This window comes from Pristis pectinata, chromosome 11 (assembly GCF_009764475.1).
Source record: "Pristis pectinata isolate sPriPec2 chromosome 11, sPriPec2.1.pri, whole genome shotgun sequence".
NCBI classification, from domain to species: Eukaryota; Metazoa; Chordata; class Chondrichthyes; order Rhinopristiformes; family Pristidae; genus Pristis; species Pristis pectinata.
The window spans coordinates 48387995-48448942 of record NC_067415.1 but is presented as its reverse complement, the minus strand read 5'-3'; the positions used below and the strand labels follow the sequence as shown (position 1 = coordinate 48448942).

Below are 60948 nucleotides of genomic sequence, written 5' to 3'. Positions count from 1 at the left end.
ATGGCTGTTATATCTTCCAATCCGTCCCATCTGCTCGGGAAGCTGCAAAGGAGATAAAGAGCAGCGTTGGGCACGATTGAGCAGTAGTAGGTGCAAAATATCGCAGAGAAGATATGTTTTGGTGGCACAAGAGAGACTGCACACACTGTAACTGAAGCAGAGAACAAACTCGGGTCAGGCAGCACCTGTGCAGGCAGGAGGCCCTGCATCAGGACTGATGTTGCTGCTGGCATTACGCAGGAGGCGGCCCCATGACTGTAACAAGCTGATGCAAGGGTGTCGGGCAACCGAAACCTCAGTGGAAAGGGGATGGAGCAAAAGTATAACCGACAGCGGTGACGACCAGCCGAGTACTCACTGTGCCAGCTCGCCTCTCTGTCGGGCTCCCCTCCCCTTTTGTTTCCGGGTTGAACCAGAGGTTTGGTTCCGGCAGGTGCAGTTGGTGGTGAATTTGGCGGGTAGGGGGGGACGTGTGTCGCAGTTCTAAGTGTCCGGGCGTCTCAGCTCATCGGGTCCCTGGAGAAGGCCGGAGATTGCAGCGGTCCCCGGCTGAACTGTAGGTTATGAGAAGCTGCTCGGTCATTCACGTTCCCGTCTTGTGGAAATCCACGGCGCACATGAATCTGTGAAAGTGGAGCAGAGCAGTAGAGATGAGTGTTGGAAACACCCCGTAAGTTACGCTCAAGGTGTGGTTGTGATCAACGAAGGTTTCAGCATTTGGTTTTCTTTTGCCCTTTTGAGATTTTGGCAACTTTGCCAGTTTAGGTTGCAAGATTAGCTGGAGGAATTTGCAGGGTCTGAATGTTGTTTGAGTAGTAGTTTTATTTCAAGATAGAAATACACCAAGTATTGTTATATTTTCTCCTGTTCTGACTAAAGACTTAGGATGATCAACAAAATCAGTAACTTTAATCTTATATTTTTCTATACAAGGTATTTTCGAGAAAATTATTCGAAACTTCACATACTAGTTATAGCTGATATTACCAGGACGGTCCTCAAAGAGCACATGCAGATCTTATGGGCTTATAGGTTACAGTGGTCATTGATGCATTTCAAGACAAACTTGGTTATCTTACTGACCCTGTTAAAATTATAAATTTGTCAAATGCTATGAACAGAAAGAGTGAGAAAGTATTCCATACCCATACACAAACAATCTTGTTGGAGGAACTCAGCGAGTTGAGCAGCATCCCGGGGAAAAAGAATTGTTGATGTTTTGGGTCGAAACGCTGCATCAGGACCCGAATCTCTCTACTCTTCTTCTGGTCCTCCAGTTTTAGTCCCCCTTCCCTCCCAGCTCACCCTGCCCCCCTTCCACTCCTGGTTCCCCACCCGCCCACTACACGCACAGTTCATCCACAGGCTGCCCCCCCCCCCCCCCGCTATGTTTGTTCTTCATCAAGAGACAAACTTCGCGTGGGTTTAACATCTGAACATTTTTATTAACCGACAAACAGGCTGGCCTTGCTTTCCTTCCTCTTTATTATAATTACATAATAACACACACCCGTTCTGGTTCTGATTCCGGTTCCATCTGCCGTACACCTCTCCCCTAATAGTTCCCATTTTAAAAAAAGGCAGTCCTGATGCAGGGTTTCAAACCTGACACATCAACAATTCCTTTACCCTCGCAGACTCTGCTCGATCCACCTGAATTCCTCCAACAGATTGTTGCTCCAGATTCCAGCATCTGCAGTCTCGTGTCTTCATACACATACAATACACTTATTCCCACGTTCTTATAATGGTGAGAAGAAAAATAGTATAAGTATATGGATGGAAATGAAATCTTGATACATGTGACATGATGCATTGGGGGGGGGGGGGGGGGAAGGTAGGTTTCAAGTAAGAGTAGAACATGTACCGCGAATGGTAGGAGCCTCGGGAATATGGATAAACAACAAGGAGACCTTAGTGTACAATTCCAAACATTCCTGAAGGTGGCAGCAGAGGTAGATAGGGTGGTGAAGAAGGCATATGGGTCCCTGTCCTGATTAGCCAGTCTCGGCAAACTATCATAAAATATTGATTAGGCCATAGCTGGAATATTGTGGTGCAGTTCTGGTCGCCACATGTTAGGAAGGGAGGTGATTCCCACCAGACAGGGGTGCAGAGGAAATTCACCAGAATTTTGCCTGGGGTGGAAATGATTCAGTTATGAGGAGACACTGGATAGGCTGGGGTTGTTCTCCTGGTTGTCGTAGATGATGCTGAGGGGATAGCCACAAAATTTATGAGAGGCATGAATAGGGTAAATAGTATGAAACTTTTCCCATGGTAGAGTTTAAGACCAGAGGGTATGGGTTTAAGGTCAGGAGTAAGAGGTTTCAAGGGGAAACTGAATAAACTTTTTTGCTGAGAAGGTGGTAGAGGCAGGTATTATCTCAAAATTTAAGAAATGCCTGGATGAGCACTTGAATCTCTAAGGCATAGAGGGCTAATGACCAGGTACTGGTGAATGGGACTAGTATAGACACATACTTGATGGTCAGTATGAATATAATGGGCCAAAGGGGCTGTGTCTGTGCTGTATGACTCTAATCACCCTCTAACTAACCCCCCCCCCCACCCCCCATAGCCCATCTGTCCTGGTCTCACCCTATCACAAATATTCCCCTTGTCCTATCCATCCCTCCTGCTACCTTCTCTGTGAATTATAATTACTCTTTTTATATGTCTTTCCCAATTTTGGCAAAGATTCTCTCACATGAAATGTTAACTCTGTTTCTCTTTCCCAGCCCCTTCTGAGTGTTTGTTATTTCAGATTTCCAGTATCTGAAATTTTATTATTTTCAAAAAAAATAGTGGAGGTATTAATCTAGTTTTGTATACTACATGCTGAATTGTTCTGAATAATTGAGAGCAACTTATTAAATGAACTATTTAGTTAAAAATTAATTGTACTTCTCTAATGGTAAATTATCTGATTATTTCATAATTATTACAGAGATGATCAGGGATACTTTGAAAATTTTGATTGCAACTGACATTCATCTTGGTTATTTGGAAAAAGAATGCCGTAAGGGGAAGGTGATACTCTTGTTACTTTTGATGAGATTTTAAAATGTGCACAGGATAATGAGGTAAGTTACCATGAGCAGAAATGTGATTTACCTTGATCATTAGTCTATAAGTAAAAAAAAATGCATTGGTGTTTGTTAAAATAATTTCTTTTTATCATATTGCTATGCTGAAGGTAGGCTATACATATAACTTTATCATCTTATTTATGAACAAAGGCTTTATGGCCTGATGTCAGCCCCACGAAACATGGATTACAGAATTGTAGAAAATTTACCAGAAGTAAGGCCATTTCACTCATTAATCTGTGTAAATATTAAAAAAAAACTACCTAGCCTCACCTCACTTTGCAGCACTAGGTCTGTAGCCTTTAGGTCACAACCCTTCAAGTACTTTTTAAATGTGAGCAGAGTTTCTGACTTTCTTTATTACTCTCTGGGTTTTTTTTTTCCTCTTAATCCTTCCAACGATTCTGAGTTTTTTGATCCCTCAGCTGGGGGATCTTCATTATCTGTTGTATCTAGTCCCCTTCACTGTCTTATACTCAATTAATTCTCATGCAGTTCTTTAAAAAAAAAATCCAATCTTTCTTTGGAACTACTGTTATCCAGTACTAGCAATATCAATGTAAATCTCTTGTGCACCCTCATCAGTTCAATCATGTTTTTTTTTCTAGAAATGTGATCATTGGAATTACATGCAGCATTCAAGCTTGGACCGAACCTGGGTTGTATTCAGTTGTAATAATCCCTGCTCTTAGATTTCTATGCCTCAGCTAACAAAGGAAAGCAACAGCATGCCTTTTTAACTACTTTATTAACCTGCCCTGCTTACTTAAGGATCTACTGGCATCCATTCCAAGGCCCCCTCCACACAACTCAGTGTTCAGCCAAGTACATTATCTAAAACTTCTCTGGATTAAATTTCATTTACTACTTTTCTGTCCAGCTGACAAGACTGTCCACGTCTTCCTGGAGTCTAAAGCTTTCCTCTTCACTGTCATCCACATAGCCAATTTTTGTAGCATTCATAAACTTGTTCCCCGTACATTTAGATCTAAATCAGTAATATATGTTGTACTGCATCTGGTTGGATACTGGGAAGCTAAATTGCCATGAAGCAATACAGGTAAAGGTTTAATTATGCAGATGTAACAAATTTTTAAAATTGCCAAAATTGTAGTATTGTAAATAAGAAGCTATTTTGTTTATTTGATTATTATCAAGGAATAGTTGCTTGTTCTCACAAGTGCTGCTTTGAAAATAAGCTGTCTAGAGCAGCATTGGAAACTTTGCTTAAGAGCCTTTACCTCGGTGAAAACCCATAGATCCCTGCCTAGCTGCTGAAATGAGAAATTATGTTGTCATGGCACTGAGGATCACACACAAAAAGTGATTTCCCTGAGCAATACATGTACCACTGTCATTTAGATTATTTCGAAAAGGTTAAACTTCAGAATAGCTCTGAAAAAGTGTACTTTTTGGCTTTGAGCATTGGCTGATGCAAGATTAAACAGAAAGTCATTTATTGATTTCCATTTCTTTCCATCTCTTAGGTTGATTTTATACTACTGGGTGGTGACCTCTTTCATGACAACAAACCTTCCCGGAAGACATTACATACCTGTATGGAGTTAATGAGGAAATACTGCATGGGTGACACTCCAATACAGTTTGAAATATTAAGTGACCAGTCGGTTAATTTTGGTTTTAGTAAGTAAGTAAATTTTTATACATTGTTTATTTACTACAATTTTTCTAACATTTGAAGTAAGTATAATAAAACTCTTAGCAAATGAGTGTTTGGAGAGAATCTCTGAACAGTCACAAATACTTGGCAAAGAGATTTTGCTATTTCTTGAATATTGTAAATGTGCATTACTATTTTTGTAACATAATTTAATCTCACATTTCAGGAGATGGATTTGGTAGGTTTAAGTTTGAAATAGGTAAATATTTTGTTAATATTTTGTTTTCATAGCCTCAGAACTCACCATGGCACCTTACAACAAATGAATTACTTTTGAAGTATAGTCATTCATGTAGTCAATTTACAGACAAGGTCCCACTATACAATAATGACAAGTTAATCTGTTTTATGATGTTGATTGAAAGGTAAAATTCGCAGGGAGACTAGAAGCAATTCCCCTGTACTTTTTCAAAATACCTCCTGGGATCTATTCTGTCCACTGAAGAGAAGGCACCTTCAACTGTGCAGCACTCCCTCAATACTGTACTAGTGTGTCAATTTTTTTGTTGTAACTAAGTCACTGGAGTGGGTTTTAAACTCACAATTTTCTGATTTGGAGAGTACTGTTGATTGATGCTGGCTGATACCAGAGACCTCTGAATAATGATAACCACTGTTTCTGCTAGTCACTTTACATTTGTAGATAAATCCTAAATGCATTCTCATATACACAGCAAAGTTATGCATTTAAGATCAACTACTCTAATGCTTCTCCACAGAATTGTAAATAAGGCCAAGTGAAGGAAAGTAAACCGCTTTGTTTACTTCCCTTCACTTCTTTGGCACCATATTGGTGTTGCAGTATAGTACTGTACAACATTTTAATTTCAAACAGTTTGAAAATGGTTTTGTGAAGAGTCCAGGTTCAATTTCCCTTTATTGCTGTGTTTAACTAATTTTAGCTAGACTGTTCAATGAGCTACAGTTGATTTTAGTCTCCTGGGCTGATTATGGGATTTCTGTTAGAAGTGCATTTGTATGGAAGAATGAGGTGAGTTTGGAGTTGTGTTCACTTGTGATGTTTTTATGTTCAAATATGCTGTAACTAGTCTCAGTCAAAACTCAAGGTAATCTGACTGAAATACTGGAGGAAGTCTTATTAGAATACTATTGAGCCATAAATAGATTGAGTAAGGGAAGGGAATAGACAATTATAAAACTGAAACTTGGTATTTCTCAAATTATAACTATTAATCTATGTACTTTTTTTCAGGTTTCCTTGGGTAAACTATCAAGATGGAAATTTAAACATCTCCATTCCTGTTTTTAGTATTCATGGTAACCATGATGACCCTACAGGGGTAAGATTTGTGCTTTTAATTATTTTACACATTTGAGGATCAAATGATCAATCAGTTCTTGTCAGCATCCTTACCTGCTACATTAAATTTGGTACATCAGATAAAACTCGTATTAAAAGCAGGACTTTTGGAAATTATTTCTGTAAGTGGGCCAGATCTCCATTATATTGAAGGATCCAGTAAAAAAGTAATAGATCAGCTGATAGCCGCAAGTAAGAGTCAGTTAATCTTTTAAGATCTTGGAAGTTTGTTGAGTAGATTTTGTTATTGGAGTAAGTAATAGTCAATGGGCTTTAGTGAATATTGCAAGGAGTTAGTGGAAAGAAGAATTGTCAAATGAAAAGTTATCTTTCCATAAGTGCTCATAGATCCACAAAGTATTTCCAGCTTTTTCTATTTTTATTTTAAATTATGAATGGCTAGGCTCATTAACATTTTTAAAATGCCCGTCTACCTGCTAGGAGTAGGTATCTTGCCATCCACTTTGGATTGGAACTGGGTGCCTAATGCATTCAGAATTTTTATTGATTGGACATCCCTTCCCACCTCCCCTCCTCTCATCCTATCCCACTTATGCCATGTATTTTGAATAGTCATAACTCTTTTGAGGAGGTAGTCTTGGTTTCCTGCTTTAAATATACTTTTTGAATTCTGAATTTATTTAAAATAAGTTGCAAGTACCCTAATAAAATCTCTGAAACATTTAACCCAAACTAGCCTTATCTGATGGGTGAAATCATGGAAATTAAAGCAGCAAAGAGATTATTGGACCTTTCATTTGCACTGCAGCTGGAGATTACATTTGGTGTATGTATGCCATCTTGATTCTGCTGAAACTGTCTCTCTGTATTTCAATTCTGTTATAGGCTGATGCACTGTGTGCTTTGGATCTCTTGAGCTGTGCTGGATTAATAAACCATTTTGGTCGCTCTATGTCAGTTGAAAAGATTGACATTAGCCCCATTCTGATTCAGAAAGGAGGGACCAGGCTGGCCCTCTATGGGTTAGGTAAGTCTCTTGAGCTTGGGAAAGCAAAAGCTGTTGACTTATTTGAATGGGTGTATTTGTTTTAACCATAGTTTATTATAAACTGAAAGTTTGCTCTTGCACTCTGCAGACAGAAAGTACTTGAATTTTATGTAGTTTCTTTCTTACTCCCTGGAGTTCCATAATGGTTCACACTGAATTGTTTTTGATGTATAGACTAACAGAGCAACCAGTTTTACCATAAAAGATCAAGTAAACTTGAGACTATGACTCTAAACTTGTGGCAATGAAATTAATGGTACCTCAGGCAGCAGAAGACCTCTTCAGTCTCTTCAAGAAGGCCTAATGGAAACGAATGTTAAATATTGATCTTGTCAATGATGTACACAACCATGAATAAGTTTTTAAGAACTTCCCATGATTAATAGAAGGAATCGGATCTTGGAGGCTGGTCCAAAGAATGAAGCCATACTATTTTAAACAAAGCTATTACACTTGAAAATCTATAAACTGCAGATGCTACAAATCTGAAAAGAAAAAAAGCAGAAAATTCTGCAAACATACAGCAGGTCAGCCTGCATCAGTGGAAAGCAAGGTAGCTGATGATTCGGGTATTAAAATTCTTCATTTCTCCCTAAACTACGAACCTTGTAGCTGAGAGGTGATCTCCTGGGTCTGTCATTGCTGCTTTTTCAGACTTCTCAGTGGGATGTGACTGTGACTCCAGATGACTTCCCCCCCCCTCATTGACTATCCTTTGCCAACCATTTCATCAGCATGATTGAAATTGAAATCTCTGATATAAAGAAAAATATCATTCTCCTCACTCCAAGATCATGGGTAATTGTTACTTAGATGTCCTCTTCCACTGTTCAAAATGTATCTACTGCCAATTTTAGGGCAACATTTTGGGATTGAAAACGGAAGTACTGTATGTGGTTAATATGTTGAATTGTATGTTTATTGGAAACTGTAGAGTAGCATACCAAGTTTAAGATGTGAATGGGAATAAAATCAATATTTTGCAATATCTGACGTTTTAATGAAGTTATAAGGGGGAACAAAGAAACAAATACCAAAGAAAAACAATTGTTGACAGCCATGCTTTTGAGACTCATTTAACTGAACATATTTTGGGTAATAATTAATAATGCATTGAATAGAAATAAGGCTTGCAATACATGTCCAGTTTTTGAGAGTTGTCCTTCAGTAAAATCCACCAGATTGAACATGAAATTCTGTTGGTAGTTTGGTGAAATACTTTGTGCTTTAATAATTCATTAGGAGCCATTCCCGATGAGCGTCTCTACCGAATGTTTGTAAATAAGCAAGTCACAATGCTGAGACCAAAGGAAGAGGAAGACAGCTGGTTTAACATGTTTGTCATTCATCAAAATAGGTAAGAAAACAATTAATCATTTTATGATTTGGTGGAAAATAACATTTATATGTAATTTAACTCAAGAATTTAACTAAATAAAATTTCTCCTTTAAATGAAAATACATACAAATACAGAATGTGAAATCCCAAGTGCTGCTCTAATTGAGATTTTCAGTAAAATTTTTGATGAAAGGAATTTTGATTACTGCATTGTTCCCCTATCTGTAATAATTTACAAAGTATTGCACGGGATTTCATTCTTTGGGCCATCTTGTATATGAATGTGTACTCGTACAAATTCTTCAGGTGGCTTGATGTGGGCAAGGTTTAGAGATATGGGGTATCATTTACTGTAGAGGATCCCAAATTAGTATGAAGGAGAATTTGAGTAATTTTCAGGTCCTGCTTTTAGTACTGCTCTTCTTGATGCAATTTCAAACATGAAATTTACTCAATTGTTTAAAAATAAACAGTCTTCAAGGTGAAGTTCATATCAACTTACCTTTAAATTCTGCAGTGGAACCAAGAGCTCATAAGCTAGTCAACATTTGTTCAATTTAAAGATGCAGATCTTACTTGTATCAGTAATTATCACCTATGGTTCTAAAGAGTGAAATAATAATTTAAAGTTTCAATTGAGATTAGTGTTGTGCTTTGAAATATCTCTATAACTGAACATAATCTAAGTATGTTAATGTGTTTCTCTCAAACAGGAGCAAGCATGGAGCTACCAATTACATTCCAGAGCAATTCTTGGATGACTTCCTTGACCTTGTCATTTGGGGACATGAACATGAGTGTAAAATAGCTCCCACAAGAAACGAACAACAGCTGTTTTATGTTTCACAGCCCGGAAGCTCTGTTGTCACTTCCCTTTCTCCAGGAGAAGCTGTAAAAAAGTGTGCATTTTGTTTTTGCTTGCTATAGTTTTTCTAGCACAGGCTGAAAAGTTAATAGATGGTCATTTCTGTCGGTTTAGCAATAGGTTTTTAAAAATTTGACTTTGAATTGCTATTTTTATGTCATGTCTCTAATTGACTCAAGAAGGACTTTCAAGCTGAGTTCTGGAACTCCTGTAGAGCTTGTATTGATGTAGTTAAGTTGGAAATTTCAGGATATTGGCTTGGCACTGATGAAGGCATGACATGGAGATGATGATATTCCTATGGCCTTATTAATTCATGTCTTATTGGTATACTTTGATATGAGATATTAATACTTTAGCTTGGGTCAAAGCTTATTGTATTATTTTGCTAGATAGACAAATTTCTGATCCAAATATAGGTAGTGGCCCATTTGCAATGCAAAATGGTCCTCCCATAATAATTATTAAAAACTTCTAAGATATGGATATACCATGATTCATTGAATATGTTGTTAAGTCAATGGATGGATGAACAAAATGAACTTCTGAGGCAGTCCCTCAGGATCGAGGATGACTTGCTTGCACTTTAATTTTGTGGGTTCTGAGGTGGCTGATTAGGCCAGTTTGAAAACTGCAAATTCTTGCATAGATGACTGACAGGGCAGGTAGATGGATAGTTGTGAGGTGGTGTGCTTCTTCCAGTCTTTATGCAGGGCTTCTTTATGTTCCTGGTGCATGGACTTGTGGTTCTCAATACCATCTGCAATATTGCACCTTCACTTTGAGCTGTTGTGGCCAAAGTTCCCTGGAACCAATAGAGATGTTGCACGTTTTCTCCAGTCACAGTCAAGAAAACTGCCTGTGGGATATCTGAGCCTAGTATTACTGAGAGGAAATAAAGAAATGCCCATGAGTTCGTTTCCTTGATTCTTTTCATTTCTCCCTGTTTTATATTATTGCGTCCATCCATTGGTTGCAAAATATTTCTCTTAGATGCTGCAAAGTTTTCCATCTTAAACATCTAATTGTTACCCAAAACTAAAACAGATGCTGAATCTGGATTCTTAGCACAAAGTTTCATACATTAGGTATGTAAATAATTTGGCTGCAAAAGTCATAGTGACAATCCAGTCACATATATTGACTTCTGTGCTAAATTGCTGTTATCCATACCAGCAGCATGGTTTGTATAATTCTTTCTAATATTAATACCAAACTTCATCCAAGTAGTACTCAGTTATGCACAGTCATCAGGTGATATTGATATAGAAAACCATTTGGATATCATTAAAATTGTTACCATTTATGAACACATTGCTTTTGATATTTATGACAGTTTATTCCTCTCACTTAGGCATATTGGATTGCTGCGAATCAAAGGAAAGAAAATGAATATGCAGAAAATTCCTTTGAAAACAATTCGTCAGTTTTTTATTGAGGATGTTGTTCTGGCAGATCACCCTGATATATTTAACCCAGATCACCCCAAAGTCACACAGAAAATAGAGGCTTTCTGTAAAGAGAAGGTAAGGCAATAGAAAGTAAGTCACTTAATCGGGGTCATTCATTAGAGAAGGATGCTGAGCATATGCCAAGAACATCTCTGGAGGGAGAGTTCTTTATACTATTGCGTACCACTCAATTTCGGAAATATTTTAGCAAAAGCTTGAGCTTTCTTGTTCTTCTAGCTGGCAAGATGTATAAGAACTAGGAGAAGAAATGGTTGAAAGGACAACAAGGAGCTACATTAACGGACAAATTAATTTTAAATGCATATCACTGGAACTAAAAGATTTGGAATTGTGTGATCAGTTTTTTTTATTTTGGCCAAAGTTCATGATTACATTCAATAACTATCCGATTCTGTTCAGTCCAGATGAAGGGTCTCAACCTGAAACATCAATTCCTTTCTTTCCACATTCTGCCTGACCTGCTGAGTTCCTCCAGCAGTTTTTTTTTGCTCCAAATTCCAGCATCTGCATTCTCTTGTCTCCTCTTAGTGATTCCATTGTTGTCAATTGTTTGAATTGGACTTTGCTAAAAACCTATGGTAACTATAAATTCTATCAGCTTTGGATACTAGTAGTTTGTTTTTGCCTTCTTTTTTTTTACACATTTCATTTGCTTCAATCACTATCATTTCAATAATCTTGATTTCATCATTTGTCTGTTATTTCTGGTGTCCTAAGCATGTTTGCACAATGAAATCAGGTTGCTTACTTTTTAATTTACATAGAGCTATTATTTTCCTGGTGATAGCTCTGTCATGAGGGGAAAGAAGTTGATATATCAAAATTTTTACATGGGGAGGAAAGAAATGTGCTCAAAGTCCGATTAATTTCATCATAAAGAGAAAGTAGCTGGAAAAATTAGCAAGCTACCTTAACCTTTAGGGAAGTTTTGTTTCAGAAATATGAGTTTATCTTGCAGACTTGCAACTTTCTGCTTAAAGGATTTAAGTAATGAAGTACAAATAGATATGGCAGATCTTTTAGTTATCCATTCGGTTATTTCCTGCCATCCTATTTGGATCGTGGAATAAGGGGCAGATTAACGTAAATATTTTAACAACTGAAAGCAAATGTATTTCTTTTTTGACATGTACTGTATAAGATGATGGATGAATTCACATGTTAGGAACAGCACAGTAAACTATTGAACTACCAGGGAGGAAAGTGCTATGATAGTATAACAGCTGCCTGAAGTTGGTTTGCGCTAACACTGAGAGTCACAACAAATTCCTGATGCAGAATTTAATTTCATGCAATGGAAGGTAGTAGCCCAGTCCCCATTTGTAGCTGGTAGAAACTGCAGCCACTGTGCACCATTGGAGTGAATGGTTGTTAAGAGTATGGTTAACAATCAGTATGGTTACTTTGACCTGGGTGGTGTTGAGCTTCTGGGGAGCTGTGGGCACTGCACTCATCTGGGCAAATGGATACTATTTCATCATGGTCTGGTCTGATGCCATGTAGATTATGAAAAGGCCTTGGGGTTTCAGGAGACGTAGGATACTCGACCTCTGACTGGCTCTTCTAGCCATGGCTTTTCATGTGGCAAATCCAGTACAGTCTCTGGTTAGTGGTGACTTGGGATATGGATAGTGGTGATGGCAATAGCATTGAGTATCGAGGATAGGTGGATAGGCTTTCATGGTGAGTATTTGAAGAACATGGTTCAGATAGTGACAATGATTGGAAGCTTCTTAATCTGAATTGTTTATTTTGAAACAATAATCAATATTCATTTTGTCTGTCTGTTGTATTTATCTTTTAGGTGGAAGAATTATTGGATGTTGCTGAAAGAGAACGCATTGGAAATCCACGTCAGCCAGAAAAGCCTCTAATAAGACTGAGGGTTAGTTTGCTTTACTGGTTTAGTTTTATTCAAAACACGCATTTAAACTAGAGCTAATTATGAAGAACAGAGGTGTCAAAGGATTCTTCGACTTCAATAACGTAGTAAGAGGAAGAGATATCCCAATGAATTGTGTAACACACAGATGATCACTACTCTTGTCTAAAACATGAATTGTTCAAGGCTGCTACTGGAAGGAAGCCTGGGAGTTGGAGTTCATGTGTCATTAAAGGTCTGTAACAGCTTTCATGGCACTAATGGAAATGAGAATGGGAAAGGAAATCCGGCATGGTATGAAACAGGATGCCTTTATATATGTGATTTAATGTGAGGTTTTCCATAAGGCCTGTTTCATCATTGGTATGTTTATAGATAAATGATGAAAAACACGATGATGCTGGAGGAACTCAGCAGGCCAGGCAGTATCAGTGGAGAAAAGCAGGCGGTCAATGTTTTGGGTCAGGACCCTTCTTGGGGACTGAAGATAGGAAAAGGGGAAGCCCAATATATAGGAGGGAAAAGCAGAGCAGTGATAAGTGGACAAAAGAGGGGAGGCAGGGTAGGCACAGGTTGGTGATAGGTAGATGCAGGTAAGAGATGGTGATAGGCAGGTGCAGGGGAGGGGGGAGCAGATCCACCAGGCAATGGGTGAAAGGTAAGAAGAGAGAGGGGAGAAAAGGGCTAGGGAGGAAGAGAAGAAGCATGGTTTTGGGGGGGGGGGGGGCGGTCGTGGGGTGGTGGGGATTACCTAAAGTGGGAGAATTCAATATTCATGCCATTAGGAAAATGAGGTGCTGTTCCTCCAGTTTGCACTTGGAATTCCTGGCAGTGGAGGAGGCCGAGGGCTGACATATCAGTGATAGTGTGGGAGGGGGAGTTAAAGTGATCGACAACGGGGAGATGCAGGTCGTGGTTACGGACAGAGCGCAGGTGTTCTGCGAAACGGTCACCTAGTCCGCGTTTGGTCTCACCAATGTAGAGGACTAGGTCTCATTTCAAATTCTGTTTTAATGAGAAACATAGAAATCCTGGTAAAGGTTCAGAGGATCGCCCAGCAGTTTAAGGACATTCAGTTACCAGGATAAGAGGGTTGGGGCTTTTAACTTGAGGGAGGCGTGCATGAAACTTTGAAGGTATTTACCTAAGATCTTTTTTGAAAAAAAACAAATGAATTTGAATGGATCATCTTGTTAGACAGGTTGAGCTAGATAACTTACGGAGCTGAGGACATAAATACAAATTGGGAAAATCCAAAACTAGATTTGATGCTGAGAAGTTCTTCATTTTGACCTTTGCAATAGTAAATTGGAGAAGAATTTGGAAGCCTTTCCAAGACAGCAGATCTTGATAATTGATCAGATCAGCTATGATCTTATTGGTTGGTAGAACAAGATCATATGTTCTACTCATCTGACATTTTCTTAACAAAATGGAGAGAAATAATGATGATGCTGTGCAGAAACTGCATCTTGTCAAAATAGGACAGGATTGATTTTGTACATACGCTAGGTAAATTAACCAAGTCAATATTTTCCTGCATTTCAATAGTGGTTATATTTCCAATGTGTTTTCAAAAAAAAACTACAATGTTTGTTTGGCATGCCTTCAGGTAGTAAAAGGAACTGTATAATTGTACATCTCTTCTAAGGTTTGGACCATTTGAAAACTAATGAATTGTAATAGTTTATAATTAAATTTTATATCAATTTTAGGAACTGTAATCAAATAATCAAAGTACTCTGTTTCTCTGAATGGAGTTCAGCCAAAAACTTGGAGTCATAATTTTGGACTTTCCTCTATTTGGTTTGTGTACAAAATGTTCGGGTCATACTATTGTTTCAATTTTATTTTTTGTAACTATTATTGGAATTTTAAACATACCAATTTATTTGCGAATCTAAAATTATCAGAATGCAAAGTACTGGGTGTTCAAAAACACTCCAAGCAGTTCGTCAGATAATGAAAAATAAGTTGTGCTAAGTTTTGCAATTCATTGTCTTGTTTAGGTGGATTACAGTGGCGGATTTGAACCCTTCAATACTCTTCGATTTAGCCAGAGATTTGTTGAGCGAGTGGCAAATCCCAAGGATATCATTCATTTTTTCCGGCATAGAGAACATAAAGACAGGAAAGGTAAGCCTGCGTTCTGTAGTTTATGACAAATGTTTGTACACTTGTACTTGCCTATAAATGTGATAGAGTCATAGAGTTATACAGCACGGAAACAGGTCCTTTGGTCCAACTTGTCCATGTCTACTCAGGTGCCTTCCTGAGCTAGTCCCATTTGCCTGCGTTTAGCCCATATTCCTCTAAACCTTTCCTATCTATAAACCTGTCCAAATGGCTTTTAAATGTTATAATTGTACCTGCCTCTGCCACTTTCTCTGACAGCTTGTTCTACCACCCACTGTGTGGGGAAAAACTTGCCTCTCGGTTCTCCTTTAAATCTTTCCCCTCTCACCTTAAACCTATGCCCTCTAAATTTAGACTCCCCCACCCTGGGAAAAAGACTGTGACTATCCACCCTACCTATGCCCTTCATGATTTTATAAACCTCTACAAGGTCACCCCTCAGCCAACTTTGCTCCAGGGAAAACAGTCCCAGCTTACCCAGCCTCTCCTCATAACTCAATATGGGTGTTTGTGCTGCTACTTGCAATAATTAAGAGAGGCACTACATGGAACTTGTGTGATCAAGGTGAGTAATCTTATCCAAGCAGATTGCAGAATCCTCACTGAGACATTTAGGAGTTCAGATTTCTGTGAGCAGATGAGTTTGGGAATAGATAAGAGCCTTAAAATGTATAAAAGAATCAATATATCAGAAACCTGGCATCAATCTGCTGACTGTGTTTAACCCAAATGAATTGGGTTGTGTTTGGCAGTTTCAGTATGTTAGTTGTATGTTAAAATTGATGGACAAGTTTAGCAGTAAATACCATGACTGCTTACCTGAGGTAACTTTTGATTGGGTTGAAAGGACTGTTTTTACTGATACCAGTTTGTCTAGTTCTTCCATTGAATTCAATTTTTTAAACTGTGGTGTTGGGTTTTGAAGTCACAGGCTTTAAGATTGCCAGTAGTGTGTTGTTTAAGACAATGACATTTTATTTTGCATCTTCCTTTATGAGTGATCTTTATCAATACAGATGCATGTCTTTTTGTAATCAATTAAGCAACATTAATCTCAGTAATATTTGTCTAGTTTACTGCATTTGGTGTTCATGATGTGGTCTCCTTTGGAGAAATCAAATGCAGATTGGGTGATTGTTTTGGAGAGCATCTGCGTTTGCCTTCTCCAGTGTGGAACAGGAGTTTCCCTAAGATTCTAGTTTCCTGTCACTTTAATTCTCCATCTCACCTCTCTGTTTCTGGATTCCTGCACTGTTACAGTGAAGTACAACACAAGCTTGAGAAACAGCACCTCATCTTGTGTCTGAGCACATTCTAGCTGCGGAACCAATATCAAATTCTCCAACTTTAGGTAACTCACTTTCTTTCTGACGGTATTAGAACAGGCCACTTTTGTCTGTCATCATTTTGATTCAGTTTTTCTTTTCTAGTGGTATGGTGTGACCTGCTGGGCATATCTGGCAGCCTTGCTGTTAGCAACATTTTACATAGACAAAGAAGCATCATCTGATCATAACTGCTATTCCAATTCTGCATCAACATATTTAATTTTATCCTATCAGAGATATTCCCTTTGTTCTACGCATCCCTTTCCTACCTTCTCCGCTACTGAAAACTAACTTGTTTTCTCTCTTTTCTGGTTTTCAGTCTGAACTATTAAGTGTTTCTTTTCACAGAAGCTACCTAGTCTGCTGAATGTTTCCAGCATTTTTGTTTTTATTTCAATTAACCAGAATCTGCATTTTTTGATTTTCATATTTTTCTACTTCTATTAATGTCATTCTTAGACATCCACATGGTCAGAAATTGGAGGAAAAAATAGTTGTTAAAGGTTCTGTGCTGCAGAATTTTAATTACAAATTGCAAGTTTGAAGATGAATGTCTTGGCTCATATTGGCAGTGTGAAGAATTGCACTCAATTTGAGTTACACTAGTATCTTGGCAACTTTACTACCAGGCAGCTTGTTCTAAAGTGAAACCTCCTGGTTTCTGTCTGGCACTATGGTGCTGTGTCAAGTCTTGGAGCTTTGTACATTGTTTTAAAATTTTTTTTAAGCATCTGCTGAATAGGAACATAGTACATAAAAAAAATTTTCTGCTTGTACTAATGCATTTGGCTTTTTGGACACCTCTGCAAAGTTAACAATTGGAATTCATGTAAACAGTGAACCATAGGTCATCATTTTAAACAATGAAACTGAATGATATGGAAATAAACTTAAGTGAGATTAATTCAATGTCAAATTGTCAAAAGTAAAATAGAGTGGGAAGGAAAAATTGTATTCAGAAAAGACTGAGATGAAAAGCAAGAAAAAATGTAACACTTAGTCTGGTATTTTTACAGTCTTCCCCAGAATATTCAGGCTTGAAGGAATGATAGTTGTGATAGATCATTTTTGATGGTAAATTGGTTTATGAAAAACTTGTCTTGTATACTGTTCATACAGATCAATTCATTACAACAGTGCATTGAAATAGTACAAAGTAAAACAATAACAGTGCAGAATAAAGTGTTACAGTTAAAGAGAAAGTGCAGTGCAGGTAGACAATAAAGTGCAAGGTCATGATGAGGTAGATTATGAGGTCAAGAGCCCATTTTATCGTATTAGGGAACCGTTCGATAGTCTTCTAACAGTGGGATAGAAGCTGTCCTTGAGCCTGGTGGCACATGCTTTCAGGCTTTTGTATCTTTTGCCCGATGGGAGGTGGGAGAAGAGAGAATGTCCGGGGTGAATGTGGTCTTTGGTTATGTTGGCTGCTTTACCAAGGCAGCGAGAAGTGTAGACAGAGTCCATGGAGGGGAGGCTGGTTTCCATGATGTGCTGAGCTGTGTCCGCAACTCTCTGCCATTTGTTGCGGTCACAGACAGAACAGTTGCCATATCAAGCTGTGATACACCTGGATAGGATGCTTTCTATGGTGCATCAATTAAAAATTGGTGAGGGTCAAAGGGGACATGCCAAATTTCTTTAGCCTCCTGAGGAAGTAGAGGCACTGGTGAGCTTTCTTGGCTTTGGCATCTATGTGGTTGAATCAGGACAGGCTATTGGTGCTGTTCACTCCTAGGAACTTGAAGCATTCAACTCTCTCGACCTTAGCACCGTTGATGTAATCAGGGGCATGTGCACTGCCCCCCTTCCTGAAGTCGAAGACCAGCTCTTTTGCAGACATTGAGGGAAGGTTGTTGTTATGACACCATGTCACTGAGCTCTCTATCTCCTTCCTGTACTCCGACTCATTATTTGAGATACAGCCGCTGTGGTGGTATCATCTGCAAATTTGTAGATGGAGTTAGAGCAGAATCTGGTCATGCAGTCATGAGTGTATAGGGAGTAGTATAGGGGGCTGAGGATGCAGTCTTGTGGGGCACCAGTGTTGAGAATAACCGTGGCAGAGGTGTCACTGCCTATCCTCGCTGACTGCGGTTTGTTGGTCAGGAAGTTAAGGATCCAATTGCAAAGAGGTTTTGAGTCCCAGGTCTAGGAATTTGGAGATGAGTTTGCTTGGAATAATCGTGTTGAAGGCAGAGCTGTAGTCAATAAACAATAGTCTAATGTAGGTATCTTTACTGTCCACATGCTCCAGAGATTAGTATAGGGCCAGGGAGATGGTGTAGACCTGTCTTGGCAGTAGGCAAAATGCAGTGGGTCGAGGTTGTCTGAGAGGCTGGAGTTGATGTGTGCCAAGACCAGCCTCTCAAAGCACTTCATGATGGTGCATGTCAGAGCCACAGGTCGGTAGTCATTAAGACATGTTCCCTTGGGTGAGAAGATAGATTGGCAAATGTTAACACTTCACAGAAAAACATGTTCTATGACAAGATCTGTTGTGTATTTCATAGAAAAATACAACAATTCAAAAGAAAATTGATCAAGAGTGGAATGTTGTTCCTATGAAGCTAATGATGAAACAGCACAATCTAGGCAGTAATTTTCAAATAATTTACATTTAACACCTCATCTCTTCTTTGGTTGACATTGCTATGTTACTCGTCTTTTAATAATGTTAAGCTCCATCAGCCTTGCAGTTATCGTGATTAAAGTTAAATTTATGACTGCAGTTTTAACTCTACTTATTTTTTTCTTTCAAGCATAAAGTGACTTCATTTTATGGAGGACAATTCATAGAAAGGGAAAGATGGTGTTTGACAATTTTTTTTATTTTGCAGCAGATACAGAGATTAATTTTGAGAAAATTGCAAATAGATCTTCGGAAGGAATGACATTAAGGGTGGAGGACCTAGTCAAGCAGTATTTTGAGACTGCAGAGAAAGTAAGTTAATACCACTTTGACAGTCTGAGTCAATTATAAATAGATCTTTACAGCAAAGGCTGTAAAATACAAAATAATGCATTGTTGTATTTCATTAAGTGAATCCCTAAGATTTAGTTTTCTTTATCTGCATTAAAATATTAGCCTGGTGTAAAACTATTTGGACTAATCCTAATGTTAAATTTCCATTTTGTGTTTGTTGCCTTTTGCAGTTAATGCCCATGAAATTACTTTGGTTTTGTTAAATTGTTTTAAATACATATAAAAGTGATGAACAACTGTCTGTGAAAAGAACAAGAACAATGTAGATACAAGAACTATAGGCTGTTTTCCATCAAGTTCTTCTAATCCTATTAGTATATTGGCATCAGGCAACTGACAGCAGCTACAGAATTTTCCGTCATGTAACAGAAATATCAAAGATCCAGCATACCTTCACAGGCTATGGTTTGTAACTTTCTCCACAGCAATCAAGCTAACATTACTAGAATTGACATGAACTTTGGATATTTATGAATTGTCCTGCTGTAAAATATCCTAAGAACCTCTTTTTCGTTTTGTTACATGGTCCATTGGTGAGCTTTTAGTGGTGTTGCAAGCTATAATTACTATCTTACCCCAAAAACTCAATTCTTATGTATGTACATTGTAACTTCCTTGCATCATTATTTAAAAAATAATTGATTTAAAATATTTTTTAAATTTTGTGGTATTTCAACTATTTTAACATGTATATTCATTTTTTAAGCATTACAGCAGCAGGAGTCAGTATAAGTCCTTTAGATTTTTGTGGTGAGTTTTTTTGAGATTACTGGGAAGTGTTGTCAATTCATCCGTGACATCTCCACCCCTCCATTATCTTTTAGTTGCTGTATTTTTGGTGGAAAAAATGGGGCAAAGAATTCAGACTACAGCATTTTGGTTGCTGCATTAAATAGACCTCCAGCATCTTAGAGACCTGTCATTTTTCTTTAATTCTTGTGCATCGTGTCGGCCTTGGTGATGTCAGACAATCTAACAGTGATTGATTGGTTAGAACCAGAATTATCCTCCACATTCATAGCTTGCAGAACATATGCATGCCAATGGGTAGAACAGGTGACCGTCTCAGATTGTATTAGAACAATCCACTAGAATACTGAAGCTTTACTCCAGCTGCCTCGACAAATATGTTTGACAATTTGCTATTTGGTTTCATATTTAATATAAATTTTTCACTGCGCTGCATATTATCAATCCTGTCTGCTAAGTTGCAAAGTTACGTATCAAATCTTTAAGTACAGCACAGAAATTCTGTTCCTACAGCAATGCTTTTGTGTGCAAATGCAATGTAATCAGGTACTTAGTATGGTTGTAGTTCATATATGTAAAGGAGATGTGGGTCCTTTTACTTATAAGGTGCATGCATATGGGTATCCTTGGGCATGCACAATACGTAAAGGTGTGCAACATGCATTTTGGCTTGAGTAAAATTGTAATGTGCAATCAAGACATGAAAATGGCATGGGATTTATACAGTGAAGCAGCCTTTAGAGGGTTGGGAACTGCATCAGCATTACTTAAAAGGTACCCTTTCCTCTGGGCCACTGCTGGGGAATTTGAGATATCCATCACTGTCCTCCCATTCGCCCCCAACCTGACTGATGTTGGTTCTTGACTGATGCCTTCTTGCCTCACTTTACCCCTTTTCCTCCTCATCTTTATTCATCTTCCTGGTATTCCTATACCTACAATAATCTGTTCCTCCTGATTTGCATCTAGGCCGTGCAGCTACCATCTTTCCCTCCTTTCCCCCAATTACTTTCCTTTCTCCCTTTAAAGTTTTGTCTCTCTTTTCCATTTCCCCAAGTGTCTCTTTCTTCCCCTATGATCCACACTTTCCCCTGACACTCCCTATCCTCCCCCACTACCCCAATATGTATGTTCCCAAGTACTTACTACAACACAGAGGAAGGCTATCTATTTGATTGTGTCTATGCCAGCTTCCAGCAGAACAATCTCATTAGTCCCATTCACCCTCCTCACTTCCCTGTAACCCTACACCTTATTTGCTCTCAGATGTCCATCAAATCCTCCTTGTTTCTTTTTGCCACTTATCTACATTAATTGGCTACTGCAAATTATCCCTTAACCTTCCAGCATATCTTCGGGAAATGGGAGGAAACTGGAGCACCTGATGGAAGCTCACACACTCACAGGGAGAACTCGAAAACTCCACACAGATATCACCCAAGGTCAGGATCAAACTTGGTTCCAGGACCTGTGAGGCAGCATCGCTAACTACTGCATATTCATGCCACCCTCTCGTCCTCTGTGATGTTCTTTATCTGCCATGGTGGAGGATTATTGACGAAAGAGCAAATTTCCACTTCAAGGCTTGTTCTGCAAGTAACAACTTGGGACTTTTTGGTGACAGACAATCATTTGTGGAGCTCACACAAAACTGGCTCAGGCACCCTGTACAGAGGAATTCATTTGTAGGCTCTTGTTTCTCAGAAAAGCCATTCAGATGAAGGATTTGACATTTCTGTTGGAACCATTGAGGTCAGATATGACACTTTTCAGTGATGCTGATGTCTTTCAAGGTAATGTCCTCCTAGCTTCTATTCTCTTGGATTGAAAGTGATATTTGGCTTGGGCTTCTCCTTGCTCACATTAACACAGGCTGGTGGGATGTGCCTTATTGCAGTCCTGAAAGCCAGACACAATCTGATAAGTATTGCCTGTTAAAGACAAAATAACTGGATCCCAGTTATTTTGAAATTCCTGTGAAATGATCTTGTTGGAGACCATCTATTGAAGGGATGATAATTTGAGCACTCAGGGCTTCTTTCTGAATTCTTGTGACCATGTTTATTAACTTGACAGTCACCAAGATGTTTTTTTTAAGGCCATGGTATGGCAACGTTTGGTGCAAACCTCTTTATCCAACTCCTTAAAGTGTCTGTGCTGCCGTTTAGTTCTTATTTCTATGAGTTAAAGATGAGCAATCAAGAATACTTTAAAGTTTCTCTCCAATTGTTCTTTAAGCTTTTGCTTGTGTATTTCCAGAAGTTCACAAATCATGTGCCCTTTCATTTATTGTGTGCACAGCAATTCCCCCTTTCTCAGGTGTAATCCTATCAAAGTTGTTGCAAACCTATCCTTTCATCTATTTATTCCCCAACAAATGTAGGAGGTTTCTATCATGAAGAGATGTACAGACGTCCCATCCTGTTACCTGCCTGGTAAATTTGTGGGAATTTGGTGCAGTGTTTGTGTTTTAAAACATGAAATGTATCTCTATTAAATTACCGGTTTTCCTCCACAGAGTATTCAATTGTCACTGCTGACTGAAAGGGGCATGGGAGAAGCAGTGCAAGAATTTGTTGACAAGGAAGAAAAAGATGCTATCGATGAACTAGTAAAATTTCAATTGGAAAAGACACAACGTTTTTTGAAAGAGCGGCATATTGATGGTATTGAGGACAAGATTGATGAAGAGGTAAGTAGTCCAGTTGCTTTACAGTAACTATCTGCACCAGGAAATGCTGGCTTGCATTTGTTAATGCAACAATTTAAATCAGTAAAATAGCCCAAAGCACTTGACAGGCACCTAATTAAAATAAATGTAAACCAAATCACTGAAGATATTAACAGCGATCAGCAAAATCTTGTTCAATGGAGTGTTATTAATCAGGATCTTAAAGAAGGTGAGGGCTGTGAAGAAGTTTAGGAAGAGAATTCCACTGCTTACAGCCCAGGAAGCCAAGGGCAGAGCTGCCAATAGTGGTGAAAATGAAAGCTGGGAAGTAGGGGTTATTGATGAGGAAAGAAGACTGAAAAAGAAGTGTAGTATCTGTAATCTCTTCCAGTCTTATAGAGAAGTGAGCTCAGAAAATTAATTAAGCATGAAGATGATGATTTTGAGATGTTCCTGACTAGCAACCATTGGAAGCCAATGAAGAAATGGGTTAAAAGCATGAATAGTTTTGAAACTAGTATGTTCGAGGGTTTCTGCAGGAGACTGGATAAAATAAGTTTGGAGATGTGCAATGTTATGAAACTAAATGTTCCTAATATTAAAGAATATGGAGTTTGAAGCTTGGTCTGCAATTAAATAATCCTATAGTTGCAAACAGTTTGAGCCTGAGATGGTTTATGGAGAAAAATGAAGTTGTGATAAAGTTGCAGGGTTTATGCCTATTTATGTCTTCAATGTTTACTTGAATGATATTGTGACATGTGTGACAGGATGTGTGGTTTTAATTTTTCAAAATTCTCTATATTTTGAAGGAGCCAATAGATTGGGAAAATGTCGTATGTGACAGCATGTTGGACAAGCAGGGATAGATGACTTGAGAAGTAGAGCTAGCAGTCTTTTTGAAAGTGGAAATTGACATCATGTCTGCAGATTACATTGTCATGGGGCCAAGTGAAGAGAGGTGGCCATTAGGTGGATCCCTGGGGAGCTTGGGGATGTGCGGAGAAGAGGTATAGGGATTAGGGACCCTCCGGAGATAATGGAGTGGGAATGGAAGCTATTTTGGAAAATGCTCTGTCAGGAGTTGAGTAGAAGAGTGAAAGCCAAGAGTGAAACAAAAAGTACAGAGGAGAGACATAGAAGAAGACAACTGCAATATTTCCAATCTACCTCCCTCCCTTCCAATTCCTTGATATCTCTGGGGTGTTACTTTCAACCTTTTATAGCAAAATACCTGTTTAATTCATCTGCCACCTCCTTGTTTTTCATTATTAATTCTCCATTCTCATTCTCTATAGGATCAACCATCAATTTAACATCCATAAAAATTTTTACTATCTGTTTTGTATTTCTGGCTAGATTTATCTCATACTCTAATCTTTTTCCTTCACTATTTTTTTTAGTAAATGTTATATTCTGTCCAATATTCTGATCTGTTATCTCTCTTTGCACAATCATATGTTTTTTTTAAAGTTTGATACTATTTTAAGCTTTTTAAATTAACATCATATGGTAGGGCCTCCCATGGAATTTTCTATTCTGTGTATTCTGAAAGATCCCCTTAAATATCTGCCATTTCATTGCAATTGACTGATCACTTAAATTAATTGTTCAGTTCATTTTTAGTGTGTTATTTTTTGATGCCCTCACAATTGCCCTATTTAAGTTTAAAATACTACTCTTGGACTCGGTCTTCTCTCCCTTAAACAAGAGATGCCTTCACGAAGAGGTCATTAACTATTCATGCCACACTGCACAATACCAGACAATTTGAGGTCCAAACTGTTGGCTCCAAAAAATGCTACAGTAACTGGACAAAATCTAGCAAATGGAAAAAATGTGAAACTCCACTTTTGCAGGATTTTTTAAAAATTATGTAACTGATGAGAGATTTTCAAACTCTGAGATGCAGAAGGATTTGGGTATCCTAGCGCATGATTCACAAAAAGCTAGTGTGCAAGTACCGCATGTAATGAGGAAATGTAACAGAATGTTCTTGTTTATTGCTAGGGGATTTGAATGCAAAAGTAGGGAGGCTATGCTTCATTTGTATAGGGCATTGGTGAGACCTTGTCTGGAACACTGTAAGGTAGCAAGCAGTAGGTAGGTCCTAAAGATATCATTAGATCATAAAGAGAATGAGCATGTATAGGAAAGGAACAGAGAGTGGTTCAGAACTAAACAGGAAGCCTTGGAGATTTAGCTTGGTGGGAATAACAGCAGTGGCAACTAAATAGATGATCTCCATTGCAATGACAAACCAATAAGTTCATGTTAAGTTAGAGAGAGGAATTTAAGGATGTAGTTTGAAATGAATTAAATCAAGTTGAGTTTACTTTTGCTGTCAACCTGATCCTGGAGTAGTGATCAGTTTTGCAGAGGTGAAGGAGGACCTGAAGCACAAGATGATCCAGCAAGGTCTGATTATGGATGTCTAAGACAGTTTTGCACGAGGAGTGCTTGAGTTTATAACCCTTGGATTATATGGAGTGGAGACAAGAGCCATAACAGGATGAATGACCAGGATAGAAAAAAGCTCAGCTATCAGAGGTAAAAGACTGGAAAAATTAATCATTTTCAATCTAAATATTTTTATAAATTGATGGTAGAAAAAGAAAAGGAGAAGCCAATTCATCTCATTATTCTTCAATAAATTATTTGGGCCTTGGGTTGGTGATGCATCCTGTTCCTGGTTACTGTCCAGTAACTCTGCTCCGGATTCACTTGGGTAGATTTTGAATGAAAACAGTATAAGGATCAAATGTGATATCTCTGATCAGAAAGCTCTAACCAATACTTCAGAATCTCATATGAAGAATAATCACTGAAGGAGATTGTAGTAACCCGAACATGCCAATAGATGATGCAAGCGAGCTTTATAACTCTGGTATAAGAAACTCTGAGTCACTTTGCTTAAGTGACCTTTTTGTATTTCTGTTTCAAGAGACTAGCGCAGTTTGTGGATGTAAGTTTTACATTATGTAGTGATTAACTGGAAAAGCTGCCAAGGAGTATCATCCAGTTGAATTATACTGAAAAATCCAGCAGCCAGTTATGTATGTGTACCCTACTCTGACTAACCTTACTTATTGGTAAGGAATGGATCATGAGTGAATTTATATTGTCACTGTACGTATGGAAAATGGTAAATCCATTTGTAGATTTCTCAGCTGCACAGTTTGGAGATTCTCAGAGGCTTAGCTCTTCAGATAAATGCATGGCTACTGCTGGAATGTAATTGTCCCGAACTCTGCAGTTGACCAGCACAGCACCAGATAGATAACCTTACCTGACCTGCAGCGTCGTGTAGATCCAACTGGGAATAATCAGAGTCTCCATTCACATTTTATTTGTGGGCCATGACTGCAAATTTGATTGTTTTGAACCTCTGATTTGAGAGTGACATTCCAACTTTTGTAGGCATGTCACCTTGAAGCCACCTTAGTCCCAGAGAGACCCTGCCTAGTCACTGACCCCAAGGAGTTGGTTTCATCAACAGGTAGAACTTATTTTTTAAATGTATTTTAGGACTTGCAGTAAAAATCTGTGTATAGGGTCAGCAGAATTAGTCACATGGAATTAGAATGTCTGCCAAAAATTTCCAGATTGGCTTATTATTAGAATCAAAGTGATTCAGCAAGGTTACAGGCCCTTTATCCCACCAAGTTCATAGGATTATAAAGGACCAATTTACACTAATGCTACACATCCCATTTATTCTTTCTCCCCCCCATTCCCATCAATTTCTCTCCTCCAACATTAGTTAATTGGTCAGCCAACTTAGACATGTTTGGAATATGGGAAGAAACTGGAGCACTGGAAGAAACCCACACAGTCACAGGGAAAGTGTGCAAACTCCACAGAGATGGCACCAGAGGACAGGATTGATCCCATATTGCTGAAACTGTGGTGCAGCAGCTCTTCCAGCTGAGCCACTCTTGGATTACTATTCAAATAATTATGCAAGTAATTAAGAACATACTAAAATCATACAAACCCTTCTTGTTTAGGAAAAACAAGTTCATAATTTTTTTAAAAAGTTGCATGGTTTCCTGATTTTCTTTGTATTTGCATCACTTTATCAAGTTTTCTTCCAAAACGGTCTCCATGTCTCCATCCACCACTCACGGCAAGGCATGAAAGTGAGAAAACCATTGGATTCTGAAGTTATCGGAGATTGTGATCAGGTTCAAACTGTATCTGTACATGTGTATTTACACATGTACACAAATCTATCAAGATGATTGGACTGCAATCAGGACAGGACTGAGATCCCTGGCTGGTTTTCTTCATCGGGACTTGAATGTCCTTGACCCCATTAAGGCAAAAATCCCAACACAAGCATTTGAAGTTTAAATGATTAACTGTTATAATATTGATAACTACCCAGTTAAGGATGGAACTGATTGTTATATAGGTTGAGATTGTCACATTCTTAACAAGATGCAGTTGTTCTTGTGCTATGAGAAAGGAAAATGTCTAGAATATAGGAAGCAAAGCTTAATAGTGTAGGACCAGGCCAGACAGGTTTTAATCCTTCTATACTTTGAGTCATGCTCAGGCCAATATCCACTTTTTAAAAAAAGGGTGGTATTAACTCTCTTATTTGATGCTAACCATGAAGTCACTGGGATAGGGGGCTCACTGTTTTCAACTTGTGCCCCTCACCTTACTGTCCAATGATAACTTGGTATAATGGGGACCTTCTAACTACGAATGACTAATAGGCACCGATCTCTGAGGCTTCATAGGCAATTGCACGTTTGGCCCTGGTAAAATTCTGAACCAGCTAAACGTGATATCATGTGATAAATATATATGAATGCTGGTAAATGGATCACTTATTGAGTTATGGTGAGAATGCTGGCAAATCTAAGAGAGGGCTTTCACTCTGATTGACATGCTGCAACTCCTGCTGATTTCAAGGTATATAGATGTTAGGTGGTGATATGATCTAGTTTCATTTGATATCCTTTGTAATTTCATTGCCAGTCTGCTTTCACTATCTGGACATCCACATGAAAAGTAACCTTTCTGCCATGCTGGTAGGTTTCATGTGTGATTTGTGGTTTTTGCTCTGTTGGTCTTGGAGTTCTTTAGAGGGAAAATTGTGCAGGGTTTTGTTTTTCTCTTATGACTGCTATCCAAAAACCAGTGTTGATAATATGCAGGCAGGTACATCAGGTGCTGGCGGTTTCAAGCTCAGATGTGATGTGCAGCTGCAGTTGGTCAGCCTGCTGGTACACTCTGAGGGATGGGTTACCAGAATTATAGCTACTTGGACATGATTCCAAAGGCTGCCCATTTCTCAATCAGGCATCCTCCCCACCCTCCTGTATCCTCTGGAATTGGTCTCCACTCCTGATATATTCTTGCTTGGGTTTCTTCCTATCTCCTTGGACTCCCAATCTTCTCTCTGACACCCTGCGTCTTTTTCCCACCCTCTTCCTCTCACTTCTTTTCAGCTCCACATTGATTGTTCCGCTCCCCAGAGATCCCTCTAACGCCAGTCATTTCCCTGCTCCTCTTCCTTTTGGTCTTCTGATCTTCCCAGCTCATTCTGATATTTTTGTTTTCCTTCCCCTACATCCCTTTTAACCCCCCCCCCCCCCCCAAATGTCCCTGTTCTTGATCTCCCATTTCTCCAATGGTGAGAGAGCACCGTTTATTAGAATGTTCAGAAGTTTATTAGAATGATAAACCTCAAATTACATGGTTAAAGTTACCTTTTAACTGCCTAGTTAATACTTGACTGGTATAATGTTGGAAGAATATCATCAGGTCTGGCTATCGGGTTAGGCATAAATTTAATCACTTTTGGAATGTATAACACAGACTAATCGTCTCTGATCATTTTAACTTTAAGGTACGGCAATTTCGTGAAATGAGGAAAAAAAATGTAGCAGAAGAAGATGAAGAGGTTAAAGAAGTATGTATTGTATGTTTTGTATGTTCTGAATTAGTATAAACTTTTTCTAGCCTTCAAATAATACATCCATTTTCATGCCTGCTTCTGAATTTGAGCGATGTGATGTCGCTCACTGGAGTGATTTGCTCTTGATAAACTGCAGCATGTGACCAGATTTTACAATGACCTTCTGCTGACCTGTGTATTCACGGGTATTGCTAATTTATGTTCCCACATTCCCAGTTTCTTGGGATACTTTCTAAGTCAAGGCATATCTTGTCTTACTGTAACTTTTAATCACTTAGGTCAAAGTCCTAACAATGTGGAAAATTATTTAAATTTGTGATCAAAATTGCTTTTGCATTAATTGGAAATATCCAGTGATTAAATTGAGAAACTGGATTTTTTAAACTATTTTCAAATTGAATTCAATGTAAATTGAACATAAATTTTGTTTATATAGTTGATTAATTCTTGCTTAATAGTAATTACAATAAACATTTTTCTGATTAGCTATTTATTCTCCATTAATTAAAGGCAATCACTCGAGCCAGGGCACATAGGGCTGAAGGAAAAGGTATCTCGTCGTTTGTTAGTGATGACGACATGGATTACATGGAAAGTATTGAAGAAAAAGTTGCAGACCCTGATGAAAGTGCACCAGTACCTACGAGAGGGCGAGGAAGAGGTCGTGGAAGGGGCAGCACCAGAAGCCAGAGTTCTTCCACTGGAAGAGGAGGATCTACAAGAGGGAGCAGTAAGAATTGTTTATATTTTAACAAATTTACAAAATGGCCAGATTAGAAAAGGCCAGTTGTTCCCCCAGAGCATGCTGGCAGCACCATCATTGTCAAATACTTCTTCTTATCCTCGTAGTCATGTCATCTTATGAGAGATCAATAAGTGAAGATATACTCAGGAAAATTCCTCTCTGACCTGATTCGATCAGGTAATCAAAATCACTCCAGGTAATCAGTTGAACCAAATGTTAGTTAAAAAACAGCAAAGTTTAGAAATTGCTGTACTACATTCTAATGGCATTAAAGCAGCACTGTGTTTCAGTGGATTTTCGGGCAACCAAGAATGGGCTAAATATGGTTCTGCTCTGGGAGGTCAAATGCAAGGGGAAAGTATACAGTAAATGGCTGGACCATTAGGACCACTCATGTACAGGGGGCTCTTGTGGTGCAAGTCCATAGCTCCCTACAACACATGTAGATTGGGTAATAAAGAAGGCATACAGCATATTTGCCTCCATCATTGGGGTGTTGACTATAAAAGTCTGGAGGTCGTGTGCATTTATGTAAAACTTTGGTTAGGCCACATTTGGAGTATTGTGTGCAATTCTGGTCACCATACTATAGAAAGGTCATGGAGGCTTTGGAGAGGGTGCAGAAGAGGTTCACCAGGATGTTGCATGGATTGGAGAGTATTTGCTATAAGGAGAGGTTGGATATACTTGGATTGTTTTTTGTAGAGTGTAGGAGACTGAGAGGCGATCTGATAGAAGTGTTTAAAAATTTGAGAGGCATAGATGGAGTGGATAGTCAAGAGTCTTTTTCCTAGGGTTGAAATGTCAAATACAAGAGGACGTAACTTTAAGGTGAGAGGGGGAAAGTTTAAAGGAAATTTATAAGGCAAGATTTCTACACAGAGTGGTAGGTGCCTGGATTGCCCTGCCAGGGGAGGTGGTAGAGGCAGATGCATTAGCAATGTTTGAGGCATTTAGATGGGCACGTGAACAGTGGGGAATGGAGGGATATATTCTGTGTGCGCAGGGCAGATGGGATTAGTTTGGATTGGCATCATGGTCGACACAGACATTGTGGGCCAAAGGGCCTGTTCCTGTGCTGTATTGTTCTGTGTTCTATGTACTTTTGAAATTAAAGCAATCTTTGCCCAAGTTATGAACTGATTCAAATACCACTTGAAGGCCAGTAGTGGAGTTACCACATTATACACCATCTTTGTGACTGTTTTCTGTATCAGCTCCAAGTCTTATTTTCGTCTGGATCTGAAGTCCTTACCAGTTTTTAAGCACGTCCAATATGGACATGTACAAGCATCTCTTGCTCTTTAGATGCTGGAAAATAGTATCTCAAACTAATTTTTATTAAAGAAAAAGGCTTGCACTGTGTTTTCCTTTGAGGGACAGGACAGCTTCTGTCAAGTTGCACACTAAGCAATGTTACCATCCATAGAATAGTCTGTTACATGATCCAATTTTTGTAGTACGGCCTTCAAACATCAATGATTGTTAATAAATATTATATATTTGATGTCTTGATCATACAAACATATTCTTTCTGTCTCATTAGAGCACTCTCGTGCGTAATTTTTCATAGAGACCGCACTTTATCCTTTGCACTTTTGGCAAAAGTGCCGTGGAAATCCTAGATAAACAGTGATTTCTGAAGCAGGCAAGCATCAGGCAACCTCCTCCCCATGCAGCACCACCACCATCACTCTTACCCCACCTATCTTGAAATTTAACCCTCAGTCTGTTTGTATTTTTATGTCTAATTATGTTTTTTTCAATTAGGTAATTGATTATTTACTTTCCAAAGCAATCAGAATTGTTTACACTTTTTAAAAAAAGGTAACTTGATTGATTCGTTAATTGCCTAAGTATATATTCAGTTATGTTTTGAAATGCAGAGTACTCAATTAAATGCTTATAAATACTTCTTACTTTCATTTAACAATTGGTGTCAAAGTAAAATATTTGGGGCTACTCTGGGGTAACAGCGTTTTTTGTGCTTATGATATAGTAGTCTGAAATGTGATAAGCTAAAGTAATTTTCTTCTTTGATTCACTAGGAAGTGGTGGAAGGGAAAACTGGCAAAGAATCAAAGGTCGCCAGCAGTAGGCAGGGCATACAAGACTCCAGTAGTTACACAAACAAAGAATGCACCCATCATGGAAGGTAAACCAATGTGTATGTCAGACACTGTAGGTGCCTTCGATATAAAACTTTTATTTGGAGTACAATAACTAATTCTTTTGTTCTGAACTTTTCTTTGTTTTCCAATTGTTTTCCAATGCAATATCTTCATTAGTAGAAGGTATAAAATAGTGTTTTAGTGTTTACAGAACATTATTTTTATTACCCGTGGTAGTTGATTCAATGAAAGTAAATTTAAAATTAGTTACCATAAGTTTCTTGTTCTTTGGATTCGGCCCTTACTCACCCATGGTTCATCTCTGGATTCTGGTAAAGCCTTGTGTTTAGTATGGTTCTATAGCATGTTCCCCATTAATCTCTATGAATCTAATTCTTTTATGCATCAGAGGGGTGACAACTCCTGTTATCTACATGATGGGGAAGAACTACTTAGTGCCCCCTCCTCCACTCAACCACCACTAATCATTATGCCTGAGGTGCTTTGAATGTTGAGCTCAGATTTATCTGTGGGAGTTATTCAGACACTATAGAACATGCTGAAAAGACACTTTTCAATACTAAAGTTTATTGCTTTAAGTGTCCACAGGACATAAATCTAAGTTATGTATTCTAGTTTTGTTGAAATAATTATAGGTTTTGAAACATGCCTGTTCACTCATGGCTGCTCTAAGCTACAATTTTCCACCTTTGTCAAGAACATCACTGATAACCAAATTTTCCTTTACCCAGCTTTTAAAGCAGCAAGCCAGCGGCAAGTACAGACCACGCCCATAGAGGTTATAATAAGTAATGCCTTATTAAACATTCAGTATCCATCATTTTTTAATGTGTAGTCAATTTTCTATAATGCAGCTAGAAAACAGGACAAAAGTACAGGAATTGTGGGTAAGAGGGATAGCTACAGGGGAACATAAGGAACCAGCCAGGATAAGAAATAGGGTGAAGCAGAATATAAAAGGACCAACAAAGAGTGGGGAGGGGGGATGGAGGAAAGAAAAGGTTTGTTCTATTGATCTATCCTACTCTTAATTGAGCTCTACTCTGTCACTTCCCTGCAGACTTTGATTTTTATCTTGGTTTGCATGAGTTGTAAATTACTTCTCCAGTTCAACATTTCTCATCTTTAATAAAATTTTTCTGGAAAGTAATGGAGTTGGTTTCACATTCACTTGGCTGGATTGAGGATTGGTTGGTGATGAGGGAAGGGAGTGGGATTTGAAATTAACCTCTTTGGGTAGGTTGAGGAGATGTAGAGAACATTCCATGACCAAGAAGTCATCGTCTTTATATGATTTTATTGCAAAAGGATTTGAATGCAAGAGCCCTATTGCAATCATATTGGGCCCTGATGAGACTGCACCTGGAATATTGTCTGTAAGGTTGGTTTACCTATCTATAGAGGGATTGCAATGAAGGCTCACCAGACTGGTTCCTGAGAAGTAGGATGTGACTTTGACCTATGAGGAGAAATTAAGCAGACTGGGCATTTGAGATTGGCTCTCATTCTTCCATTGAAACATACAGGGTTTGACGGAGTAGATGCTAAGATGATATTTCCTCTGCTGTGAAGCCTAGAACAAGGGATCTCCGTCTCAAAATAAGGCAATGGCCATTCAGGACTGGTCTGAGAAGAAATTTTGTACTTGGAGGATAGTAAGTCTTCAGGATTCTCTACCCAAAATGGTGATGGAGACTCGGTCACTGTGCTCATTCAAGATGGATAGGTAGGTTTTAGGGTCTCAGAAGGAATCTACGGGTGTAGGTTTAGTACAGGAAAGTGGCACTGACATAAAAGATCAATCATGACCTTATGAATGGCAGAGCAAGCAGGAGGGGCCAAAGCCTAGCTATGGGAGATTTTTTTGGTCATTGGTTGAACTTGTAAAGTACAATTTGACGATGTCTGAAGGATGGAGAAGAGGTTGATCTGCACATAAGAAAATTAAAGCTGCACTTTTCAGTAGTTCTATCTGTATCTTGGTGTAAAGTAAAGCCTTGCATCGACATTTGCATCCTTCCTGCAAATTGAGGCCTGAAGGCAGTACCTGGACTTGACTGGCATGTGTGATAGTTTTATACACTGGCATACAGTATATCGCCCTGGCATGGCATATAGAGACTTAACATCAAAGGGAGTATTCATATCATAATGGACCAAGGTAAAAGAAGGGGAAGGAGGCAAATGGTGAGGGAGAAAGGAGCTGAAGTTTCAAGTTAAGAAGGAGAAAGATGAAATGGGCAAGAGAGAAGTGGGGAGAAAAGGTAGAAAACAGTCTTGGAGCTTTTTAGGAAAATCACAGGAATAATAAATTTCTCAGCTGACGTAGCAAACTAAAAGCAGTGTAGGGGTATTACTATTATTTCATATATTGCCAGGGTCTGTAAATCCTTTCCATGCGGCTATTTCACCCATCTCAGCTGAAGAATTCCCCTTAGTGGTGATGGGGAATGTTTGCACTGTAATTTAACCACAAGTTTCTTGTACATTGCCACAGTATCAGCTATACGTGAACTGAAATTGCATGATAATTCATTACAAAGGCATCATTTAATTATATTCAACTTTGATACTGAATTTTGTAACCTACTGAGATTTTACTACAAGTGTAAATATTACAGCAAATAATGTTCTGGAAAAGCATTTTTTTTTTTGCAAATCCAAACTCCTTTAAATCAAGCTTAAAAATTTTCTGCAGTATTGTGTCAGAAGCACAACATTATAAAGTATAAACTTTTGGATATTTGGAACTTTAAATGGGCATATGTTAATTTTTGCACATTACAGATTACAAGTAGTGATGATTCAGAGATGGAAGATAGTTGTTTAAAAAATACTTCAAACTAAATCAGAGGTATGTACGATTTGCATGTCATCAAAACGTGGGATTATAACTCTTAATGATAAATGCATGTTACTGGAAACTCTGAGATATACTGTTCCTGATGTATTCAAAATTATAACATTGTATATTGTCACTTGAATAATAATGGATTGTGGATACATCTTGCATTTATTTAATGCAAATTAAAAGTATATCAACATGTATGGCAATAAGTAGTTATCTAAAAACAGTAACTGATGATATGTGTGAGTGTTCACAGCAATCATAATATTCCATTGCTCTCCCTGGAAGGATATTTAATGTGATTGTGCATTGCATTCTGTTTTGAGGAGATAAGTAATAATTTTAAGAACAATGAAGGTAATTGAAATGCATTATTAATTTAGAACGGGTTCTGTTTGGTTCCAGCTTTTGTGAAATATTATGAACAAATGACGGCATAAGCAACGAACCTGAAACCAAAGCACAAGGATGGAATTTGTGCTTGTTTTATCTCTGCAGTCCAATCGAAATTATTCAAACTAGCACAGCACATATTGGAGCATTTTAAAGGCATGCTGTGTTGAGTTTAATTCAAATTTTCCATCATCTTTAAAGCTGATTTAAAGATCTAGTCTCATTCTATGAAATTAGTCACAATTCCACAACGTAATAATGAGGATGCCAAATGTCCATTGATTGAGGCTGTTTGAAGAAGTCCTTCAAATTGACCCTTAAATATGTTATAAATGTCTTTGTATATTTGAAAAATACTAATTTTCCTTAGAAATTGAATCAAGAACATCAGTGTACAAAGCAAACAGTTTAGAATAGTTTTGTTCTATCTCAGTGATTTTTAAAATTTGGTTGCTCAAGGGTGGAGGACTAGCTGCATTAATTGGTATGTACTAATCCCATTTTCAACTTTATTAATAAAGAAATCACCATTCTTGAATACATCAGTGAATATCTTTGAAATGCAAAGAGAAAAATAATTTTGATTTTTTAAGCTGACTGATTGTGGTGGTCCTTGGAAGATTTTAAACTTGTGATATCACAATGCTTTTAAACAGACACTTGAAATCTAAACTATGTAGAGCAATTTGACCCTATTTCCCAATTGCCTATAATACAGAAACTTACCCTACAATGTAAGAAAAGCAGAGGATTCCAGTCTATGGAGAAAACAAATTACATTAATGCAAATGTTCCACTTTCAATAAAATCTTCACTTACCTGCAAAAATGTTACAATAAGCACTTCAATCACTTCTTGCAGTGCAAGAAAGTTGCCATATTCAGTAAGTAGAATGTATTAATGAACACATTCTACCTACAGAGTTGCTACAATATACTACATTCTAAATTGCAAATATTTTTATTGCAATTTCGATATAGCATATTTCTTACTAAGACATTTTTGTAAGAATGATTTTTCTCTGTTGGCTCCCAAAAACCTTCATCTGACGTTTGACATGTATCTTCTAGAATAGTATTACTTTTTGTATGAACAGTTTGCAAACATGTTGTTGTATGAAGTGCATGCTATGGGTGATTAGGTTATGAATCTGCTCGAAGTTTCAAACCTGTTGCAGAAGATTAGGGTCTTTCCCTGAGACACTGCTTGGGAGTAAATGATACAGCTAAATTGTTCTGTTAAATATTGTCCATTTTAAAACAGCCCTTGCACTGTCATTATGGGAGCTGCGCTTTACATTTGTTGAATTTAACATAATTGCACACCGTTTTTGTTTCTTGCTACAGTTTGCCCATGATTTATTCTTGCAACTTTTTTTTCACATATCAGGTTATAACCAGTGTATCCTACAGATAAATGGAATGCTCAGTAGCCTGCATCTATGTTTTGACAACCATAAGCAGCATTTTTTTTTAAATGTAAATTCTGCATGGTGTACATTATCGCCAGCATGCAGTTTTATCCAAGAGGTCTTTGAAGGTTTATGTCCTGTTCTTTATTGGTTAAAACAATAACATTCAAGCCCTGATGATATTTGGTTTTCAAAAACAGTCTCTTTTGAATGTTAAGTGTTTAGGAAACTAATTGCAATTTGCTGATTTGTGTTCTGATTTCATTTGAAAAGGACTTCCAGTATGTCAGGATCTTTCAGTAAGAGAGGACCCACAAAGCTATTCTAAAGGAGTGAATTTTTTGTGATGAAGATGATGATGATGAGGTAATTTTCTTTTTCTTTTTTGTAAACTAACCAAGTTAATTGGTTTCCATTTGCGCCTTTTTTTTTTAAAACCTTCCCCATTCAACTTGCAATCATTTCCTTCCATCTTCAAGAACTCAAAAAAAATTGTTGTTCTCTCTAGCTTCTAAACTACTGACTTATCTTCAGCTTCCCTTTCAATCCCCAAATCCTTTAAATTCCTCCTCCCAAATCCATGCCCACCTTTCCTTCAGTTCTTGCATTTGAATCCCTCCAATCAGGTTTCTGATTCTAATCAAATCTGCAGGGAGACATCCTAGGTGATTGTGGTAAAACTTCTTCTTATGTTTTCAGTTTGTGTGCAGGCTTTGACACAGTTGATGGTGTTGTGGTCCAAAGACTCATTTAGCTAGGTGGTTTCTGCCTTTGCTTGGTTCCATTCATTTGGTAGCCAGCACTTCTTGTTTCTGTTGCCATTACCTCTGGCTACCAAGCATCTGGCCTTGGTGCTCTCCTATTTCACTTCCAAATCCTGGCTGTTGATGACATTAGCCAAAAAAAACTTGGGTTACACATTATCGTCGATGAGATACAGCTCTAACTCACCAACATCACACTAAATACTGCCACTATCTCTGATTGTCACATTGCTTATGACAGTCCTGGATGAACAGAGTTCCCGTCTGTCTAAATATTAAGAAGGACTGAACCAGGAGACTGGATCATGCTTGATTTTTCTGGTTCTGTGGGACCAATTCCTCCCTGAGGCTTGATTATGAGGTTTGTCCCACAAGAACCAGTTAGATCTCAGGTAATGGATCACAAGATCCTGTTTCCTGAACTGGCCCTGATACCTCTTTGGCAATTTGCTGCTATCAAAGATCTTTGAAACAAATTTTAAATGGTTTTCAGATGATCAGAGCATTGAAAACAGTGGAAAGGGATTAAATTATTTTTGAAAAAGTCCTTGAAAGCACATTTTAGAAACATTAAGTTAAATAACAAATTTATCATTAAGGGCCTTGACAAATAACTGGTGTAAAGCTGAGAGGGCTGGATAGGAAGTGGACATTTTCTGCATTCTCCTTTTGAGTTTTATATCTCTGCAACCCCTCTGAGCTGCAGTTCACAGTTTTTACATCTCCCGTTATTTGATTTCTCTCTCATCCAACTGCTCTCATTAATCTTATCAGCCAGATGGCTTTGTGTACAGCACTTGACATGACAATCCTGGCTTCACCCTATTCAAAAATATTCCCTTTATCCTGTCCAACTCCCCAATAGTACTTAAAACTACTTGTTTGTTTTCACTTTTCAATTCATGATGGGACAGCAATGTTCAGCTAGTTAAGCTGCTTCCTTGCAGCTCCAGTGACCCAAGTTCAACCCTAACCTTGGGTGCTGTTGGTGTGAAGTTTGCACATTCTGTGACTGAGTGAGTTTCCTCTGGGTGGTCTGGCTTCCTTTGTCATCCCAAAGATTTACAGTTTTGTCTAACTGGCCCTAGTAGATGAGTATTAGAATCTAGGGGAGTTATGGGAATGTGGGGAGAACAAAATAGGACTAATGTAGGATTAATGTAAGTGGGACTTGATGGTTGCTGCCACTCATTGGGCTGAAGGACCTGTTTCTATGATGAGTCTTCATGCTAAAATGTTAACTCATTCTCTTTCTATGGATGTTGCCTAACTTGCTGTTTCCAGTATTTTCTGTCTTTATTTCAGAGTTTCAGTATCTGCAGTCTTTTTCTTAAATTTTCATTCTTTGAAACCTACCCCTTTTTAGTTATTTCTTTCTATGATTTAATATTAAAATGTATTAAAGTTCCTTGAGTTGCTTTATTACATTGGCATATAAATGCAAGTTGTTAATAGAGTGTTTCTTCACCCATGGTCGGAATTATTGCTAAGCATAAATAGCCACCTCGTAAATATGCTGAAGAATCACTTGACTTTAAAATGTTACAATGTATTTTATCTCAAGTTGTCACATGAGTCTGTTGTTCAGTCTGATTAATGACTTTGAAAGCACCCTCACAGTCACATTGTTTACCTTTTAAATGAGACCCTAAACTGAGGTTCTGGTTGCCAAATAGGGTGGATATGAAGTATTCTGTGCCAGTTTTCTAGAATTTCCCTTTTATTCTGGCCAGCTTCTGCTCCTTATCCAATCCTACACTAGATTAATTGGCAATTCATCTCCTTTGCTGCTTTAGATTTTCCTGTATGAAAGCTGACTTTTTTTCCATCTGAAAGACATATTAAGTAATTCATTGTCTGTGAAATATTTTGGGATATCCTGAAGGAGCAACAGAGTGCATTAAGGTTACAGAAATACAGCTTTTCTCTCGTTCCAGCCAAATTCAGCATAAAATTATGGAATATGAGGTGATTTTCATCTTGCTGGTGCCCCATTTAATTCAAAAATAAGGAAGAAGTAATGAAGTAAGAAGCTTTCATTTACCCCTGGCTATTGAGGCATTTGGACTTTTGGCTGGGTGGTCATTTTGGTAAATATTTTTCTGGGTGACAATTCCAACTGGCCTTTGAACATATGGAAATTGCGATCTCCTCAGGGGCCCACCACACCCCTGCACACAGGTGTACCATTTTTGCTTCTGCCTGCTTTGCTAATGTAGATCCTCCCCAGCTTATGAACGCCTGACTTATAGACAGCCGGTACATACGAACAAGCATTTGGGAGACTGGAGGGATGGATGGGGATGGATTTGGCGGCTGCTGCAGGCACCTTCTGCTGGGTGGAAATAGGGGATTTCTGCATGCCTTCTCTCTCCACTCTCCCAACCCCCGAGCTGCAACAACTGAGCCAAACAGAGCTGGGAGCGCTGAGCAGACTCACCTGCTGAGTCAGGGAGGCTGGCTGGCACCAGCTCTTCCTGCGCTTGCTCACTGTCCCATCACAGCTATTTCTTTGATCCTCTCCCACATTATACTTTTGTTCATTTCACCTGTTCGAGTTACAAACAATTATCAGGAACGGAACCCTGTCGTTATCTGGGGAGGGCCTGTACTAGTTTTTCATTCTGCCACAAACATGAGGTGGTTTCTGTGCCATATAAAAGAATTCTTGGCTGCTCTCAAATGAAATAAGGTTATTTCTGTGGTTCAGGGGTCTTTTAATTTGTATTATTTTAACCTGTTCCTGTGTTCAAACCCCTGTGAAAATGTTTGCATATTTTTAAGAAAGGAATTTACAGTATGACACCTTCATGATATCCCAAAGTGATGTAGAATCAATGGAATACTTAGGAAGTAAATTGGCTGTGGAAATGGCAGTGAATTTTAAACACCCCCCAGTTCCCATAAAAAGCAAAGAGATCCATGAGACAATAACCAGGTAATCTACTTTAGAGATACTGGTTGTGGGATTAATGTGCCAAGGACATTAGAGAGACCTTGTGTTGTCTACTTTAACATAGTCCCATTGTGTCTTTCACATTTAAATTTGAGCCCATGTGGGGTTTTGGTTTGAAGTCTCATCCAAAGGACACACCTCTAACAGGTGAGCACTTCCTCAGTGCTGCAATGGAGTGTCAGCCCATATTTGTCCTCAAATATCTGGAGAAGGACTCGCCATTCACAACCTTCGAGTTGATGTGCTACTACTGGTCACAACTAAGATGTTTTGAGTGGCACAGCTTTTTTTTCCAAACTTAACATTGAATTACTTTTCGGTTTCTCTGCCCTCAGGAGCAGCTTTTTAATAATCTTGTGCTGCAAGGAAGTTGGCAAGTTGTGATCGGATTTCCCTCCAGCATGTGAATATGGAATGAGATGACTGATTTTGTTACATTAATAAAAGATGCCAGCTGTTTGATAAGGATGGCAATCAACACAAATTTTAGGACCTATCCTATAATTTTTATGAATGAGTCTTACTTCAGTTTCTAAACATTAGTATTAAAGAAAACTCAGTTTGAAGGCTTAAGGTTTGATAAACTGAATTTAAATTACACAAACAAAATCAGATTTTAATTCAATATATGGAAATGCAAATGTTAGCTTGGAAGAAGGTGTGTCATTGTAATGACACACAGTTAACTGTGCTCTTTTGTTCAGAAACTTTTTATATTAGTAAACTTGTTTTATAGCTGCAGAATGCTACCAATTATCTTTTTACCTCTCAGTAGCTGGGCCAGGATCAACAAGGGCTCAATATAATAGGAAGATCTAATTACTTGTTACTTGCTCTCTCTTAATTAAAGAACATTGTGTGTTTAAAAAAAATTAAACCCTGGTCCTGGATGTGTGATAACAATGCTGGGAAAATGGTTGGAACAAATATTAACTATTTGATTTCTGAAAAGGAAGGAATATCTTTGCACAGCAGGGTAATTTAATATCTATGCTATCTGAAGAAAGCCACATGCATCCATGGTGTGGGCTCTTAAATTTACTTGAAGGGTCACTTTACAATTTTGATCTAGAAGTCTTTAACACTAATTTAGCAAGGGCACCCCAGTGATGCTGGGCTTCATGGACAATGAGCCTCAAATATCTCTACATTAAAAATTTGGCCATTTAAATTTTGGCCTGGAACCTCAAATATGCTTGAAAATTGTGCACAGGATATGGTTTATGAATTGCCTGTTAACATTGTCCAGGTAAACTCCCAAAATTGATGATAAGACCTCATTTTCAATTGTACAGCCAGGCTGACCCATCTATTTATCAGTTACATGTCTGTAAACAGGGAAAGGAAGTAGAGCTCCACTGAGACCACTTAAAAGCAGTTAACACTATAGGGAAGATGAACTGTGGCTGCAGAGAGAACGAAATTTTAACAATGATCCATAAAGGGCAGCAATGTTCCCTGAAGTGCTGTTCCAGACACAGCGGGAGAGGGAAGCTATAGTTTTTGCCTCCCCAGACAAGGGGGAAAGATTCTCTAAGCAACACACCAGAAGTAATTTTCACTTTCAGTGCAGCTGGGAAGAGTGCAGTTTGTGCACTGGCCCATTAATGCAGCCTGTATGATTTTCCTTTGTCTTCTGTCCCCACACCACAGACCCGGGTGCATAATTCAAACTCGCCATTACACTCTTGGATTGAGAAGGTCATTGCATTATCAGTGATTCCATATTTTGGTTGAAATGTTAAATAGAAGTCCTTCAAATGTTTCCACTGTGCTATTTCCACAAAATCTAGAGAGTTCTTCTGTTGTCATCCTTCTGTCAACATATTTTTATTTATTTCTGTAGTTTGGTATATTTGGCAGTATAGCAGCTGCATTTCAAAAACGTTTAATCAATTGTGCTGTAATTTGCGGCATTCTCAAATGTAAAAGACAATATAAATAAAAGTTATTTCTGGCATTAGGCCCTCTTTAAAATCAATCTATTTGATCAACCTTTTTGTCATTAACTCTAATATATTCTCCTCTGGTTTGCAGTCGTTTTCCTTGCTCCTGTGAAAACTTCAGGTTCTTTAATTTTCCTATATTAAAATGTGATATAAATGTAAATTGTAGTGGCATAGTGCCAAATTGAAGAATTTTTATTTGAAACCATATAAAGAAGGCTTTCAGTCATAAAATGATTCAACTAACTTCAAGCTATCCCTTACGGTTATGTACTGTATTATATTTAGAAGTTGTTGTAACTATTCAACATATTTCTAAAACGATTTATAAATTTTGCTCTGTTGTGCACTTTAATAGGTTTAATCAAGGTTTTGACTGTGTTGGAAAATTGCATCTGCATTTAACTTGCTGTGAATAAACTGAGTTAACCGAAACAGCAATTTTAATGAAAGACCTTCATATGTCAGTGCCTTGGCCTTTCCTCACTAACTGCTTTAATTATTTTAGAGCACATTCATTTTTTCCATGAAGTGATGTTGCACCTTATCTACCTTCAACTTACAATGCATCATCCATGTACACAAGTGTTTAAATTGTCTGTTTAAAATAGATATTTAATAAATATTAGTTTTAAACTCCAGATATCACAACTTTATTGATACTAACTGATCTCAATTTCTGATTGTACAGATCTCCAAAAAGTGAGACTAATTTTATCAATGCATTATGTTTGTACGCAGGATGAATATGATCCCTTTAAGTGTTCTACCAGCTCAAGAAGAGGCAGCAGATGACTTGTGAATCTGTTATATTGTACTGACATTTACATTCTGGATCAATTTTCTTGTTCAGCAGTTAATTCAGTTTCAATGTTGTTATAGCAATGTTTAACCAGTTTTGTTTAAAAATAAAGTACCAATCATTTGTATGTTGATGAAACGCTGTACTGGATGTGAATACTTTTTTTTTGTGACCTACATACAGCGCTATGTTGTTTTAGAAATCTCATTCAATCTGAATCGATCTTTTTTTTAAAAAAAGTCCATTATTTGAAAGCTTCAACACGATGCCTCTAAAACAGTCTCTCCAGCTACCCTGCAATTTTGTTTTAATTAATTGGATAACCTTTTGATTTTTAAAAAATCTTGTCAGTTTCCTGTGGATCTGCAATGATTATGTGAATATAAATTACTGATGCAATTAAAGCAAAATTGCAATAAGATTTATGTGATGAAGGCCTGCTTCTTACTCTCTTTCATTAACTTTACATACGTATATATTAATAGCTGCTCGTTTGGAAAAATACATGCATCAATAATTTTGTTTTGAAATAAAGACTTTGTTAAGTTTGCATCATTTTAGTGCAAAACGTATTTGCTCAACCTGATTTTTCAGGTAAGAAATAATTGGTTTAAAGAAAATACACTATTAAAATGTGACCAATGTTAACAATTAATCTGTTGAAAATTGGCTTTTGAGTTATTGAATACACTATAAATTGTTGTGTCGAAGGCTGTTAATGTTCAGATTATATTTTTGATCAAAAGAAATTAACTTCATGTAGAAAAAACACAACTGCAAAGTTTCACCTTTGTTTAAAAAATCATGTTTATAAATATTTTCTGAAAAGACTGTTGTAATTCGGTATTGACTGTATCTACATCAGCACCAGCCTGGCAGAGTGTTCTGGAGGTGCAAGGAAAAGGAACAAGAAAAGTCAGTTTAGCCCTTTGACCCTGCTCCACAATTCGTGGTGGGTTTACCTCAATTTTACCATCCTGAGATGTTCATTTTCCCTCAGTATCCAAAAATCCATTGGCTGCTGACTTGAAAATAACTGTATTCCATGAATCAGTCTAGGGTAGAGAATTCAAAGTACTTGGGTGAAGAGATTTCCCCTCGTCTCAATCTTAAATGGTTGATCCCTGGTTCTGGAGTACATCTTCCCTGTCAGAACTATTGAAAATGTCTTGATAAGATATCGTTATTAGTCACATGTACATCGAAACACTCAGTGAAATGTATCTTTTGCATAGAGTGTTCTGGGGGCAGCCCGCAAGTGTCGCCATGCTTCTGGTGCCAACATAGCATGCCCGCAACTTCCTAACCTGTACTTCTTTGGAATGTGGGAAGTAACCGGAGCACCCGGAGGAAACCCACGCAGTCATGGGGAGAACGTACAAACTCCTTAAAGACAGCGGCTGGAATTGAACCCAGTTTGCTGGCGCTCTAATAGCATTACCCTAACTGCTACACTACCGTGCCTGCCCTCAGTTTTGCACTTCAACGAGATTTCCTCTCGCAAGAATATAAGAAAATAGGAGCAGGAGGTCGCCAGGCCCTTCAAGCCTGCCCTGCCACTCAGTATGATCGTGGCTGATCTACACTGGCCTTGACTCCTTCTGTGCCAGTACCCTATAACCCTCAATTCCTCAATCTTTTAAATGCTTATTTCCACCTTAAACACGTAATGATCTGGCCTCCACCACCCTCGGGTGCAGAGGGTTCCAGAGATTCACTACTCACTGTGCACATTAGTTTTAAATGACTGGCCCTTTATTTTGTAGCTATGCTCCCTTATTTATGATTCTCCCAGTAGTGAGAACATTTCACCATCACTCGGTCGAGCTCACTTAGGATCCTGTATGTTTGAATAAGGCTTCCCCTCATTCTTTTATACTCTGATGTATACAGACCTATCGACTTGGACAACTGTCTCTTCGCAGGAGTTAGCCTAGTGAATCTCTTTTGGGCTGTCTCTAATGCCATTATGTCTGTTTTTGGGTAATGGGCCCAAAACTGTTGTCAGTATTCCAGGTATGGCCTTCCCAATACCTTGTACAACTGTAACAAAACCGTTCTTAAACTCCAACTCCTTTGCAATGAAGGCCAACATGTAGTTTGCTTTCGTAACTACTTGCCGGAACTGCCTACCAGCTTTTTGTGATTTATGCACGAGAACACTTAGATCCCTCTGAACACTCTTTTGCAGTTTCAATTCATTTCAATAATCACTTTTTGATTCCGCTCACTGAAGTGCATGACCTTGCATTTCCCCACATCAAATTCCATTTACTACGATTTTGCCTAGTCATCACTCAATCTATCTATATCCCACAGCAGAATCACAAATCAAATAAACTTGGAAACTTTTTGTTCCCTCCTCCAGGTCATTAATGTAACTAGTAAACAACTGAGGGCCAACAACCAATCCCTAGAGTATTTCACTAGTTGCATCTCTCCAGTCTGAAAATAACCTTTTTATTCCAACTCTTTGTGTTTTATGTGAAGCCATGCTAACACACTTCCTCCAATACCTCGGGCACTTAATTTATGCACCTGTCTCTTATGTGGCAGCTTGTCAAATACCTTTTGGAAATCTAAATGTACTGCATCTACAGGTTTGCCTCAATCAGTACTCCCTGTCACATCCTTAAAGCATTCGAACAAGTATGTCAAATATGATTTACCTTTCATAGAACCATGTTGACTAGGTTTGATTATACTCAGTTTCCCAAATGATTAGTTATTTCATCTTTGATTATTGCCAACAATAGATGTCAAACTAACTGCTCTATAGTTCCCTGCCTCCTGCCTTGCTCTTTCAATAGGGGAAGCACATTGGCTGTTTTCCAATCTTCTGGTGCCCTCCCACTATTTAGTGAAATTTGAAAATTTTCAACCAATGGGTCTCATATTTCTGCAGCTACTTCCTGCATCTAAGATGCAGGCCATGGGGTCCCAGTGATCTGTCTGCCTTTAGCCCTGTGAGTTTCCTTAATACTTTATCCCGTGATTGAAATTTTTACAAGTTTCTCCCTGTTACTTGAAATTAGCTCATCTGTTATCTCAGGGATATTTGCGGTATCCTCCATGATGAGGACATGCAAAAAAATTGATTTAATGTACCTGCCATTTCTTCATTTCCTGTTATTAATTCAATGGCCTCATTCTCTAAAGTTCCCACACCTACCTTGGCCTCCCTCTTTTTCTATATCCACAGAAGCTCTAACTATTTGTTTTGATATTAGATGCAAGTTTTCTTTCAAAATCAAGTTTCTCCCTTCTTCTGAGCTTCTTAATCTTTTGCTGCTGGTTCCTAAAAACGTCCCAGTCCTCTGTCCTCCCACCAGCCTTTACCCCTTTGTATGCCCTGCCTTTCAGTTTAACATTATCCTTGACCTTTGTTCACCACAGATTGTGTCTCTCTTTCATGGAATCCCTCCTTATAATTGGGATAAATTCCTGCTCTGCGCTATGGACCATTTGAAAACAGAATCATAAAATTGCACAGCACAGAAAAGGCCCATTGGTCCACCTCATCTTTGCTTCACAGTAATGCCCATCTACACTGATCCCATTTGCTTGCATCAGGCCTGTATCCCTCTACGCCTTTCCTATTTACGAATAATTTAAAATGTAACTGTCATAGAGCACAGAAAAAGGCCCTTTGGCTCACCATTTCAACCATCAACCACCATTTACACAAATCTAACATTAATCTCTTTGTTAAAATTCTCCCCATATTCTCATCAACTTCATCCTGATTCTACCACTCACCTACACACTAGGGGGAATGTCATGCTGGCCAATTAACCTAACAACCTGCATGTCTTTGTGATGTGTGATGAAACCCACGCAGTCACAGGAAGAACGTGCAAGCTCTGCACAGACAAGATCAAGGTCAGGGTTCAATCCTGCCTGTGCAGAGCTGTGAGGCAGTGGCTTGACTTGCTGGGGCCACTGTGCCACCCAAAAAAAATTACAATAAAACCAGATAATTATGAAATGTGTAATTTCATTTTCAGATATACAATGGATTTGGATTACATTGGATTTCTAAATGAAATCCAATATAATTTGGTTAACACTGCCTAAAGACAAAGCTTCATTTTAAATGCAAAGAGCTCATAATCCTTTATCCTAAATTTAACTCATTATTTAAAACTGGGGATGTAAAGTGAAATGGGACTAGAGGGAAAAAAAAAACTGATGGAGGAAAAGGGAAAATTCCAAATTGAATGTGATGGGGAATTAAATATGAGTATCTCAATGGAGAAGGATAAACAAAATTCAAACTATTTATAGAAAAGACTTAAAAGAAATTCTTGACTGATGAATGGCCAATGTCAATGCTGCAGGGATAGATGATTTAATTTGCTGATGTTAGTCTGCAGACCATTCACAATACAGGCTAGTGCCCTTAAGAGCACAAGAGACAAAAGCAGGAGCAGTTCCTATCCCATCCCAGGTTTGCTCTACCATTCAGTAAGAACATGACTGATCCTGTGCTTCAGGTCCATTTCTCTGCCTGATCCCCATCATTCTTAATTCCCCAAGTGTTCAAAATGTTGTTATCTAAGCCTTGAATATGTGCAATGATCATGCATTGATAACCCTCTGCCTAAAGAGATTTCTGACATCAGTGATCTTACCCTGACCATGAGGAATTCAGGTCTCAGCATCAACCCTGTTAGTCTCTCACAGACTCTTACACAATTAAATTAGATCACCTCTAATTTCCCCAAACCAGGATATATAAACCCTTTCGACTCAATCTACTTCCTTATCCCAGGAATCAAAATTGTGAATTTACATTGCAGTGAATTCAAGGTATATATATCACTATTATTTATTTTCTTTATTCATTTCTCATAATCTGGACACCACTGGCAATGCCAGCATTTTTGCCCATCCTTAATTAGAACATAGAACGTCAAACCATACAAAATGATTCAGGATTTAAACCCGATTCAGGATTGTTAGAGGGGAACCTGCTTGTGGCTGTGCTCATATTTGCCTGCTGACTTTGTCCTTGTTGATAGAGTTTAGAGGTGTGGGCAGTACTTTAGAAGTAGCCTAAGGGCGTAAACGCAGTGCAGTTTGTAGACAGTACACACTACAGCCACTTTGTGCTAATAGTGGAGGGAATGAATGTTTATGGTGGTGTGTGCAAAGCAAGTCAAGCAGGCTTCTTTGTCCAGGATGGTGTCAAACTTATTGAGAGTTGTTGGAGCAGCACTCGTACAGGCAAGTACAGGGAATTCCAACATGCTCCTGATTTGTGCTTTGGAGTGTCAGGAGAAGCAGAGACCAAAATAGCACACTACTCCAAATGTGATCTAATTAAAATCCTCAAGCCTCATCAAAACTTATTTTCTTTTTTTGACTCCGACTGGCTTCCTCTCCAGCTATTAAGTATTCCACTTGACTTTCCACCTCATTCCTTCCCACCATCCAAGGACTCAGACAGTTCTTCCAGGTGAATCAGCATTTTACTTGTAGCTGTAGTTCATCTGTAGCTCTGCCAATCAGGTGTTCGTGGTGTGGCCTCCTCTGCACTGGAGAAACCAAACATATATTGGGTGACTGCTTTGTGGAGCACCTGTGTTGTGTCTGCAGGGGCAACCCTGAACTTCCAGTTGCCTATCACTTTAATTCTCTATTCCACTCCTACACTGTTCCAAAGAGGCCTAAACTTGAGGAATAGTACCTGATCCTCCCTCTGGGCAGATTGCAGCCTTCAGAACCCTATATCAAATTCAACAGTTTCAGATAACTTGCATTTTCCACTTATATCACAAATGGCCCACTCTACTGTACATTATTCATCTATAATATTAACTCCCCACAGACACTTTCTGACCTGCCAGGTACTTCCAGTTTTTCCTATTGGTTTCAGGTTTCAGCAACAGCTCTGACCTTCATTTTACAGCTGTAATATGCCCCTTTGGTTTCTCTCTGTCTTGTCTCTGTCCTCATTAATCTATTAAGCAAATAATATTGTAATCACCTCTGCAACCCCAATCTTATCTTCCCCACTCTCTCTGAAACTTAAAACTAACTTGTTTTCTCACTTTCCCGCTTCTGATGAAGTCTTTGACCCGAAACATTAACTCTCCTTTCACAGATGCTGCCTTCCTGTTAAGAGTTTCCAGGATTTTCTGCTTTTATTTAGAATACAGGGCCTTAGATAAGGATGAGTTTCATTATAGAAAGGATGTGGAAGCTTTAGGGAGGGTGCAGAGGAGATTTATCAGGATGTTGCCTGGATTGGAGAGCATGTCTTATGAGGATAGGTTGAGCGAGCTAGGGCTTTTCTCTTTGGAGAAAAGGAGGATGAGAGGGGACTTGATAGAGATGTACAAGATAAGAGGCATAGATCGAGTGGACAGTCAAAGACTTTTTCCCAGTGCGACAATGGCTAACATGAGGGGACATAATTTTAAGGTGATTGGAGGAATGTATAAAGGGGATGTCAGGGGTAAGTTTTTTACACAGAGAGTTGTGGGTGCGTGGAACGCACTGCCTGCAGAGGTTGTGGGGGCAGATACATTAGGGACATTTAAGAGACTCTTAGATAGACACATGAATGATAGAAAAATAGGGAGCTATGTGGGAGGGAAGGGTTAGATAGATCTTAGAGCAGGATAAAATGTCAGCACAACATTGTGGGCCGCAGGGCCTGTACTGTGCTGTAGTGATCTATGTTCTATTGCAAACATAAAGGGGTTCTGGCAGGTGCTCTGATTGTTTATTCAGCCCTGACCAATGGGGCAGGTGGTAACTTGTGACCTGGGAAGTTCACACACCCATTTTGTCACATGCCACATTGGTAGTGGCACCAGATTTACTTCAGTTCTTCCAGGTTGTTTCACAGTCTCTCATGTTGTTTGAATCTTTATTTGTTTTACTGTCATTTTCTATCTCCATCTCTCTCTGTTCCAGCTTTTCTGGCTCGCTCTCTCAGTATGAAACTTTATCTATTTTTCTCTCACATATTTTACTTGATTACAATTATTTTTCCTCTAGTTCTTGTACTTTACCCTTTGTTTCAATGTGCCTCCTTTTTTATCTACTGCTTACACTCATTCTCTCTCTCACACTTTTCATTTTCTGTCTGTCTCTTTCTGGCTTAGTGTTTATGGTCTCCCTCAATAGTTGTACCCATGTCCTTTCTCTCAATCTCTTTCTCTTCATAAGTGCTTCCCCCCTCATTTACATAGAGTCGTACAACCATGCAGCATGGAACTGTGTCCTTCGGCCCACCGAGTCCCTGTCAACCATCAAGCACCCACTTATACCAATCCTATTTAATTCTCCCCACATTCCCATCAACTCCTCCCAGATTCTACCGCATCATGTTAAAGCAAATAAAAATTGCTTTATATATTGAAATATTCATGAAAGGAACTTACAGTACACATACATAAGATTTTTATGGCTAAATAATTTGTTAAGCAGTGATTATGACTTTGTGTGCCACTAAAAACTCACTGAGACTCTGTAAGCTAAAGCTCAATTATCCACCAGTTGCCAGACTTGACAGTTGCTGGTTAACCAGATCTGCTGGCTATTTTGATGTTTCTCTGGCCACTCCCTTGGTGCTATGCCAATATCAGCCTGGCTGGTGCCCTGAAGTGCTGGATACCGGAGAGTGCTGGATATTAAAGTACTGGTTAACTGAGCAACTGAACTGATTGTTAAGGTTCTTTTACCCTGAAAAATAACCTGAACTTATCCATAAAAAGCTCAAATTTGCATCAGTTCAAATGATTTCAGCTTGATTATGGTGGTGAAGGTTGTAGACAGCACAGCCCTTGAAGAGAAATTGGATCACCGAAGACAAATTCAGGATTTACATGTTGAGCTACATATGTGTAAATAATGTGAATTTTCTGTCAATTTCATGGAGTAATGAACACAACTAGTAGCTTCACTGTCATAACTGCCACAATAACCAATGTCAATAAGTTTCTTACAAGTGCATTACGTCCTCTTGCTCCGGTACCTTTGAATATAATGTCAAGCACTCTCAAGCAGCTTTTTAAACATGACACAACATTCCAGGGTATAGAATCTTCAGGAGGAAATGTAAAAGAAGAGATGGCATTGCAATATTAAATAATTAACATTTTAATCAATTTAAGAAGCATTTGGATAAGCACTTGAATCACCAAGGAACAACAGACAATGAACTAAAGTGCTGGTAAATGCGTTTAGTACAGATAGGTACTTGATGGTTGGCATGGCATAGGAGGTCAAAAGGGTTTGTATGACTCCATTACTGCAATAAGGAAGGGGGATATACTGGAAAGTTCTTCAAATTAGATCTTATGGGTAGAGCTTAGCAACAAAAAGTGGGCAGTCTCTTTGCTGGGGATGTACTACAGGCCTCCAAACATTCAGTGGGAGATAGATGAGCAAATAGGTAGTTAAATCATAGAGAAGTGAAAAAAGTATAATAGTGGTAGGGGGTGACAACTTTCCTAACATTAACTGGGATTGGCTTAGCATGAAAGGCTTAGAGGGGGCAGAATTAATCAGGAATCAATTTATCAAGGGCAGTCAGTTTGGCTTGATAAGGGGACATCTTGTATGATCAATTTGATTGAGCTTTTCGGGGAGGTAACTAAATGTGTTGATGAGGGTAGTGTAGTTGATGCAGTCTACATCGACTTCAGTCAGGTCTTTGTTAAGGTACCACATGGGAGATCGACCCAAAAGGTAAGACCCTACAGGTTCCTGGGTAATTTTACATCTTGGGATGTAAATTACAATATTACAAACTGGATCTGAAATTGACTTGGTTATGAGAGATAGAGGGTGCTGAGCGAGGATTGTTTTTGTGATCGGAATCCTGTGACCAATAGTGTACCATAGTGATTGGTGATGGGACCCTTGCTGTTTGGTATATACACTAACTATCTGATGTTAAAGTGGGAGGTATGATTTGTAAGTTTGCAGATGACACAAATATTGGTGTTGTTGACAGTGAGAGAGGATAGTATTTGGCTATAGAATGACAGTGATGGGTTGGTAAAATGGGGACAGCAATGTTAGCTGGACTTTACTCCTCAAAAATGTGGTGACACCTTCTAGGGAGACTAATAAGGCTAGGAAAGACACAGCAAATAGTAGGACCCTGGGAATTACTGATGGCAGCAGCATAAAGACATATGGGACTCTTGACCTCATTAGCAGAGGCATAGAACATAAGAGCAGGGAGGTGATGGTATGACCATGTAAAACACTACTTCAGCTACAGCTGGAGCAACTGTGTGAAATTCTGGTCACCACACAACAGGAAAGACATGATTGCAGAGGAGATTCATCAAGATGTTGTCTGGAATGGAACATTTTGACTACAAGGTGAAACGGTATAGGCTTGCTTTTTTTTCTTGCAGCAGAGGAGGCTGAGAGGGGCCAGACTGAGGTGTGCAAGATCATGAGGGGCAATGATAGGGTAGGTAATGAGAAACTTTTCCCTATTGATGAAGTGTAGGCTTAGGGTAAGAGGTTTAAAGGGCATGTGAGGAAGAATATTTTTCATCCAGGGGCTGAATGCACTGCCTGATAGGGTGACAGAGAAAGGTACTGTCACAATACCTAAGACATATAAGACACATGAAACACCATAGCATAGAAGGCTATGGGCCAAGAACTGGAAAGTGGGTTTAGCATAGCCAGGTACTTCATGGCTGGCATGGATATGGTGGGCCGAAAGGCCTGTGTCCATGTTGTGTGCATCTATGATTCTATGCCTCAATTACCTCCATTCTCCTTGGTAATGGTTCCCTCAATGGAAAAGAGAATTGAGCGGCTTCCATATTTGGCATGTATAACATCCAGCCAATCTGCTACCACTCATTATGCATCAAAATTCAATGTGACCCTGATATCCTATCTTGTAGGTACAATTGTATTGCCATTGGAATGCAATCTTGCGTGTATAACAGAAGACTGTGTAATATGACTGAATTATAATTTGGTTTGTTGAACAATCTATATATATAGTCATTACAGCACAGGAGGGAGACACTTGGCCAATCAAGTCCATGGTGTGTCGTTCTGAATAGTGAAAAAGCAAGAAACTCGCGCAATGTACACATTTTAGGGCTACTGTTCCATATTGGTCGTAGGATGCACATTGAGCACCAATTTATGTCAGGAAGAGCAGAAATAGGCATTGTGTGAACTAAGTGTGTGTCTGATGGTGGGAAAAGGTAAGATACACAAGCTTTATTCACGCCTGGAGGTTCCCGGTCCAATTTTTCAATATTCATAATTTCACCCAGAAATGATCGGCAGCACAATCTATTGCAGGTAAAACTGATTATTGTGCAATTAACACCTAAAAACAAATGCTAATTTATCCAGTTTCCAGACTGTGATTTCAAAATGTGATTACATTGGTCTCCTCCTTGACTAATTTGTGCTCTCCTTAATAGGGCACCTCTCCCCACTTACTAATGAAAGGGGTTTTGCAGGGTTGACCGAAATGAAATTAGTCTTTGGCTTAGTCTTGATACAATGTCTGGCTTGTTACTGAAGGGTCCATCAGATTTTGTAGCAACTGTCTATTACTGCTTGCATTCCAGGTCAGTACAGAGGGATCTAGGTGTTCTGGTGCACGAATCACAAAAAGTGAGCAGGCACAAGAAGGCAAATGGCATGTTGGCCTTTATTGTGAAGGGGTTGGAGTTTAAGAACAGGGATGTTTTGTTACAGTTTTACATCTAGAATACTGTGCACAATTTTGTTCCTTTACCTCTAAAGGGATATAGTAGCATTGGAGGCAATCTAAAAGAGATTCATTGTTTAACTCCTGGGATGAGAGGGTTGTCCTACTGAGAGAAGCTAGACAGTTTGGGTCTATATTCCTGAGAGTCTATATTAGAATGAGCAGCGATCTTATCCAAATGTGAGATCCTAAGGGGATTGACAGGATAATTTTCACTAGTGGGGAAGTCATGAACAGGGGAATATAGCTATAAAATAAGGGGCTAATCATTTAAAACTGAGGTGTATAGAAATTTATTCTCTCAGAGGGTAGTGAAGCTCTGGAATTCTGTGCCCCCAAGGGTGGTGGAGGCCAGATTATTAGATATATTTAAGATGGAGATAGATAAATATTTTAAAGATCGAGGATTTGAGGGTTATGGGGAACTGGCACAGAAGCGGAGTCGAGTCTAGCATAGATCAGCAGTGATTATATTGAATGGTGGGGCTGACTTGAGGGGTCTGGTAGACCTACTCCTGCTCCTCTTTTCTTGCGTTCTTGAGTAAATGTTTTCTTTTGATGTGGGACTAGAATTACATGTAGGTCAGATAAGTTATCTCCTGGAGGATTCGTATGAATCAGTTGAAATTTTATTAACAATTGGAAGCATTCTTATTTTTATTTTCCCAATGAAACCCATGAAGTAAAATAGTTTTATTAAATTCTGTTTTACAACATGAATTATTGGCACTAGATCTTTGCATTTATATTTAAATCCTAAATTAAGAAGGCACATTGCAGAATTACTTTAACTTGCATTTCAACCTCTATTCTTTAGTACACAGGCTTAGAGTATGGAAAATTAGAAATGTCTATCATATTTTAGTTAACATGTCCTCAAATTAAAAATGATAGGGTAACTCAGATTAGAAGTGATAGATACACCAGTATGAAATAAGCCCACTTACAATTACAATTAAAAGGTCTCTTATGAAATAAATGAGATTTTATTTTATATACTTTGGATACCATATCAGGAAAACCATTAAAAATATTTAAATAATGTGGAAATTGCAAAGCTCAGTTTGGATATTGTCCAAAGCTCAATGTCAATATCACTTTTTGAATGAAGTAGACTGAGCTCTTGAGAGGCTGGTGCAGATAAAGAACACAGTACTTCAGGAAGGTGTCATTACAGGAACAAGTTGTACTTACATCCAATGTTTCCTTTACTTGTACAAAAAGTAATACAAATAAAAAGTACCGATAAAATGGCACGCTTCTATGCAATTCCTTCATAACTGTGGTGGAATTAGCAACTGGCTGAGAACCAATTGCTGTCCCTGTGATTAGATTAGCACTGATCAGACAATTAATTTGATCATTCTGCATTAGTTTTTGCATTTTTATCCATTAACTGTGCACAGTATTGCCTTTGTTAACCCCATACGTAATGTAATCTTATTCCATAACTCATATAAAATATTCTTCTTCATTTATTCAACAGAACTGGATGAATATTTAAAACAACTCCCATTCACGAAGAAAGAACCATCCCTGCCCTTTTAAATGACCAGTTCCTGTGTTTTTTTTAACAAATGTCCTAATCCCAAGAGATTAGTGAATGGTACCAATAATCCAAATTAAATTTATGAGTACATTCAAGAATGCTGCACCACCTTTTAATCAGGAAAATCATCACCTTATATATTCAGTGACGCATTCCATATAATCATTTATAAAAAAGTTTTAAACAAATTCATCTCATAATTTCAGGTTTAGTAATGTGTCTAAGTAAGGTCATTGTTAACACTATAATTAAGATCATAATGTCATAACAATAATTCTAGACATATAAATAGAAAATTTTCATTAACTAGCACATTTTCCCTACAATTCAATGAATACAGCAATAGGCATTAAAATCATTGTGGGTCCTTTAGTGAACTGTACAGTGGACAACTTTGTCTATCATTGAATTTTAAACCAATTCATGTGGGAGTGTAGGTCAACAGATACTGGGTGCTCCCAAGGGAATGGGTCAATAAGTACCAGGCACCCTCTGTGATATGTCTACATGGGTACCAGCCACTCTCTGTGATGTGGTTCAACAGATGTTGACCAATCTCTGTGTTTTGGTGCAATGGACACAAGCCAGTCTTGTTGGTACAGATCAACAGGTACTAGACATTCTCTTTGGCAATGATCAACTGGTACCAGATACTCTTTGTGGTATGGGTCAACAGGTACCAGTCACACTCTGTTGTGTGCATAAACAGATAACAACCACTCTCTGTGGCAAAGGTCACCAGGTACTGGCCACCCTCTGTGACATGGGTCTTGAGATATCAGTCATTCTTTGTGGAATGGGTCAGCAATTACCAGCCACTCCCTGTGGTAGTGGTCAAGAGTTACCACCCACAGTAAGCTCCAAAGTTATTGCAAATTTCACTTGTGTAAACTGCACCTTAATGGAAAATTGTTTATAATATCCACCAAATAATACTAGACTGGAGTTCTCAACTCTGAGTGTAAAAGCCTGGTACACTAAATTTTGTTCCTCTAGCAAATCACAGTCCACTCTAAGCAATATTAACCTCAGTTTTATGCCTTCATATATATTCAGCAGTCAGAAGCCTTTTCTCATTTGGCTTTGGGATAGAAATGTGTCTTTGGCTGCTACACTGAATGGGTGTTATTGTATTGGCCACACATCGTACTGAGATCATTGAAACCAAACATCAGAAGAAGATTCAATAAATTCATGGTTGATTTGATCTTGGCCTCAACTCCACTTTCTTGACTGCTCTCTATGACCCTTGACTCCCCTATTGTTCAAAAGTCTATCTCCGTGTTGAAAATATTCAATGGCTTTGCCTCTCTGGGTAAACAATTCCAAAGATTTACCACCCCCAAGAGAGAAAATTCTTCATCGTGGTCTTAATTGGGTGATCCCCTATTCTGAAACTATGCACTCTAATTCTTGATCCCTCCAGGAGAGGAAACAATCTCTCAGCATGAACCTTGTCAGCTCCTTTACAATCTTTTATGTCTCAATAAGATTTGTCGAAACGTCAGTAAGGAGCAGCCTGCTGTTGCTCTGTGGCCTTTTTCTGTGACTGCCATCTACTACAGTATGAGCAGGGTTGACAACATCCATTGCAACATATTCCGTCAGACCTGGTAACTGTAATAAACAATTGGGTAGATATTATAGTCATAGAAAGGTAAAGCATAGACAAAGGCCATTCAGCCCACTGTGTCTGCACCAGCCACCAACCACCTATTTACACTAATCTGATGTTAATCCTATTTTTTTATTCTCCCTACATTCTCATCAACTGTCCCTAGATTCTACCACTCACCTACACCCTAGGTGCAACATACAGTGGCCAATTAGCCTACAAGCCTGCACGTCTTTGGGATGTGAGAGGAAACTGAAGCATCCGGAGGAAACCCATGTGGTCACAGGGGGAATGGGCAAACTCCACACTGATAGCATCCGAGGTTAGGATTGCACCAGGGTCTCTGGCACTATGAGGCTAGCTGTGCCACTGTGCTGTCCATACAGCACCACCATCACAGCATCCATATGGCATCAACATCAAAATAAAAGCTGACACAAAATAAATGTCCAAAACCAAATTTATTAAAATGACACATGACAAATAGCTTACAAATTTCAGCTAATCAGCATAGTGTTGGTGCCTTCATGGTGCTGCTCTTCAAATAAAGCCATATGGGTAGATTGTAAAAACAAAATGAGAGCGATAATTTATCTGGGGGTGTACTACAGGCCTCCTGACAGTCGGCAGGAAATACAGGAGCAGACATGCAGGTAAATCTCAGAAAGGTGTAAGAATAATAGGGTTAGAGAGTCAGGGGATTTCAACTTCTCCAATATTACCTGGGATTGCCTTAGTGTGAAAGACTTAGAGGCTGTGGAGTTATTTAAGTGCATCCAGGATAGCTTTGTGAGCCAGAACATTGGTAATCCTTCTAATGAAGGGGCAGCACCGAACCTAATTTGGAACTATAGCTAGGCAAATGGCTGGAGTGTCAATGGGAGAGCATTTTGGATATAGTGACCATAACTCTGTTGGTTTCAAGGTAGTAGTGGAAAATGATAAGGATAGACCGGAAACTGAATCCAAAATTGTCTTGGTAATGGGAGGAAGAGAGTAATAGGAGAGGGTTGTTCCTGTGATTGGAAGCTTGTGACCAGTGGTGTACCACAAGGATCAGTGCTGGGACTCTTACTGTTTGCCATGTACATTAATGATTTGGATGTGAAGATAGGAGGTATGATTAGTAAGTTTGCAGATGACATAAACATTGGTGGTGTTATTACTAGAGAGGAGGGTAATCTTAGACCACAGAACAAAACTGATAAGGTGGTAAAATGGGCAGAACAATGGCAGAAGGAATTTAATCCCAATAAGTGTGAAATGATGCAATTTTGGGGGGGGGCAACAGTTCTAGGATAAACATAATGAGTGGTAGGACCCTAGGTAGTATTAAGGAACAGGGGACTTCAGTGTTCAAATCCAAGGACCCCTGAAGGAAGCAGCACAGGTAGATGACGTGGTTGAGAAGGCAAATGGATTACACCTTCAATAGCCAGGGCACAATTTTATAATTTGGCCACAGATGGAGTGCAGTGTGCAGTCTTGGTCTCAGACTATATGTGAATTTTCTCTGCACGCTTGATTCACCAGGATGTTGCCTGGGATGGAGTGTTTCAGTTATCAAAAAAGACAGGGGTAGGCTGGGTTTTGTTCCTTGGAGTGGAGGACATAGGCACAGGACCTGACTGAAGTACATAAAGTTATGCTGGTTAAAGATTGGGTAGATAATAAGAAAATTTTACCCATAGCAGAGGAGCATAAAACTGGAGGACATTGATTTAAGGTAAGGGTAAGAGGTTTTGAGGGGATCAGAGGAAGATTATTTTCATTGGAGGGTGCTTGGAGTCCTGAGGATGTGGTGGAGGCAGGTACCATCACAATATTTAAGAAATATCCAGAGCAGCACTTGAATTTCCAAGGTGTAGAAGGCTATAGGCCAAGTGCTGGAAAATAGGATCAGTATAGATGGTCTCCATGGACATAATAGACTGAAGGTCCCGTTTCTGTGCTCTTTTTCTTTGAGTTTATGAATCTCTTAGGTTTCCAGAGTCTCTTTCCTTGTTCACCCCCTTCCTCACACTTATCTAAGTGAAGCTAAATAATACACATAATACATCCTCTAATGCAGGGTCACGACCCAAAACGTCGACTATCCTTCTGCCCCCATAGATGCTGCCTGACCCGCTGAGTTCCTCTAGCCTTTTTTTTTGCTCCAGATTCCAGCATCTGCAGTCTCTTGTGTCTCCATACATCCTCTGATGTTTGGTGTCCTCTATTAGATCCGAATAATACTCTGAAACTTTAATGTAATCACGAAGAAGTCTAATGAAAGATAAGGAATCCCTCTTGTAATCCCACGCAAAAGAACCGGAATGTATTAATGAACAAAAAAGAATACTCGCAAGCAAACCAGAAATACTAAGTAGAAATGCTCCCGGGTTTTATAATTAGTCTTTTAAATCCAGGACAAGCTGGTAGTTATTTTAATGAAGAGGGTTACATGTTGTTTAGAAATGACGTCGACGTCGTCTGTATGCCACAGAGAACCGAACCGAGTTAATGAATAAAATTCCTCACGTAAACTTGAATTGCTACTTAAATTAAAGAACTGAGAGCAATATCATTGGCGAACGATTGTAGATTGACAAAGAGAAACAGACAAGGAAATGATGTGATGCTCTGCTGTTTAAAAAGTTACTGGCAATGCAAAAATAATTGCTTGTTCCATTTATAACTATATTTTTGAGCACAACAAAATTGAAAATTAAAAGGAGGGTGAAATATAAAGCAAATCACCGCAAGAGGAAGACTTAAAGAATTAAAGAGTTCATGGTCTGCTTGAAACAGTGTGAGACATGCCTATTGCACTGAAGAGAAAAGAAAGCACAAGGTGATGCTATGCAGATCTTCAACAAAAAAGGAGCGATGGTTGACGAAGAAAATACGTCACCATGTTATAGCAGCCGAGGCATCAATTGGTTACAGTACGTGTCACCCTGTGCGTGGGTTTCCGCTGGGTCCATATATAAAGGAGCTCGCACAGTAGTCTCTCGGTGGCTGGAAGATGTTGGCTCAGTGAGACCAAAAATACACTCCAGTACCTGACAAATTGAACCGCACTTTCTAAAAGCGCAGCCAACGGGGTGATTTACAATTTTTTTTATTTTAAGACCGAATAGTGCAGATGTCAGCATCGCTGCAACTTTTCAGAGAGCAACTTTGCCAAGATTTGACGTGTTTATAAATCCAGAGACTTTTTTGTACATTTCTTGTGTATAATAATGACCCGTTACATGTGGCTCTCTCTTCCTTACTTGACCAAAGCTTTTCAAAGACCAAACAACTTATTTAACATCAGTTTCTCCGGATTGCCCTTAATGTCTAACAGGTCGACTTTCTTTCCTTGGGGCAACTTTACTCTGGACGATTGGGAGAGCTTTGTGGGGTCGGCAAAATACGAGGCCGAATCCCAAAATGCAACCGTCAAGGCTTTGCTTATCGTGGCTTATTCGGTTATTATAGTGATTTCCCTCTTTGGAAATGTTCTTGTGTGCCAGGTCGTGATAAAGAACAAACGGATGCATTCCGCCACCAGCTTGTTCATTGTTAATCTCGCCGTATCGGACATCATGATAACTCTTCTTAACACTCCTTTTACAACTGGTAAGACTAAAATTATTTATTAGAGGGCGGGTGCAATGTTTAAACTTTATCTCTTCACTGCTCGAATCCACTGAAAATTATATAACATAAAAAATGCAAAACACATCCACGCGTATTGATATGGCGCCTAATCAGTAAATGAATCTCTATTAAAATTGGAAAGTGCAATAATGGAGTTTCTAGGTTTGCTATATAATGTTACACCCAATCACTCATGCATTTGGAGTGTCCGAATAAAGCTTTCGGTGTGTTGCTTCAACGTGACATATGCAAGTATGAAACCTCCAATGACAGGCGTGGTTTCTACTCTTAAGCATGCCTTCTCCTCAATTCACGACAAACTACATGCAAGTGAACAGCATATGTAAAACAAAAGCGATAGCAAAACGTTTTAATGCAGATCAAAACTGGGCTAAACATAGCTATATTTCTGGAATGGAGCAAAAGTAATATCCGAGGACAATTTTCATACAGCAAGACTGTAGGCATTCACTTCCTTGGCTTGGCACAAGAAACCACCGGCACCCAGGTTGTACTATGTTATTATAATTTCCTCTACACTTCGCCCAAGTAAAATGGGCTCCAAACCATGTGGAAGTACTGCTGATAATAGTGAAGTTCTGACCATGTTCTAGAATATGCTCCTTTATCTCCAACTGTACAACCAGTCCAGGAGCGTACAGATTCAAGTAAAACATCAAAGATCAAAAGATAGCTCTTTTACATTTCATTTAATCATTTTTGCATTTGGAGTGCCCAAATAAAGCTTTGCCCACGTTGTCTGAATGTAACATATAAACCATTTGCACATATCAAACACCCATTAACAGGTGTTGCTTGACGTAAGCTCGACGAGTAGCTTCGCATTTTCCCTCTAGGAATACTGCAGCTCTCAGATATTGGATTCGGCAATTTCAGATAACCAGCTTTTCCTGTTTATGTCAGAACTGGCGATGTCTCGTGTAATGTCATGCTCCTGTAACATTAATTC

The 60948-nt window shown here is 38.7% G+C and overlaps 2 protein-coding genes and 1 long non-coding RNA gene across 3 annotated transcripts in view; all 3 read left to right on the top strand.

Moving 5' to 3' along the window:
* Nucleotides 1-217: 217 nt before the first annotated feature.
* mre11a (MRE11 homolog A, double strand break repair nuclease) lies at nucleotides 218-34187 on the top strand. The gene is given in 18 exon segments (XM_052026563.1): nucleotides 218-458; nucleotides 2951-3027; nucleotides 3030-3086; nucleotides 4580-4740; nucleotides 5987-6074; nucleotides 6941-7082; nucleotides 8346-8460; nucleotides 9156-9341; nucleotides 10662-10833; nucleotides 12584-12664; nucleotides 14671-14797; nucleotides 18966-19069; nucleotides 22380-22553; nucleotides 28399-28461; nucleotides 28978-29197; nucleotides 31261-31367; nucleotides 32076-32122; nucleotides 34132-34187. Coding segments are annotated over 16 exon segments (2058 nt in total). The 3' UTR covers nucleotides 31311-31367; nucleotides 32076-32122; nucleotides 34132-34187.
* Nucleotides 34187-43237, top strand: LOC127576275 (uncharacterized). Its single transcript, XR_007957200.1, has 3 exons — nucleotides 34187-34198; nucleotides 36270-36362; nucleotides 42404-43237. It is a non-coding gene; the product is annotated as an uncharacterized LOC127576275 (long non-coding RNA).
* Nucleotides 43238-59219: 15982 nt separating this feature from the next.
* LOC127576170 (G-protein coupled receptor 83-like) overlaps nucleotides 59220-60948 on the top strand; it is a 6157-nt gene continuing 4428 nt past the window's right edge. Inside the window, 2 exon segments of the mRNA XM_052026562.1 lie at nucleotides 59220-59278; nucleotides 59683-59955. Coding sequence (XP_051882522.1) covers nucleotides 59220-59278; nucleotides 59683-59955 — 332 coding nt within the window.